This window comes from Ceratotherium simum, chromosome 32 (genome assembly GCF_057802395.1).
Source record: "Ceratotherium simum simum isolate JZ-2026a chromosome 32, ASM5780239v1, whole genome shotgun sequence".
Lineage (NCBI taxonomy): Eukaryota > Metazoa > Chordata > Mammalia > Perissodactyla > Rhinocerotidae > Ceratotherium > Ceratotherium simum.
This window is the reverse complement of record NC_141931.1, coordinates 6,247,347-6,313,949: the sequence shown is the minus strand read 5'-3', so window position 1 is coordinate 6,313,949 and position 66,603 is coordinate 6,247,347. Positions and strand designations below refer to the sequence as shown.

The 66,603-nt window shown below is 37.5% G+C and overlaps 1 protein-coding gene across 1 annotated transcript; it reads left to right on the top strand.

Moving 5' to 3' along the window:
* The first annotated feature begins 13,461 nt into the window (after positions 1-13,461).
* Positions 13,462-45,339, top strand: MTPAP (mitochondrial poly(A) polymerase). The gene is made up of 9 exons (XM_004425256.3): positions 13,462-13,640; positions 19,974-20,146; positions 20,685-20,918; positions 21,986-22,210; positions 28,882-29,093; positions 31,016-31,242; positions 42,651-42,743; positions 42,822-42,895; positions 44,589-45,339. Exons 1-9 carry the CDS (start codon positions 13,487-13,489, stop codon positions 44,949-44,951), a joined length of 1,755 nt encoding a protein of 584 aa, XP_004425313.1. The 5' UTR covers positions 13,462-13,486; the 3' UTR covers positions 44,952-45,339.
* Positions 45,340-66,603: the final 21,264 nt, after the last annotated feature.

Sequence of the window (66,603 nt, the reverse complement as noted above, 5' to 3'; positions counted from 1 at the left end):
CTGGTGAAATGGCTGCTCCAGCAGTGTCTCTCTGGCTGTTAAGGACTTATGCAATAGCAGATTTCATCTGGGTGAATTAAGAGGAGGTTTCACTCAAAAACATTTTTCAAGTCTAGCAGAGATTAGATCTGCTGACCCAGAGGGAAGAGACGGAAGAGAGTGCAACTAAAAAGAAAGAAAAGTTTGCATGACTCCTTGCATTTTTCTTGGCCAAGACTTTGTTACACAGGCTTGCAAAAGCAATCCTGCTCTTTTAGGAGTGTGCTGGCAAAGTGGGGTTTAAACTTGCCCATGAGAAGCCCCCTGAGCCAACGTGCACAACCACAGGGGAGTTATTCAAGAAGTTGTTATAAAGAACGCCATGCGACAGCTCTCTTGCAGTTTGCAGCTGTTTGCAGCTTACAAAATGCACTTTGAAACTGAGTTGCAACCCGTTGCAGTTTACTTGAACAGCCTTTCTCAACTCACAGGTTGGGACAATAATGGGTTTGTAATCTGTAGTTTGGAAGTCAGAATTTATTAACTCACAGAAACAAAATGACTAGCAATGGGCAGGTTACCAAGTCAGCGCACTGGCCTGTGTAACCCCAAGTGGGGCTCTGTGCTAACAAATATAATATAGGACATTGCTGTCAAGTCTTTTTCATATTCATAAAATATAATATTTTTAGAGAATACTGGAATAAACAAATAAATTGGGGGATAACTATATGTGGATTGGTGAAAAACCTGTTTCATTTTCTTAAATTATAATAGCAATATAATACAAAGTATTCGAGGAAGATAATTAAATACTGAATTTGAATAAAGCTATTTTTAAAGTGAAGAGGAACTTGAGCCAGATTTTATGAGCATAACTTTTTTCTATATGGTTTTGTTGTAACAGCTATACATATTTACCGGTTAAGATGTTTGAATAATGATGTCTTCAAACTTCAGGTGAGAAACTGTATAGACATGTGGGTAATAAATTTAAAACCATTATTGTAATCTTTAAAAATTTTAAACATTGCAATGGTATTTTTAAAGTCCAGTAGTGCTTCTTTTTCTTTCACTGACATATGTAAGTTTCTTATGATAATATGAGTGGATTTCAATTATAATTGAACTTTTTCATATTAAGTCTTTTAAAATAACAAAGCTTTAATTTGCAGAACGTGCATGCACCGTTGGAGCAGTTAGCATGGACACTATTAAAAAGATACATCAGCCCAAAGGTGGAGATTCTGGCCTGTCTCCCTGAGCTGGGAACCGCCAGCCCCACCTCCTGCCCCACCCCTACCACTGACTGCTCCCTGGGCATTGGCCTGTGCCCCTTTGGTACCTGAAACAAACCCCTTCCTCCAGCACTGCATGAGCCCCCTGCAGCTGCTGGCTGATGGACCTGCTCTGCCACACTCAGCATCTTGAGATGGATTAGGGATGTCCATCAGACCTGTGCAGACCACATGGTGCGTTATTAAATTCTGCTTTGCCCCAGCAGCCCCCTAAGGCATCCCAGAGGCAACAGGCCTGGAGCCTCCAGCCTCACCTGGCTGCTTTAAGGAATAAAGGGGTGAGTATCTAGAACACATCCTTGGCACCTGAGTGTGCCAGGCTATGCCCTCAGCGCCTGCGGCCCTCTCCCCTTCATACCCTCCCTAGGACTCTGGGGAGGAGAGCACACAAAGATGGAAGGGACAGTCTTATCTCCGCTCCTCCTTCCTTTTGCCTTCTCCTCACCTTTTGGGGCATCACTGTACTCACCAACTTTTGCCTTCACTGTGCAAAGTAGTAACAGCACCTGAAGGAGGGAAATGGGGCCTGGGGCAGAGATGGAGTCCTCACGTTGGGGGAAGGGGAGAGAAATCCCCCAGCAGCCATGGGAAGAGAAGGGAAGTTCCTAAATGCTCTCAGCTGTGGCCATTGTTTATCTATGAAGGCTGTGTGTAAGTTGGGCCTGTATGTGAATCAGAGACCTTCTGTTCTCATGTGCAGAAAGCTAAATCTTAGGTCTCTCGAAGCACCTAAATTGCACTATTCTGTATGATATATATTATGTTTTTATTAATTGCTTTGTGCTGTGACTTCCCCAAATTGGAGGTCCTTGAACCACACTTTGAAAACAGAAACCACTGCTCTGTGCTTCTGTATTCTGCCTCCCAAATGGAAACTCCTGGTACAGCATTTCTTCATCTTGGTCTTCCAAAATGACCACATACTGGGGGATGCCCCCAGGAACTGTGCAAGGCTCTGGCCTCGGGCCTAGGCAATAGCTTTCATTTTTCACATTTTGAGAGGGGGAGAAAGACTCAGCAGCAATGCTCCCCCAAACTCCCCGGGGTCAGACATCCTGGAGCAGTCCCAGGTGGATTTGTGGAGGGCATCCACGTGCAACCTTAGGCACCTGCTGCCACTCCTTGTAAACCTCAGTCCCCCACCCCAATCCTACGCATCTCCTGCAACCACTGCCTAGAAAGGGCACTGCCTACGAGGTGAGGGATGGGTTGGCAATATATTATTTGGATGAGGGGAGGAATTGGTTAAGAAAAGTCGGTACAGTCTGATCCCCACTCTGTAACTGCAAACGTAAATGCATAGATAGAGATAAAACGCCAGAATAGCATACTCTCCAAAAGGGATCATTTACTAACCTCTTCTGAAATGGTATTCTTCACAAGCAACGTGTTAGGAAACTAGTCAGCTTATTTCAACAGTCTAAAAAAGGTGTGGCGTGTTTATCTTCACGTGACTTGTTTCAAATCAAGTGAGTTAAACACATTTTGCTTTTTGTCCTTTCAGTGACATTACAATGCTGAAAACAATTGCCAACAGATTCCATCTCTTTAGTGTGAGTGGAGAGACTGCTTTCCTTTCTTAACGACATGCTTTTCCTTTCTTAAAACAGCGATTCCTGTTCGTCAGAATTTTTTTTCTTAGTATCAAGATGCCTTGATGGGTGGATTTCGTCATAACTGAGCATCATTATACACTTACACTCCAACCACATTAAAAATAACAATAATAACTATTGTATTTTGAGCACTTATTAAGTCCCTGGCACTCTGCTAAACCCTTTAGATGGATTATCTCAGAACAATCCTGAGGTGGGCATTAGTCTCTCCATTTGCATGTGGGATTTACATGAGTTTAAAGAGGTTAAGTAATGTATCCAAGGAAACCGGATTCTAATCTGTGTCTGTCTGACCCCAACCCACAAGTTCCTGCACCTACCTGCATGGTTGCCTCCCACAGCAAAGGCACCTCCTGCACAGCTGGTATTTGTTGGTGCCTGTTGGAGGAAAACAGGACTGACCGTGGGCCAGTTGTGACAGATCTCGGACAGTTTTCCCATCCTGGCCTCTCCTTTGGAGGAGGTTGACTTTCCAGGCTCTATCCTCTGGCTGGCCCCCTTCCTCAAGACATGAATGAATTGCAGACATACCTGGACCAGCGCTTTATGTTTTTAATCTTTTATCTCTAACCATGAGAGGAGAGGCTCTGAAGGAATTTCAGCTATCTCCTTTTGGGGAGAAATGTGGGAGACAGCTGAGCCCAGGACACCTCAGAAATAGAACACTAGTTTTGCTTCTCCTTAAAGTAAACCAGCTTTAATTCCTCTTCAGGGCTGCAAGAACCCAGAGCGACTTACTGGCCCCTCTGGCCCCGGTGCTGGGTGGGATGATGGGTGTGTCCAGGCACTGCTGGGGCTTAAGGCCTGTTCCTAGGTTGTTCCTAAGCATGCTGAGGGCAGGAGGGCAGCTATTCCCAGTTGCCCACCCAGCTCTAGCACAGATGGGCAGTCCTCCAGGCCAACGCGCTCCCCAAAACAAGAGTCCTCTGGCCAGACTCCTGCAGGCAGTGTCATGCTGAATGGAGCCTATTTTGACCCCCTCACAGAGCCAGTGTTCAATTTTTCAGGATCTGTGAGAGCTGGTTGTTAAACATAGTCATTATTAAAAATAGAATTATAAAAAATTACAAGTAAATAAAATATATTAAAGACAAAGGTAATAAGCACTAACAACTTACCACTTCCTGATTGTTTTATTACACTTCATTGTTTTCTAGGCTCTTGAGCTTACTCATGCCTACTATATCCGCATGGTGGAAATACTACAATACGATGTGCTCCTGTGCATCTCTTTCCGACTCTGCATGCGGTGGCCTCACGTTGGTGGCTTAAAATAGGCCATGGTGGGAGTACTGACACCACCGAAACCAGCAAATGCTACAAACCAGGGCAAGGTTTTCAGAGAGCTGGTTGTTAAATATCAGCACACCGCCGCCTACAGGTAAATTTTATGTTTTCAGGCACTGTTGACACATTTTAGGTTATTAATTTTGTTTTTGTACTCTACCCTCCCTTTTCTAATATTTGAATAATGCATCTGTATATCTCTTATTTCTGCCCAAGTAGCAAAATCTCTGACAATGAAGGGTGACCGTGGGCCTCCACCTCTTCGCTGGTCAAGGCCTTCTCATAGCTTCATCTCTGTTCTGACAGCAGCGCCGCAGGAAGGGGAGAAGGTCATCAGTAGCCTGTCCTGAGAGCCAGGCTGCAGCCTCTGGATGGCCTTTGGAGGCACAGTGACTGTGTCCACCAGGCAGTGGGAGGGGACATATTCATTCATAATCTGAACTCCCATGCTGACGCCAGCTGGGTTTAGGATCAATGTTTCTTTCCCATTTGCCTCATAGGAATCACCTGGAGAATTCTCTTTCCGTAGATGGAGGCTGGGGTCCCTGAGATCTGAATTTCAGAAAGCTCAGGGGGAATGTTCCTGGGAAATACTGGGCAAATGAAAGGAGCACTTTTGGGATTCAAACCTCTGCTTTGCCACTTTTTGTCTAGGTGACCTTGGGCAAGTCACTGAAACTCACGGAGACTTGGTTTCTTTCTGTATAGAGGGGGAAAAATAAAAGCTACTTTGTTTTCATTGTACTTTTTTATAATATCAAAAGTTGTTAACAATCCACACAGCTTTGACATTAGGAGAAAAGTTAAATCAATTATTACATGTATTTATGCTGTACTAAAAGACTTGAAAAACATAATACTTTCATTCACTTGTTAGTTGTTATCACTAATACACTAATCCTGAAAGTTGCTGTAATTAGCCCCATTCTATATTTGAGGAATCTGACATTCAGAGAAAAGTAACTTGTCCTGGATCACTCAGATGTACACAGAGCCAAAATTCTAACCCAAATTTGTTGATTTCAAAATCATGTCGTTGTTAGATTATTATATTCTTGGATTTAGCAGGTGCTAAGTCACTCACTCACTCATTCAAGAGACACCTAGGGGATCAGTAGCCTCCAGAGATCGCCTGAGATGCACCTCACATTGCCATCTGCTGCTGTCTGCTGTCGATGAAGCCACTGGCCAGCCCTCCCCACTTCCGGCTGCAGTCCTGCTCTCAGGGTCTCCACCCCCTTGCTTGCTCAAACCTGCCACAATGGTGCTTCTAGCTAAGTGAGCTGCTGCCTAGTCAGCTCCCCCAGCCTCACCCAGCAGATCCAAGATTCACGAGCACAGCCCGGGGCACAGATCTCCAAGGAGGGCTGGAATAATGAGATGCATCTTCTTAGTTCCAGTTAATTAAAGATGGGGAAGCTCCTGACATACCATGGGGTTCCCAGAAGCCCTCCAACCCGCTACATCAACCAACCGATAGCACAGGTTATAGATTTAATTGCTCCCAGAAGAACACCAAATTAGAGAGCATGCCAAGAGTTGGTACTTTTTAAAGACTTAAATCTGATTGCAAAACAATTCACATCAGTAAAGACATTCTGGAAAATAGAGATAATGACATTTACACCCAGTTCCAACACTCAGATCAAAGGTAACTACTGTCAATATTTTAGTGAATATCATTCTGATTTTCTTTGTAATGCACAGAAATTAAGATTTTGTTACTTTTATTTCTGGTAACTGCTTCTACAATTTAACTTTACAAGTGAGAAGAGAAGAATAACCACCACAGCATTTTAAAGGCAATTTGCTCACTCATTCGTTGATTCAGTAAATATTTGAGTGTGTATTCTGTGCTTATCACGCTCCATGTGCTGGGGACAGCAGTGGAGGAAACCCCATGGCTTTCTGGAAGCCCATAACTTAGTTGGGGAGAGAGAGACACAGAGCAGTAAACAAATACGTGTGAGTACAACTTGTGACAAATCTTCTGAAGGAAATGAACGAGGTGGAGGAAGCGAAGGGGTATGGAGAGATGCTGATGGACTGGACCTCTTGGATCAGAGAGGATCTTTCTGAGAATGTGCCCCTCACATCAAGATAATGATGTAATTACAGCAACCTGGTATAGGTCAGAAGTGTAGGAGTACCTTTTGTCACTTACATCCATGCTTCAGTTTTGTTATTAGTTGATGTGAATAGATTCTCAAAGTAAGCCGAGATCTTAGAGGTGATTTAATCCAAGACCTTCACTTTATACATGATGAAAATGAGGTCAAGAGGGTGACTTAGCCAAAGTCACACTACTAGCAAATAACAGAACCGGTCCAGAGGCTAGCTTTTTTGACCCACAAATCCCATCTGTTATTACTGTAACATGCAGCTCCTTGTAGAGAACAGTAATATAAAGAAATAGTGCTCTATATAGTTCCCATAAATATACTATTAATAATAAAATATAATCACTTATATAGTATTTGTATCTTTTTTTCCCTGATGGAAAGTCTGGGGTGACAGAAAGAACATGGGTTTAGTGTTAAATAATATCTAGATGGCTTTCTTTTTTTTGTTTTTTTTTTTTTGCCTTTTACTAGCTGTGTGACTTGGAAAAGCTACTTAATCCCGCTGAGCTTTAATTTCCTTATGAAACCAAGATGCTTAGAAAATGTGATTATTACTCCAATGTTTAAGTGGAGAAAACAGTCAGTGAGAGATTATAGGAAAAAAATGGCGTTAGGAAAATGTATCACTCTGTGATAAAATTTAATGTCTTCGGTGTAGAAGAAAGAGTAGAACTTGTTAGTGGTTGGGTTTTTCTTTCAACTGAATAGGACTCGAGTTAGTAACAGAAACCTCGGTCAGTGCATGGAGAAACCTGGGTAACCAATGCAGCAGGTCGAAGACATATTGCTGTGGTTTTTCCTTTTAAGATACCAAACCTTCCGGTTTTCTTTGGTGCCTCTTTTATTACACTTTATTTATTGCATCATAAGCCACGTGGTGGTAGTTTCATTTTTACCATGTGGACTGGATTATTCCACTGCAAATCTCCCTACGGTTCTTGGAAAAATATCTGAAATTGATAAGAAACAGGACATTTTTAAGGAAATACCCAACTAAGAATTGTTGAATGTTTTACATAGCTGGCAAAGGTGTTCGGGAGATCTTGACAGTCTCTTTAGACAGGTCTATTTAGAGGTCTATTTTTATGTCTCAGGGACCTGCATGGAGTGCTCATTTTTTAGAACACTAGAACAGACAAGAATAAGCCGAATTTTTAATGTCTTTGAGCCTTTAGTTATGAGGCTCCTCAGGCAGGCTTCACTTTGAAGAAAATGTAGTGTGAAATATACAAAGTAAAACTGCAAGAACCTTGGTGCCACATTGCAAAAGTCGGTGTTCACATTTTAAAACATTTGCTTACAAGCATTTGTCCACGACTTTGAATCTAACTGACCCTTCATGTTCCCAAAATAGCAGCAACTGCTTAGGAAAACATCATAAGGGAAAGAGAGAAGGTGTCAGTGCTACTCGTTTACATAAATGTCTCAGAGGCTTGTGAAGAAGACACAAAACTCTTGCAATTCAGGCGACTGTGTGCCTCAGAGCTCTGTTTAATTCACCGACTAGAAGTTGTTCTTGTGGTCCTAATAGAAATGTTTCCCATGATTTGAGGCCTGTCCAAAAGCCTGAATGTGTTCTGAGGTGCCTGAATTACTCTCTCTTTAAGGGTCTCGTGTGGTGTTTTAAAAAAATATTGTTAAAATATAATATTTTTCCTTCAAAGAGAGAGAGAGAGAGCGCGACTGACTGGGCAAGCTGGGACTGTTGGTCACTCTAATTACTATTCTACCTTTACTTACAGCTTTTGTTTTTTTTAACCTTGGGCAAGTTATTTAATCTCTCTGTGCCTCAGTTTCCTCCCCATACAATGAAGGATAATAGCTTATTTTATATTCTCAGATAATTTTCCCATATTTCGATATCTCTGAAATCAGTGTGCCTTACCATCTACAGCGAAAAAGCATTGTGTTCTACATTAATTAGTAGCGTTTTGCTCAGTGGTGCATAAAATAATGGAGTGTCTTAGACTAGATGAAATATGGTAATAATACCTATGACCCAGGGTTTTGTTGGGGTTAACTGAGTCAAGATACACGATGCTTAGAACCATGACTGGCTAATATTAAATACATAATAAATATAATCTATTAGTATTTTAATCCGTGGATGGATTATAAATTAACTAGTCCCCCATGTTGGACCTTTAGATTGTCTCCAATATTCCTTCCATTATTTACTTCATTGAATGTCCTTGTATGTAAACCTTTATGTGCATCTCTAATTAGGACAGAGTCCCACAAATGGAATTACTAGGTCAAAAAGCATGAACATATTGAAGGGATGGACTTATAATCATGGCTAGAAAGTCAGTCAAACCTGAGTTAGAATCACCCCTTACTCTGTGACATTGGTCATTTTACTTAACCTTTCTACACCTCAGTTTTTCCATCTATAAAATGGGAATAATAATAAGATTCACAGGCATAGTGTGAGGTTTAAATAAGATGATGCAATTAAACACAATACAATATTAGCCCATAGTAGGTTCAAAAGCAATGTAAGCTATTTTTATTAAGACATTGAGACACCAGCAGTGCTGCATGGCTTCTCGCCGGCTTTGGATGAGTATGCATTGCACTATGTAAGACCACCAGCTTTCAACAGTGACCCCGTGTGGCCACAACAGAAACAGCAGCAGCAGAAAAAAGGCATGTCATTTCTTTCTCCTGGTGTTTGTTGATAGGATTGTCCATTTGGACAGCAGAAGCCTCTGCCTGGGATTCTCGAATAATCTGAGATAGACAGATTCAGGACAGAGATAATAGACAATGCCAATCTGAATATGAGGGCCTGAACAATTGCTTTAAATACTGAAAGATCTCATAGATATACATGAACTGGTGAAACAATTCATCATCATTTCTATGGAAACAGCATAGAAACAGTTTATCTCTCTGCATAATGTAACCATGAGAAATCACTTTGGCAATTTTATTTGTGCCTTATAAATCCCAGCAAACTCTATGACTGAATTTTAATGAATGGTTGCGACTGGCATGCTGATGCCCAAGCTATAATTCATGAAAGGCCTCGTGGCTTGAATTTCTGGAGAACCTGGGAGGCCTAACGTTCAGAAAACCAGAAGTGATTATATAATGAGCTCGTTGAGTATATTAAACAACTGGCTTGTCAGATGATAAATTTACATACTTCATAAATTTTATTTGAGAACATCATGTCAATCTTAATTCTGTAGTTTCTATAATCTACTCATAAAGATTAAATAAAGGAAAATATGATTTTAAAATAAGCTTTTACTTTCTTAAGTTTATGAATATCTAGAATTATAGAGCAGTAAGTAACAGCTGAAAAATTACTATTGGTAGCAAGACCATAAAAACTCAAAGATGGTGGCCGGCCCCGTGGCTTAGTGGTTAAGTGCGCACGCTCCACTACTGGCGGCCAGGGTTCAGATCCAGGCACACACAGATGCACCGCTTGTCCAGCCATGCTGAGGCCGCGTCCCACATACAGAACTAGAAGGATGTGCAACTATGATGTACAACTATCTACTGGGGCTTTGGGGAGAAAAAGGGAAAAAAAGAAAATAAAAGGAAGAGGATTGGCTATAGATGTTAGCTCAAGGCCAGTCTTCCTCAGCAAAAAGAGGAGGATTGGCATGGATGTTAGCTCAGGGCTGATCTTCCTTGCAAAAAAAAAAAAAAAACAAACCTCAAAGATGGATGTGAATGGCCAGTTTGAATGATAATAAATTTAGAATATATGATTATAAAGCTTTATATTATTTTTAAATGTCGTTTGACCACATTTAAAAATTCATATAATAACTTCATTAGCAAAGTTATATGGAAGATGTAAAGTGTTTAAAGGTACTTCCTTCTTTCCCCTATATGTACATGGTACAAAACTAAAAAGACGCAAAAAGGTAGACAATGAAAAGTAAGTTAATCAGTAAATGGAATTTATGAAATTAATGAAGATTAATGAATGTAATACACCATATTAATAGAATAAAAGACAAAACCATAAGCTCATCTCAATAGATGCAGGAAAAAAAAAACAACATTTGACAAAATCTAACACCCTTTTGTGATAAAAATGCTTAACAAACATAAAGAGAACATCTTCAACCTGGAAAAGGACATCTACAAAACACCCACAGCTAACATCCTACATAATAGTGAAGACTGAATGCTTTTCCCCTGAGAACAGGAACAACACAAGGATGTGCATTCCCACCACTTCTGTTCAACATTGTACTCGTGGTTCTAGCCAGGGTAATTAGGCAAGAAAATGAAATAACAGCTTCCAGATTGGAAAGAAAGAAGTAAAACTCTCTCTCTTTGCAGATGACATGATCTTGTATATAGAAAATCTAAGGCAGCTACAAAAAAACTATTAGAACTAATAAACAAGTCAACAAGGTTGCAGGATACAATATCAATATACAAAAATCAATTGTATTTCTATACACTTGCAATGAACAATCCAAAAACAAAATTGAGAAAACAATTCCATTTATAATAGCATCATAAAGAATAAAATACTTAGAAATAAATTTAATGAAAGTATAAGACTTATACACTGAAAACTGGAAAACACTGTTGAAAGAAATTAAAGAAGACCTAAATAAATGGAAGGGCATCCTAGGTTCATGTTTTAGAAGATTTAATGTTGCTAAAATGACAATACTTTTGAAATTATCTACAGATTCAATACAATCCCTATCAAAATCTCAGCTGTCTTTTTGGCAGCAACTGACAAGCTGATCCTAAAATTCATACGGAAATGCAGGGACCCATAATAGGCAAAAGAATCTTGAAAAAGAAGAACAACGTTAGAGAACTTACACCTCCCAATTTTAAAACTTACTACAAAGCTACTGTAATCAAGACAGTATGGTACAGGCATAAGGATAGACATATAGATCAATGAAACAGAAGTGAGAATCCAGAAATAAACCCAGCTATCTATGATCAACTGACTTCAACAAGTATGCCAATACCATTCAATGGGAAAGAAGAGTCTTTTCAACAAATAGTGCTGGGACAATTGGATATCCACATCCAAAAAATGAAGTTGGACTCCTACTTCATACCATATACAAAAATTAACTCCAAATGGATCAAACACCTAAGTGTAAGAGATAAAATATAAAAATCTTAGAGGAAAACACAGGGGTAAATCTTCACAACCTTGAGTTAGGCAATGTTTCTTACACATGACACTAAAAGCACAAGCAATAAAAGAAAAACTAGAGAAATTGCTTTCATCAGAATCAACTTCTGTGTTTCAAAAGCTACCATCAAGAAAGTGAAATTCAACACACGGAATGGGATAAAATATCTGCAAATCATATATTGATAAGGGACATATCCAGAACATTTAACAACTCTTAAAACAATAATAAAAAGACAAATAATCCAATTAAAAAATGGGCAAAGAATCTGAAGAGACATTTCTCCAAAGACAATACACAAATGGCCAATAGTTACATGAAGAGAGCTCCACATTCATCAGAGAAATGCAAATCAAAAGAGAGATACCATTTTACATCCATTAGGATGGCCATTATTTAAAAAAAAAACAAAACAGAAAATGACAAGTATTGGCAAGAATGTGCAGAAATTGGAACCCTCGTACACTACTAGTGGAAATGAAAATGGTGCAGCTGCTTTGGAAAATAGCCTAGCAGTTCCTCAAAAGATTAAACATAGAGTTACTATATGACCCAGCACTTCCACTCCTGGGTATATACCCAAGAGAAGTGAAACGTATGTTCACACAAAAACTTACAGATGAATTTTCATAGCAACATTATAATTATGATAGCCAAAAGATGGAAACAACCCAAATGTCCATTAACTGATAAGCATATGTGGCATATCCATTGTTAAAAACAAGACAATAGCCCAAAATGGAGTCATTTATGCTAAGCTTCACATCACCAAACAGACTACAATTACAGTTTTGGCGCTCCCAGAAATGGAATCTTAAACCAGTCAATCAGGAATCACCTGATCAGCACTAGTTAGGTAATCTGCCTGACAGACCCCTGCCATCCCCTAAAGGAAAGTAACCTTGCAATAACCAACACTCTTTCTTCTCTGAGACAACTTCCTTGTTTCTGCTTCCTTCTGTCTATAAAAGCCTTTCATTTTGTACAGCTCCTCAGAGCTCCTTTCCATCTGCTAGATTAGATGCTGCCTGATTTGAATTGATTTTTGCTCAAATAAACTCTTACAATTTTTATATGCCTCAGTTTATCTTTTCGCATCACACAATAGAATATAATTGGCCATAGAGAAGAATGAAGCACTGATAGATGCTACAACATGGATGAACCTGGAAACCATTATATGAAGTGAAAGAAGCCAGTCACAAAAAAACCACATATTGCATGATTCCATTTATATGAAATGTCTAAAATAGGCAATTCCATAGAGACAGAAAGTGGATAAGTAGTTATTGAGGGCTGGGGGGAGTGTGGTGATTGAGGGGTGATAGCTAATGGGCACAAAGTTTCTTTTGGAACCATGAAAACGTTCTAAAAATGATTGTGATGATTGTTGCACAACTTTGTGAATATACTAAAAACCACTGAATGGTACACCTAAAGGGGTGAATTGTTTAGTATGTAAATTAAATCTTAATAAACTTGTTACAAAAGAAAGAGAAAAATAAACCCTGTACCAGACAAGTTAGGTTTAACTCCCGTCTCTGCCCCTAATGGGCTGTGTCATTTTAGGAATGTTATTTAACCTCTCTATGCCTTAGTCTCCCCATAAATAAATGGAGATAACAACAGTTCCTACCTCATAGGGTTGTTGTAAGGATTAAGAGTTAATCCATGTGAACCACTTGGAACAGTGTCTGGTAAAGAAAAAATGCTGTCATTTATGATACTCTTAAGTAGGATTCCCAAGTCAGTGCTTCTTCCTCATGGTCTTGCTCTCTGGTTCTATTTTCATGACTCTGTTTGAAAGAGTAGGTGGCGTGCTCATTCTGTTGGGGTCTTCTTTTAGAGAACTGTGGGAGAGTAGAAGTAAAACATGTCTGAAAACTCAGGCATCTTCATTCGGGGCTTAACTCCATTTTTTCTTTTATAAGCGAACGTCTTTCGCCTAGTTTGAACCTTTAGGCTTCCCATTCTTTTCGCCTCAGCGCGCATGCGCGGAAGCCGGGTGCCCTTTCCTCTCTCGCGCTTCTGTTACCTTCACCATGGCGGCTCGCGGCTTGGGGTTACTGACCCTTTTACCTCTGTGTGCCAGGAGAAGTCAAGTCCTGCGTCCTATCCACAGGCTTCTCAGTCGCGCAGGAACTGTGGCCGCAGACGTCAGGAGAGAAGAGCAGTCCTCGGGGAGCGTGGAGACAGGTGATGGCGCCGCGTCCTGGGTTTGCTCTCCAGCCCCGACACACCGCGGGCGAGGGAAGGGGGAAGAGACTGGGATCGCGGGCGAACGCGTGGCCGTGGAAACGGCCGTGGAACCTTCGGCAATAGGGTGAGGCTGTGTCCCGTCCTCCGACCTCATTAAGGGAACCCAGGGCCGCCTCCGTTGCTCGTGGTGGTGGGCTTTGTGACCTTTCTTTCTCTGGGACCCCTGTGCACAGTAATGAAATTGTTTAAGCTTCTGTGAATTTCAGATCAAGAATACAGTGTGCTAGTATTTTACAGTCTGGCGAATAATATTGCCAATAATAACAGTGGTGCCACACACCAGTCACTTAGTTCATCATTCACAAACGTATCTGATTTGGATACAAGTTACTGATGGAGGCTGAATATCTTGAAGCCTTGATTAATAACCAGGATTCCTGGGTGCCAAATGTGGGGCTCTGCGTATGAAATTTACTGTCGTCTACTTTATTCTTTTGGCCACGTTGAGCAAAATCAACCTCGTGACAGATTTGCATCTACTGGAACAGGCTGTTGTCCTGCATACGTTTTAAGTTTATATGCTTGTGTATTGAGAAGCCCTCTATTAACGAGCCTCTTTTGTGACCCAAGAGCTGTGTATACGTTGTTTACAATTCTTAAAACAATCTAGCCAGAAATGTAACACTATCTCCATTTTACGGATGGGGAAAGAGGGTCAAAGAGCTAAATGACTTGTGCAGGGTCACATAGCTGAGTTGATTTAGACATTAAGTCCAGCAGTTAAACAAAAGGTGTTGATTTCTACCATTTCTCGGAGCTTTAGTTTTAACATATGAAGTTATTTCTGGGAACAGTTCTAAAGTAGGCTAAACAAGTAAAATATTTTCCCCTAAAGTAAATGATAGGATTGCTCTCCCCATCAGACTGTACAAAAGACTCATATTGACAGACAGTGAGAAATGTTACTTAATATGACATTTCATTGAAATACGGATTGGATTGTGTTTAGTAAAAGCTGCTTCTGTTAAAAATTCTTAAGTAACTGAGAATTTGAGTAAGGATTCTGCCAAAGAAGCTATTGTAATTTAACATCTGTATAGTGGTTTAAATTTGAGAGTATTTTCATATGCTCTTTGAGAAATAAAACTCTGTAAAGTAGGTATGGAAGGAATTATTATTACTCCATTTTATTGATGAGGAAACAGACTAGTCCAAGTGGCTAGTTAGGAATTACGCAGCTATTCAATAGCAAAGGTAAAAATAAAATCTTCTGATTTCAAGGCAATACTTTTCACTTAGTACAGCTTTGTTGTTTTTCTTAGGAAATGTGTTTCATTTTGTATCATTAGGATAATTTAACCAACTAAATATTCAGGGGCTCTTGTGGGGCCTAACAAGTTACAAAATCCTCATTTGAATTTCTTTTTCATTTTTAAAAAGAGAAGAAGGTAACTATACCTTATAGTCACTTAGAGGCATATAATTTTATAATTGGAAGGAACTTGAGAAATATCCAATTCAGTTTTTCACTCAGTATGACAACTGATTGCCAAAACATTCCTAGTAACATTTTCAGGTAGCAGGGAACACACACTATTTTGTAAATCAACCATTTCCATTTTTGGTCAGGCTCTAATAGTTGAAAAATGTTTATAATGAGCTAAAAGCTACTAATTTCCCATTTGCATGGTGGTCTTAGTTTTGACATAGCTTTCATGTGAATAATGGGAAGAACCCTAATTTAAGAATAAGAATTTGTAGTGTATTATTCAGGACTCTTTTGGGTGCACGTGACAGAAACTAACTCAAATTAGCTTAAGCAGAAAAGGGAGGATATATCAACTCATGTAACTGAATTCCAGAAAGAGTTATGGCTGCTTTAATGGTCGACTGGATGGATGGATGGATGGATGGATGTGGTTGCTGTGAGATACTGTTTTCCTCAGCTGTTGTTTGGTGGCCTCACTATCTCAGATTCTTCTACACAGGGGTGTTGATGGCAGGGGCATGGCCACCAGCAGCTCCATGTTCAAGTGCTTATAGCTTTCTCCAAAGGAAAGAGTGGAATAATCTTTTACCTGAATTTGAAAAATTCGAAGAAAGAGCTTTTGGTTGCTGACCCCCCCACCCCTTGGACCAAGAGGAGCTGTCCAAAATAGTCTGATACTCCTGGCCTGTCTAGTGGGGTGAGGGTAAGTGTAGTACAAGAATCACTGTATTGACAGCCCCACCACAACCACACAGAGTGGTCGTCTTCTAGCGCGGTTGTGCTGCTACCAGAATGAGGAGGGACAGACGCCAGGCAACCAAGTAGCAGCTCAAGTCTACAAGAGGCTGCTCAGCTTGTTAGATGATTGTGCAGTTGTTTCACCAGGAATGCTACCTGCCCTATCTCAGAAGGTTTCTATGAGATTCAGAAGAGAATGTATGTGTGAAGGTGCTTCGAAAACTGTCAAGTGCTGCACAAATAGAAGGTTCTCTCTTATATTTGAAGAGGCTCTCAGGTTCTCTTAGGTTTTTTCCAGGCTATAAATCCCCAGTTTATCTACAGTAATTCTCTATCAGACTTTCCAGACCTTTTATTACTTCTCTCTGGATGCTCTTTGTTTCCTTAATGTCCTTCAAATCCATTATCTCCGGAGCAGAACATATACTCCATATGTGGCCTGACCGGTAAGTAGTAAAGAAGTGCTGTTACCCCTTGAATTTGGATTTTTAAAAACATTTGGTTTAATAAAGCCTGAAATTTTATATATATATATCCTCTCCCTCTTCTTACCCCAGAAGTTAAGACATTCCTTTGACTCATTTTGAGCTTTCCTCAAATCAAACTTTTGGGTCTCTCTTACACAACTACTGCTAGGTTAATTTTTTTCCCCATTTTGTGCTTGTCTCTTTATATCTTTTTTTTTTTTTTTTTAAAGATTTTATTTATTCATTTTTTTCCCCCCAAAGCCCCAGTAGATAGTTGTATGTCATAGGTTCACATCCTTCTAGTTGCTGTATGTGGGACTCGGCCTCGCGTTGGACGGAGAAGCGGTGCCTCGGGGCGCGCCCGGGATCCAAACCCGGGCCGCCAGCATCAGAGCGCGCGCACTCAACCGCTTAGCCACGGAGCCGGCCCCTCTTTATATCGTTTTTAATTCTAAATGCAAGACAGTATTTAGTCTTATTTTTTGTGTTAGTTTATGCTTACCGGATTATGTTATGAAGACCATTTCAAATTGGAGTCTGTCATGAAATACTAGCACTTACTAGTTTTTCTTCTCAACTTTGTGTCATATGTAGATTTGTTAAGCCTTTTGTGAGATAATAAACTACCTGAACTTTTTGTCCCCTCCTTCACAACTTTGTCAGGTCTACGTCATTCTTACCTACTGTTGTTCCGGGCCAGAGCTGTTAATGCTTTAGATTCTGCCTCTCCCGTTTTCTGAAGCACATTGCTGCATCTTTATCAGACTTCTCTATCTCAATCTCAAATCCAGTCCCTGATCTTCCCCAGTAATCCTGCTGCAGGATATACTTGCATAAAAGTGCAAAGACATTTTATACAGATGACACTGCAATATTGTTTGTAATAGTGAAGAAAGGTAAACCATCTACATATTTATCAGTAGAGGATTGGCTAAACTATGCTAAATATACAGGAATACTTACACAATTATTTAAAAAATGAGGTAAATATATGTCTACTGACATGGAAAGATATCCCCAATGTATTAAATTTCTAAAAGCATATTACAGAATGGAATATATCGTACAATTTCAGTAATTTCAATTGTGTAAAAAATGTTTATGGAAAGATACAAATGTATATGTTAATAAATGCCTTGAAAATGTCTGGAAAGGTAAGTACCAAAGTTAATGGTTGAGGATCATTAGAGGGAGAGAACTAGGGGAGGATTTATGCTTTTACTTTATAAAATTTTACAGTTTTACTTTATTTTCACAATAAGCAGTTGGACATCAGTCTAGACTCAGTAAATATCAGAGAGAAGAATATATAGGTGGTAGTTACAACTGGAAAAGTGGTTGAGGTAGTCCAGGCAAAGCCTGTACCATAAAAAAAATAAGGAAATAGTTGGAAGGACTGTCAGTAGACTGAGGTCAAAGTGATGAGAGTAGTCCCTGTCCTCATTGTGGAAGACAGGGATTCTTCCATATTGTTAAATAAATACAACACCACGAATTACCATCTTTCATGGATGTTGAAGTAAGGTAATACAGAGGTGGAAGAGATTCTACCGTGGAGAGTCAGAAGTCTTCACAGACCTGAGCATGATTTGGAGGATGAATGGAAGTTTGTGAGGCAGAAAATGAGAAAGTGGGCATTTTCCAACCTGAGAGAAGAAGACATGAGAAGTTCATAGTCTGTGTGATAGGACTGTGTGTGCAGAGTACCATCAGTGAACAGTGCATAAGGAAGAAGTGGTAGAAATTGACATCGAGGAGCAGAGACGGAACAAGATGCCAATAACTGTACCCATGCTGTGGAGTTTAGACTTGATCTTGAAGGGAGTAGGGAAGCTACTAAGGGTTTTAAGCAGGAAAGTCAAAGAATAAGACTTTAAAAAAAAGATTATTTTATAAAGATTTCTTTGGCAGCAATGTATGGAATGACTTGAGAAGGACAAGATTAGAGTGAATGCGGCCAGTTTAGGAGTTAGGCAGGCTATTGTGCTGATACAGGCCTGAAATAAGAGATTGACGGTAAGGAATTGGCATCCGGAATAGAGATGAGAACACGTATTTAAGAGATGTGCTTTCAGCATCTTGTACAGTGAATGTAGGAAGGATACTCAGTAAGTGTTTGATCAATTGTTAGAAATTTGGGGTAGGTCAAGGCTGAGAGTTCTCTGGTGCGTGTTAGAGACTTGGCGCTAAGTCCGTGCTAATGAGCAGAGGTTAGGGCTTAACTGTCGTTAGCCCACATTTCTCTGTGTTGTCCATGAGAATTTCTTGGAGTTTGCTCAAATAAAGGTACGGTGTGTTTTCAGTATGTCCTCGCTCCATCAGTTTTATAACCTTTTGAAAGAAAATGAAGCTAAAAGCCCTTGCTGATTTCCATGCATCAGTTACATTTTCTATTCTATTTAATCTCTTTGGAATTTTGTTGAGGTTATTGATATCACATGTGGTGCTTTATAATCTCTAGAATCTACCATTCCAGTCTTTTAGAAGAAGCACTTTTCAGCCACCTAACTAGAAGTTAAATATCTTGGAGGAAAAATGAGTTGCTAAGATTCAGTGCCTTTAATATGCTCTTAGAACTTCAATGCTTTTCTTTTTTCTTATACTCAGTTCACTTGCTGATCTTTCCTTTGTGGTCAGTGAATTATTAACGTTTAATTCTTGACTCTCATAGCTCTTGTCTTCATTTCCTGAGATTGTAAAACACCTAACCCTTGGAGTGGTTTTTAATGAAAAAAAAATTACTCTCTCTTTCTTTTTGTGTGTGTGTGAGGAAGATCAGCCCTGAACATCCATGCCAATCCTCCTCTTTTTGCTGAGGAAGACTGGCCCTGAGCTAACATCTATTGCCAATCCTGCTCCTTTTTTTTCCCCTTTTTATCCCCAAAGCCCCAGTAGATAGTTGTATGTCGCAGTTGCACATCCTGCTAGTTGCTGTGTGTGGGACTCGGCCTCAGCATGGCCGGAGAAGCAGTGTGTCGGTGCGCGCCTGGGATCCGAACCTGAGCTGCCAGTAGCGGAGCGCGCACACTTAACCACTAAGCCACGGGGCCAGCCCCTGCTCTCTATTTCTTTAGTGAAATTATCCATGAGCTCTTTATGGGCAGCAACTATGTTTTAAATTCTTTAATTTCCCTGTGATACAGAGCACATGATAGTTGGTAACTCATTGTTAATTGTTTGAGCCGGATCAAGACCTTGACAAAGAAAAACTATAATACCTTACTTAAATACATTAAACTTCTAAACTCATTGTCTGTGTATGCTCAGGCTTGTAATAATTTCTTTTAGGCTGTGGAATGTTACAGCTTGCACAGATTTTGTATGTGTGTATTTGTGGGAAATGTTAAATGAGTGATTTTAGTTTCCTGGTTTTGCTTTTAAAATTTGGTGGAGCTCTCTCTTTTTAGCAGTATGCATTTAATATAGTAATCAGAACAGAGAAAGTGGGCAGTTTTAATGATAGTCACAAAAAAATGGTGAAATGAAAATTGAAAGTAATGTAGCTTCACCCTTAAAAGGAAGAGAAGAAAGAAGATGAGATTAGGGTACAGTTGGTTTTAGTCAGATTTAATAACTTTATATACTTTATCAAAATATGCTTTAAGTTTTACTTAAATGTTTTTATCTCATTCATAGGCTCTGAAGACAGGACTCCCAAAAAGAAGTTCTCTGAGGTGCAGAAAGAAAGACGAGAACAGGCAAAGAGGACTGTTTTAATACATTGCCCAAATAAAATCAGTGAAAAAAAGTTTCTCAAATATTTATCCCAACATGGACCTATTAACAATCATTTCTTCTATGAAAGCTTTGTAAGTATTTGAAAAACAATCTAACTTAACATTCATGAGGTTTTTTTTAAGTTATTTTTTACTGTCTTCCCTCTTTGCAATATGGTCAAGTTAGATTCACTTTTGATACCCTACGTCTTTTCTTATGTAAATTTCTTTAATAAGGTTTTTTTTTTGGATATGAGAATAGAAACTCTTTACAGGAGTATTACAGAATTATAAGCACTTTATAACTGAATGATTGTATTATTTGAATACTTAAATAGTTCCATTGTCTTAGGGATAAAGCCCAGTGGGAGAGCATCTTTGTTTTGTCTTTTAATTTTCTATTTCAGGGTTCTTTTCAGCTTCTCTTGACTGATATCACTTTAGAGTGTTCCTTTTCTTAATTTGCTTGTAGTGATTAAAACCACTGCTCCTATTAGAAGCGTATCATTTGTAAATTTTAAAAATTAGTATTTTTTCACATTATGATAAGGGCTTTGAAACGTGAACTAAAATACTATGTTAAATATATCATGTTGAAATGTGTTCTGTTTTCCTTGTGTTTTTGGCATAGGGTCTTTATGCTGTTGTAGAATTTTGTCAGCAGGAAAGTGTGGCTTCCCTGCAGAGTGTAACTCGTACCCCGAGCATGGACACCGAGGCTGCCATTCCATTCAGATCACGTTTCTTCAATTTAAGGCTGAAGAGTCCGTCAAACCAGCCTTCTGAACAGCCACACGCACAATGTAGTAGTCAGTCGTCTCCTTCAAGCAAGAAGCTTTTTGAATTACTTTGTGATGCAGAAAGTGTAAGTTTATAGGTGTACTTCCTCAACTTTTAAAAATATGTGTGTGTGTGTTGGACATTATTTTGTGTAAGTTCTTGTGATTAAATTTCAAACTACAGAATAGGTTGAGTGAAAAATGAAAGTAATTCTTCCCCACTCCCTGCCCTCACACCCCATTTGTACTCCTCAGAAATAACTACCTTTTTTCAACGTTGTTTGGGTCTTTGGACTACGCATGTTTTCCTTCTCTTGTCAACATAAGACATAACAATTGTACGTGACATTCTTCTATCAATTTTAAAATGTCTTATTTCTGGTTTTCTCTCCTTTGTTCTGCTCTAATAATGTTTATATTAGTTTTGGTTTTTCTTACTCAGACTTGTCACAGGTTTAGCTGATTTAGTAGTCCTTTCAAAGAATCACTTCATGGTTTTATTAAAGTATTTTTTGGTTTGATTTTCTAATTTTTAAATTTTTACTTCTAATCTTTTATATTTTACTTTATTTTTCTTGAGTTGAATGCTCAGTTCACTTATTTTCCATATTATTTTCAAATATGGGCCTTTGAGGCTAGGATTTTTATTTTAAATATTCAACTCCAGCACACACCTTCAAAATGTGATCATTTTAACACCAGTTTTCTAGTGAATATACAGGATTGTTATTCTAAGGAACTGAGAGATCTGGGGCCTCGTTACTTGAAGCATTGCTTATTTCTGGTGTTTCTCGCCTTTAACATTGGTTCTTCTCTCCCCAACTTCATCTAAATTGTCTAGCTTCGTGGTTGTTTTGACCTCCTTTTCTGGAGCATTTTACTACTTCCATTTTCCTAAAACAATACTTTATAGTCATTGCCTAAGAAAAGTAGTAGTTTTAATTCTAGCCAACTTCTATTTTGCTAGTGTCGTCGTTCCCCAGTGCTTTTTAAAGGGTGCTTTTAAAAATCCACTTTTAAGGCTGAAGAAAAAAAGATTGCATATTTTTAAGGCAGGTCTCCAAAGCCATCAAATCTCTAGAAGTAAAGTGACAATGATTTTATATGACCTGTACATTTTCTATATTTTGTTGCTTTTGTTTTGGCCAGCTAGATAGATGATCAGCTGAACACTCTGTTGAAGGAGTTCCAGCTCACAGAGGAGAACACCAGGCTCCGATACCTCACCTGTTCTCTTATTGAAGACATAGCGGGGGCATATTTTCCAGACTGTACAGTCAGACCCTTTGGCTCTTCGGTGAACAGTTTTGGGAAATTAGGATGTGATTTGGACATGTTTTTGGATCTAGATGAAATTGGAAAATTCAGCGCTCACAAGGTAATTATATTTCTTTAGATCACTAAAGTTGAGATGTTAGAAAAATAAAGGAAGGAAATCTTTGGACTTAATAAAATTATAACCGTTGATTTCTGAACTTAGTAAACAACACGGTTAAAGAATATGGTCTATTTGATATTGATTCTTCAGAATTGTAGTGTTTCTTTGTATTGGTCTGATATGTGATGATCATTTTCTGTGAATATTCTGTACATATGTGGTAAAAAACATATGTGTTCTTTTCAGGAGTTCAGAAGTTTTTCAGTTAGGCCAAGGTTACTTATTGTGTCATTCAAATGATCTGTATCTTAACTAATTTTCTTATCTGTGTGATCTAGTTATTGAAACAGTTTAAGATCTCATGATTTTTGGTTTTGTTAATTTCTCCTTAGAATTGTTTTGATTTTTGTTTTATTCAAAGGCTATGTTAGCTACACATAGCTATATAGTTATATGATTATTATATCTTCTAATTGAGTTGTTCATTTATATTAAATTATGTCCTTCATCTCTATAAATGCCTTTTCCTTAAATTCTGTTTTTTTGTTAAGATGGTCGCTTGTTATTTGCCTCACATATCATCTTCTATATCTGTATTTTCAGCCTGTATGTATGTTGTTATATTTTGGGTATATCTCTTATAAATAGCAGATCACTGATTTTTATGCTTTTACTCCACTCTATGAGTCTTTGAGTTCAATGTATTTATTATTACTGATAATTTTTGTATTCATTTCTACTGTCTTATTTTTTGTTTCCTATTTACTATGCTTTTTCTTTGCTTTTCATTCCCTTCCTTTCCTCCTGTTGGGTTAATGCTTTCTCTATTCCTACCTTTCTTCCCCTCCCTTTTTCCCTCTTACAGTTTAGAAATTTTGTATTCCATTTATATTCTTATTGACATGCATGTCTAACAGAGTAAAGTTAGTCAGGATCTCTGCCATCCTCCCAAACACTATAAGGGATGCTTTAATTTAATTACAACTTGGAAAAGTCTTCTGTGATTTTATAAAATGTTGGGTTTTTATGACTTTTTTTTTATGTATTTCAAACTAATAATCATCTCTAGGTGGATGTCCAGTTGATACTTCAAACTTAACATGTTGAAAACAAAACTTACCTTCATCTTCTTGCAAATATTTTTTATAAGTTTTTCTGAAAGTTCTTATGTATGTTTCACATGTCAGTGACATTCTAGCCTTCCTGGCATTTGCTGTCTTTTTTAGTTGTTTCTAAGTATTGTTTGTGTGTCTATGCCTTCATTTACCTCCTGAAAGCTATAGTCACGCAGTCCCTTATAAACTCTCACTTAGATTATTATAACAACATCCTGCTTTCCACTTATTCTTTGTGTCATGCCTTGGTATTCCAACCTTTAGTCTGTGCTTGAGTTATCTTAAAACACAGGTTGGCTCTTTCCACAAACTTAGAATGGTTCTTCTCTTTAGCGTAGTATTGAAATGATCTGTCTCTTAATTAATTTTGATAATCATTTCTCATTATGTATCTTCACACACACAGTTTTTCAATCACATCATTTAATTACCAAATTATATGGGACTTTAGAATATGAATAATGACTAAACAATTGTTCTGTCCCTTCAATGAAGAGGGCTCTTGCCCTCCATTTCGCGACCGTCATTGCTGAGCAGCTTTCAAGGGCTAGTTCTGACTCCACGTTCTTGAAACCATACATGACTTTTTTCCTCCTCTCTAGTCAAAATTAGTTAGTTCTTTTTTTGTAGGATCTTGTTCATATTTCTGTCTGTCTCCAAATTCCTTCTATGTTATGGTTACTTAGTAGTTGATATGTGTCTTACTATATCATAAGCTTGGGCAGGGCAGGAACCGTGTCTCTTCATTTTCTTATCCCACGTAGTGCCTGGCATACTTAATATACTCAATATACACTTACTGAATTGAAACTGGCCAAGGAATACAAAACACAGCAGAATGAAATGGATCAGTCTTATTAAGACTAATGTGTACTTGAAATTGTATTAAATCCCTAGCAGGGACACTTAAATTGTGTTAGACTACTTTTATATTAAATAAAAGACTTCGCTGCATAGTCAAGGAGCATAATAATGTGTTGTAATGGTTAAAACCTGGGCTCTGGTGCCAAACTGCACAATAGTAATTCTTCTACTTACTAGCTGTGTGATCCTGGGTAAGTTATTTACCTTCTCTGTGCCTCAGTTTTCCAAGCTGTAAAATTGGGATAGTGCAATAACGCCTATCTCACAGAGTATTCAAGAGGATTGATGGAGCTAAGACCTGAGCAACACTTAGGACAGTGCTTAGCACGTCAGTGCTCACATACTGATCACCATCAGCAGCAACAATAATATTATTAATTATTTTATTATTGTACAAGTAGGAAACACAAATTTTTTTTGTTGGAAGCAGAGAGAGGCGTTGAAAACTTTCGGTTGGGTCTTAGCTTTATAAAATATAGAGGTTTTAGAAAGAAATAATTTAAAAGACAGTGTTCCAGTCTCACTAAACAATCTGATATTATTTTGTATGTAGGGTTAACTCATGCAGGGTTGTTATAAACGTATACTTTGAAATATATACTTGTTTAAGATTATAATAGCTTTGCTAATAGAAATCTTAAAAATGAAATATAATGAAAAGTGAAAGCACTTAAATTCATCGCATTCATAAAGCAGCATCTTTGACTACTTTGTGCAGTTGTGAACTCTCCTCTTACCTCCTCGTACTTCGTGTGTCTCTTGGCGCTCCCCCTTTGCTTATAGTTCTCTGTGGACTTGTTCTACTCCTCAGCCCACATCGAGGGCAGTTAGGAAGAGTGTATTAGATGCTTGTAATGTCTATAAGCACTTGTAATGTCCACAGGCACTAAACAGATGATTTGCTAATGAATAAATAAAACTTATTTACTTACTAAAACTGTAAATTTTCATAAAATTTTTAATGTGAAAGATGCTTACATGTGAAATGTGTCACCTAACTCATCACAAAGATAATTTTATCACAGAATCTTAAGCTAAAATCTGCCTTGGTCTTTTCTTCCATTTTCTAATAGGCTTCTATATCTGAGAGGATTTAGGTAACAGAAGTAAAAATTGGTGGCTAAGTCCTATTTTCTAATCTAAATTGTTGCTGTAGGCAAGGTGCTTAACTTCTGTTTTGTCTTTATTAGATACTGGCGTAATACCAGAGTGATTAGGAAGAACATGCAATAATATTTAAAAATTTATCTAAAACTAAGTAGTGCTGTAAGGAATAGCAAAATTAATAAGAAATGTTTATTGATTTGGCTGTCTATGAAGAATTTTTCTAATCTTTATCTGATGGAGGAGAGTAATTTTTTGGAGGATCTTACCGTTGCTCATAATAGCTGTATTTTTCGTTATCTGTATCTTCCGTAATCGCAGTGTTTTATTTCTGTGCAGACTCCATTTGTCTGGTTACTCTATGTGGTTCTTGATCTCTTGCTTCTTATGTCAGCCAGATTAGACCAGGTTGTTCTTTGGTAATAAACAGCTCCCACTCTCAGTGGCTTCACGCCTCACTGTTCATCTCTTCCCAGGGCTGTGTGGCCAAAGCAGGCCGGCAGGGGCACCGCAGAGATTGTGTCTTTCAGGCACCCAGGCTGACCACGGTTTCATTGTCTGTGCTTCTTCCAGCACTGAAGCAGTGGAAAGGCAACGTGGAGAACTGAGCGCTGGCTCTCCAGGCTTCTGCCTGGAAGTGAGGCATGCAGCGTCTGCTCACGTTTCATTGGCTAAAGCAAGTCACGTGACTGTGCTTAAGCTCAGAGGAGCAGGAAGGCAATATCCTACTAAGTGTCAGAAAAGTGATGCAGAGTATTTGGTGAATGGCTCTAACAACTCGCACATTCCTGTTCATAGTTCACAGTTTCTCCAATTTCCTGGCTCTAATTTCATTACTCAGATCTATTTTTCTCTAGTGTCATCTTCACTTCTGTTACCTCAGTGATTTTATTCTTCTCACATTCGTGATATTTAATTTTTAAAAGATCTCATCATCTCCTCCTGAGTGTTTCTAACCCTTCCTTTGCATCTGAGTCCAACATTACTGCTCCGCATCTGTTCCGATGCTACTCGTATTGCGTTTCTTTTGGCATCCTGAGATTATTTGACCCCAAAGAAGTCTTTCTTCTGGTCCTGCTTAATCTTGATAGATGTTTCTCTTTGCTTTTCCGTTAAAGAGCTACATACTTTATTTATTAGTTGCTCTTGTTTGAGTTCCTCCTTCCTGTATAAATTGGTGTGTGTTTGTATTTTAAAGTAGAACGGACTAGGGAAACAAAAGTTATAAAGATATTATAATAAAGGGGCTAAGCTAGATTTTAGAAATTTTGATGTTTTTAAATGAAATCCATATTTTATTCCCTTCAGTATAAAAGTTTCCTAGTAAATAGAAATTTGGCTAGATGACAGAAATCTCTAGAGAAAATATTTATTTGCGGGGATTGTTTGTATGCATGTCATATTTGTATATTTTTTTAATCTATTTTTTTCTGATTTAAAGTAGTAGTTACAAAAATGTGTAATATCTCTGATGGGTCCATCACCTCCAGAAATAACTATTGTGACTGGTTTAATGTATTTTATTCTAGATTTTATCCTTTGCATATAGAAATGCTTTTTTTTTTAACAAAAAAATCTTTATAGATTATAACTTAATCTATACAGATTATAACTTGGTTTTTTTTCCAGTTAATAGTGTCTTGGCAATTCAATCTACTGCATCCTATTCAGTGGCTGCAGAATATTCCATGGAATGAATGTACCATAATTTACTTAACCAGTCCTTTATTTCTTAGACAATTACAGTGATATCTCTTTTTTCCTCTTTTATTGCCAACTATATTAGGTAATATTCTTTGGTTGTACATAACAGAAACCAACTCAAACTAGCTCAAACAAACAGAAAAAAGAAGTAGAGGGAACATCATAAAAGCCAGGGTCAGGAATGTGGACGAGTCTTAGAAAAGGCCTAGAACTAGGATGTGTAAACTATCAGGAACCTGTGAAGGGTTCTGTTTCTCTCCACATATTTGCTTTGTCTTTCTTTCTGCCCTTCACTCCCCTCTCCACACTCCCCATTGATTTTCTTTATGTTTTCATCCTTGTCATATAGAATGTGGTGCCCCAAAGCTTCTGAGTTATGTATTTCAGCCACGTGGTTGCTTCTCAACCTCAGTTCCAATTCCTAGTAGAGATCTCTGGATGAATGAATGGTGCAGTCCTACAGTGCTTAGCTCAGCTGCCCATGTCTGGTCCACCCAGCTGGGAGGAAGGGCATGGATTTCCATGATAAACATTGTTGGGGCCTGACTCCTTTTAGTAGGAATGAGTTGTGGATAAGGGGGCGGTTGAGAGCAGGGAGCCTTATTAAGCTAGTTAGAGCGCCTACAAGGTGTCTGCCACACAAATAATGCTGTGGTGAGGGAACAGCTTTGTAAATCGGCTCATTTATGGACGTATTCCTGTGGGATAATTTCTTAGAATTTTAATAGCTGGTCAAAGTATTACACATTTAAAGTTTCAGTAGAAACTGAAGTTGTCCAAAAAGTATGTCAAAGTTTATACTCCCACTGACAGTATACACGTATTTCCCTACACCCTCCGAGGCTGGTCCTGTCAGCCCTTTAGTCTTTGCCAGACTGGTAAATGAAAAATCTCATTGCTGTGTTAATTTCTTCTTTAATTTCTGTAGAAAATAAGAACATCTTTTACTGTTTCTTAGCCATTTTTATTTCTTCTATTAATTTCTTGTTCAAGTCTTTTTTGCCCATTTTTAGAATTAGGTAGGTTTTCCTCCCTTTCATTTGTACAGACCCATCATAAATTAGGCTAATTAGCCCTTTATGTGACATATGTCTTATTGTCTTACTTTGTCTTTTATCTAGTAGTGAATATATGCTTTGCTTGAAGATGTTTTTAATTTTTATGCAATCATATTTCTTTTTTTGTGTTTTCTGGAATTTTGTGTCGTGCTTAGAGAATCCTTTACTACTGTAAGATTGTAAAAGCATTCACCCACTGTCTTCTAGTACTTTACTGATAGAACTTTTTACATTTAAGTCTTTGATCCGTGTTGAATTTACTTTGGTTTTGGGACTAATGTAGGGTTCTAGTTTATTTTTTAGTGGCCACTTGACTCATTCATTAATAGTAATTTTCCCCCAGTAATTTACAGAGTTCATGTTATTAAATATTAAATTACTGTGTATAGTTAAGTGTGTGTATACTGTCTATTTTCCACTGTCTGATCTATCTGATCTTCTATTTGATCTGCTGTTCTTGTGCATGTAACTACTGTCGGTTTATAGCATCTATTAAAAGTAATGGCTAACTAGGAAAGGGCTAGTGTATGTTCACTGAATTTACAGAGGCAGTGGTTCTACATATAATATTACTTTATGGTATATAATATACTATGGTATATAAGTTAATTATAAAAAGCCAATGATCTTTCAAGTTAGCACTTTATATTCTAGAGAAACAAAAGTCAACTAAATACTTTTTAAGTCCGCTCTTAGTTGTGATTGCATGAAGAATCTGTGTGTGTGTGTGTGTTTTGCCAGAAATGACTTAAAGCATCCTTTTAGAAAAGTTTAAGAAATTCCTTTTTATAAAAGGCTCCTATTTACTAATATTTTTATTATTCAGACCTCAGGAAATTTTCTGATGGAATTCCAAGTGAAAAATGTTCCTTCAGAAAGAATTGCAACTCAGAAGATCCTGTCTGTGATAGGAGAGTGCCTTGACCACTTTGGCCCTGGCTGTGTGGGTGTACAGAAAATATTGAATGCTCGGTGTCCGCTTGTAAGATTCTCACACCAGGCCTCTGGATTTCAGTGTGATTTGACTACCAACAACAGGTATGATCTCTTGATTTTGTCATCTTAAATGTGAATATTATGGGTGTTACCATAGTTTTTCTTGTACAGACATAGTGGCTTTGGACTCAGACATGCTTTAATAATAATTTTTCAAAAACTTGAATACATGAATTGGAAAGTAGGAAATCCTTTCTCTTATACTATATGAATCTGTTGGGTTTTTTTGGTGTTCCTAAATAAAATGTTAGGATATTGTGTTAAAATGTTAACATACCTAGCCAACATCATTTTCTGAGAAGAACTGTATTTCATTGTTCTTACTTATGTAGCCTGATAACAACATGAAAGTACCCATAGTATTTAGTCTTCTATATATAGTCTTCTTAAGTATTCTTAGAAAATAAAGTAGCAACTTGAGTTTGACCTCTGAATTGCCTACACATACAGTCAACTTTGTGTCTTAAACAAATGTGGTGTTTGCTTAGGTCAGAAAGTGGTCTAAGCAGCTTAAGACTGCCTAGTCTTTCTTCAGCGTATTTTCATTTTATTATCCTAGCAACCTGTTTGCTTAAAAAAATGGGGTGAGAGAGTGTCAGCCCAGTGCCATAGTGGTTGAGTTCACACGCTCTGCTTTGGTGGCCCAGGGTTCTTAGGTTTGGATCCCAGGCGTGGACCTACACACCGCTTGTCAAGTCATGCTGTGGCGGTGACCCACATACAAAAAATAGAGGAAGATTTACAGAGACGCTAGCTCAGGAACAATCTTCCTCAAGCAAAAAGAGGAAGATTGGCAATAGAGGTTAGCTCAGGGCCAGTCTTCCTCACTAAAAAAAAAAAAAAAAAACAAAAAATGGGGTGAGAATGACAAGTTTTTTCAAACTCTGGTTACTCTTCTTTAGTTCTCAATGGGGAAACTCAGTTGAGAAGTTTATTTCTTAACTCTAGTATTCTCATTATATGCATTTGATTTTACTATATCGTCTGTTAGATAATCATAACTAAAAATAGATTCAGAAATTCCACTGTAGAGCAGTTTTGATTAAACTCAGGTGTTCACTAACAAGTAAATGCTAAGCACTTCTGACTTTCTCTCAAGTAGCCATGCAGTAAAACATACACTGCATTTTCTATCATTATTACATTTTCTTTATAGTATGTAAAATAGAACAAAATGACATTTTTCTTTGTCTATAATGTTGTTATTTTCATTGTCTTATTGGGACAGGTTTTTAAAAATTTGTTTTAATATGCTTCAAGTTTTTATACTCTTGCATTGTTTATAGAAGGAACAGTTTGCACTATTTGCTATTTATTTTTCAGCTTAATTTAGCTTAATTTGCATATATAAAATAATCACTGTGAATTTCTAATTTGTCATTTTTTCTATTTTCTTTAAATTCAGGAAGTAAATGCCATGGTGGTGCTTTATAGACAGTTTGAAGTAGATACTGTTAAATGATTTTGTGCCCTCTGTTGGTCCTTTGAGAAATTACGAGACATGTTTTGATCAGTAGGAGCTTAATTTTAAAGTATTTCTGATTAATAATTCTTTGCATTATAACATTATGACTAGGAAACTTATTGAAGATAGACTCTGAAGTTTGATTTCTTAGTGGACACTTTATCTTTGGGGATTTGGTTTTTATAAGTATTAGACTTAAGTAATAAAGAATACATATAAGTCATTAGGAACTTTGATTTAAAAATTCTCAGTTTTAGAATACATTGTGATTGTCAACATTTAAAAGAATGTTTTAATTGTACTTAGTGTATTTGATATTCAACTATTCACATTAAATTTTATGTTGGAAATACATAATGCTTTTGATTATCTAATTGTATTCTGAATACATTCAGATAGAGATATAGTAAAATATTTAGATATGCCTCACGTATATGTTTTATTCTACTCTGGGATCATAATTTGAGAGTTTGAAAATTCTTTTTTTTCTCTTTTGAAGGATTGCCTTGAAAAGTTCTGAACTGCTTTACATATATGGTGCCCTGGACTCACGCGTGAGAGCCTTGGTATTCAGTATCCGATGCTGGGCTCGAGCACATTCGCTAACAAGCAGTATTCCTGGTGCTTGGATTACAAATTTCTCCCTTACAATCATGGTCATCTTTTTCCTCCAGAGGAGATCACCCCCTATTCTTCCAACACTAGACTACCTAAAAACCCTAGCGGGTAAGACTGGAAGCAGTCTCTCTTCTCTTTCTGATGCTTTGAATGAATGTAATTACCGTGTTATCAAAGCCATGTGTATTTGTTTATTAGTCATATAATTTGTCTTCTGCATTTTTAAAGGCTTGCGAATCTAAAATTTAAGTGCTTTTTATTTTTTTAATGCCCACTAGGGGTCATGAGAGCAGAAGATTTGTGAAGCCGAGGCCTTTAGAATTTTTTGAGAGTTCTGTCTCATTTGTGTCAGTTGGCAAGGTTGTTTACAACTATCACAAGACAGTTGGAGCCTCTTCCTTAGCTGACCAAGCTTGGAATGACCTTGAAAAAGGACACATCCCAGATACAGCTTTTGATTGAATCACAGCTTTAGAGATGGCTTTCCAAATCTGAACCTATTTTCAGATTTCTGTTAGAGATGCTAAAAACTGTTTTATGATGTTTTGAGATCCTAAATGTGTTTTTTAGTTAAAAGTTTATAAGTAATCTTAGATGAATTATTTTAAAATTAGTATACTAGCCAATTTACATTATAAATAAATTGAAATTTTCATAGATGCTAGAGGAGATACTAAAGTATTACAATCCTAAATTCTAAAAGGAGGATAGTTCAAGGGTACACTCAAAATGTGGATACACTCTGTCTTCTTTCTACCCATCCTAAATATTTCTGCCAGATAATTCTCTTAAAGTATATCCTTGAATCTTTCCTGTTTACAATAACCTTAAAAAGGATTTTATTTCCTACAGAATAAACCTTAAACAGTTTACTTAGCTTGGTGTTTCAGACCTTCGCCTGTCTAGCCACCTCTTCTCCCACTGTTTCTCTTCATGTGTTCCCACAGTCCAGCCAATACTGTGATTACTCTCATTACATTTCGTCTTATCTCCTTTGTTCACACTATTTCTCTCCCTGGAATGTGCCTTCTCTTCTCTAATTCTCTCTTCTGTGCCACTTTCCCATATTATACAAATTAGAAGTAATCTCTTCTTCCCTGTGAACACTCTAAGTGTTGGTGTAGCTTGAAATTGAGCTTTAAAAAAAGCTCAGAGTGGGGGCCAGCCCTGTGGTGTGGTGGTTGAATTCAGTGCGCTCCACTTCAGTGGCCCGGGGTTCGCAGATTTAGATCTCAGGCGTGGACCTACACCACTTGTCAAGCCATGCTGTGGTGGTGACCCACATACAAAGTAGAAGAAGATGGGCACAGATGTTAGCTCAGGGCTAATCTTCCTCAAGCAAATAAAAAAAGAGGAAGATTGGCAACAGATGTTAGCTCCGGGCAATCTTCCTCAGGAAAAGAAAAAAAAAGCTCAGAGTGCTAGGTTAATGGCAAGTAGGAAGTTTTCAGGGAGGTAGAGTGGTGGTCATGTATCTCCCTTTTGAGGATGAAATAAAGGGCAACATCCATGCCTGTGGTCATCTTATCATTTGGTGTCATTCATTCACTAAATATTAGTTGGTTAATACTATGTGTCAGGTGTTATTTTTGGTGCAGTGGGGATATGGGTGTTCTCAGGCAACTCATAATCTAGTAGAGAGGTGAGACACACATGAACAGAAAATACGGGTAGGTCGCCACCTTATAGCACTTCCTGTTCAACCCCTGCCGTGTGCCCTGATGCTTAATACTACTCTCATAGAAACCATTTTGAGGAAAAATCATGGAACTTTTGGAGTTCAGAAGCTAAGAAAGAGTAGAAGCTGTAAAAAGGAAGAAGAATCGAGGCAAGTTTCTGTCAGGGGCAGACTACCCCGACCGTCTTGTTTGCTCTCTTCCAGTCCTAGAAGTGCTGCCACTCGGGCCTGGGAAAGTTTAGGCTGCCTTCTCTCCTTGCCTCCATCTGCTTCCCACCAATCCATTCTTAACAGAGGGATTTTCAAAAATTCATACCTGATTGTATTATTCTCTCCCTTGAAAGCCTTCAGTAACTTCCTAGTATCTTTTTTAAAATTTCTACTAGTTATTTTAGAAAAAGAATATGATGTATGGACAAGCTGAAAATGACATGTTGAGTTTTTATTCCAAATCTATTTTAAAACAAATTTAAATTTGTTCCCATCTTATGGCATCAAAGCAGACAAAACTAGTTTTGGAATTCTTTAATCTTCTACTTAAAAATCCCAAATTGATTGTTTAAAATTTTTTGCGTTAGTTTTTAAACATGGCAAGAGATATTTTCAGGCTGTTTTTTTGCAATTGCTTCTCCATGCATAGCACATTATAGATGTGAATTGCCAATAAATGCGAAGCAGATTTGATATGATTGTTGCTACTTTTTTATCTTTGGTTTTTTAAGTTCTGGCGATATCTTGAATTTGCTATAACAGAATTTTTCATAGATGAATGTCTGTCAAGGATGTGGTGAAGATTATTTTGAGGAAAATTTATCAAAATATGTTTTTCCTACTCATTTATATATTTTTCAAAATCCGTGTTTTTTGTTTTTTGTTTTTTTTTTGTGAGGAAGATCAGCCCTCAGCTAACATCCATGCCAGTCCTCCTCTTTTTGCTGAGGAAGACTGGCCCTGGGCTAACATCTGTGCCTATTTTCCTCCACTTTGTATGGGATGCTGCCGCAGCATGGCCTGACAAGTGGTGCATCGGTGTACCCCGGGATCTGAACCCAGGCTGCCAGCAGCGCCGCATGCACACTTAACAGCTACGCCACGGGGCCGGCCCCCAAAATCCATGTTTTTTATACTAGCTAATGTTAACCAGCGGTCCCATATTGATGTATATTCAATAGAATATGGCTAAGAATAAAAACAGTGTTCAACTGTGAAGCAATCAAAACCATCTTGGGTCTCTGTGATTAATCAGTTGAATGGCTTGAGTCTAGCGTATGATCATTTCGTTTTTTTCTAAGCTGCGCCTCTCATTTGATATTCAAATAGAGGCTATCAATTTGTTTTTAAAAAATAATATTTCATTTATTTGCTTGCTTGTTTGTTTACGAATAGAAGGCGGCATGAATTTCTGGAACAGCTTCCAGCATGTCTAGGACTTTGTAAATCACTGTTTGGAATCTAGCATAGGTTAAAGTCCAAACTTTTTTGTGTTGTATTTAGGGCCCTTTATGATCTTCCTTTTCCTCCTCTTCTCCTACGTTCATTCCTGTGTGCGATCAGGAGCTTCAGCACTCTGAACTCCTTGCTAATCCTCAGAGATTTTGTACTTTTTCATGTCTCTGTGCCTTTGCCTGCACAATGGCCTTCTCCTCCCTACCTCCTCTTTTTACATGGAGAACCTCTTCAAGATTAAGCCAGGGAAGAGAGAAGACCACCCCAGTCCAAGATCTCGTTTGTTCGGTCTTTCCCAGCTGTCCCCCTTCCTCCCAGGAGGTGGTGCTCTGTTGGCGTCAGGCACCTGGTGCACACCTGTGCTGGAACACGTTCGATTGTTGTGGTTCCCTTATCTGCCTGCCTTGGCCCAGTGTTTCTAGGGCAGGCTGTCTTTGGTTCGTCTCTGCATCTTCCCTTCCTGGCGTGGTATTGGGTCCACAGTAGAAGCTCAGTAAATAGGTTGCAGATAATTGAGGGAACATTTCAAAGTTGAGGGTTGTTTGTACTGAGCATGGTGGCAACTTTCATATGTTCGTTACTCTTGAATTTCTGTTTCTTTGTGTTTTCTCATAATCGCCACTGCTTTTCCCCATGTGTCTCTTATTTTCCTGTGTTTTCCATCCTCTTTTGGCTCTGCCACCTTTGTTATATTTACTTCTGTGCTTAGTGCTTTTATATAGCATTTTCCTCTTATAAACAGTTTGATTGGAGCTTTTTTGCTTAAGATCCCTGTTCTTCCTTTGATGAATTAAAGGTTTGAGGAAGAAACAACTGGGTAGCATCTTTAGCAATTTTGATGCAGAGACTTCAGCATGGAAGAGAGCTTTAATTGTTATCTCTGTGTGACCCAGTACCAATCTATTGAGCGTTAACTCCATGCCAGGCACTTGGCTAAACAATTTTATGCATCGTCTTATTCAATCCTCCCAGCAAACCTTATGAGGCAGTATTTCTATTTTCATTTTGTAGGTGAGGAACCTGAGGCTTTAAGAGATTATCTAAATTTCCTAGGTCACATAGAATAGGCTGAAGCCCGAATTCAAACCCACGCACTTTTCAGAGCTTATACTTCTTTTTTTTAGCTGAAATATAATACACATAGAAAGAAGTGTGTGTATATATATCAATTTTCACGGACTGAACACTTCCATGTGACCGCCACCCAGATTGAATCAAGCACCCTTGAGGTGCCAGCTGTGCTCCCTTCCAGGCACTGTGTAACTTCCCCCACCCCTGACCTCTTCTAACAGCATAAATTAATTTTACCTATTTATGTCTCTTATATCATATGGTATGTATTCTTTTGCCTTTGCCTTTTTCCCTCTGGACATTATGTTTAGGAGATTCATTCATATTGTTAGTGTATTTGTGGACCATTCATTTCCATTGCTCTGTAGTATTCTGTTATGTGAATATACCAGAAAATTTTTTTAAATTCTCTTTTTGATGGGCATTTGAGTAATTTGTAGTTTGGGACTATTACAAGTAGTGCTAGTATGACCATTATAACATTTCTTTCTTTCTTTCTTTCTTTCTTTTTTTTTTTTTTGCTGAGGAAGATTCACCCTGAGCTAACATCTGTGCCAGTCTTCCTCTATTTGGTATGTGGGTCACCGCCACAGCATGGCTGCTGATGAGTGGTGTAGTTCCGTACCCGGGAACCGAACCCGGGCCACCAAAGCGGAGTGTGCCGAACTTAACCACTAGGCCATGGGGCTGGCCCCTCTAACACATTTCTTCTGTTGAACACAAGTACTCATTTCTGTCAAGGAGTGGAATTTATAAGTCTTAGGATTTGGGTATGTTCAGCTTTAGTAGACACTGCCAAACAGTTTTCCAGAGTGTAACCCTCCCCAGGCCTTATCTACAAGTTCTAGTTGCTGTACGTCTTTGCCAACACCTGGTATCATCTTTTTTATGGTAGCTGTGCTAAATGCATGTGTAGTGGCATCATGGTGTGTTTTTTCTTTTCCCAAATGGCTAATGAAGTTGAGCACCTTTTCAAATATTTATTAGCCATTTGGGTATTTCTTGTGAAGTTTCTCTAAGTCTTTTGCCTATTTTTCTATTGCATTATCTGTCATTTTCTTATTCATTTGTAGGAATTCTTTATCCTGCATATGAGTCCTGTGTCACGTATTATGTGTGTATATGTATATCGTGTATCTCAGATATATGCACACTGTGGTTCCCTTTTCACTCTTTTAATGTTGTCTGATGAAAAGGACTGTGGTTTTTACAGTTCAGCTATCAAAGTTACAGATGCACATAGTTAGAGTAAAATATTCTACAAACTTTGTAACAGGAACTCACCCTCTGAGCCTGTGCCTTCTACTCCGTTTGCCTCTCCCCATAGGCAACCACTTTGAACTCTTTTAACTGATTGATCTGTTTGATGTTTTAAACCATATTTCCAAAATAAAATGCTTGAATTGCTGTTTCTTGGCTTTCAGGGTTAGGCACCATCTCTGACTTCCCTTTATGGAAGAGGAGGAATTAACTCTTTTCCTCCTGTAGCCCCCACCACACACACAGCTTTTCCATCCCTCATATTCTGCATATAGCTATAGCATAATTTTGGTATGCACTCTTCACACTATTATGTCTATGTAAATGCTATTCATATCTGATCCATGGAGTAAACTAAAATTGATTTCCTTTTCTGCATGACTTCTTATTTTTTTGGAGCTAATAGTTTTTAATACTACTTATTTTCTTGTTTGCTTAGTTTTTTATGTACTTTACGTTAATTAAATCTCAAACTTGCTACTGGTTGTCTAAATAAATCTTTTCTTAAAATAGTCAGAAGCATCAAATATTCTATTAATTAATTTTTCTTGACCTAGCCTCTTTTTTTCCAAATAGTTTTTCATTTTTTTTTCTTTTTTTTTTTTTTTGCTGAGGAAGATTTGCCCTGAGCTAACATCTGTTGCCAATCTTCCTCTTTTTTTTGGGGGCTTGTGGAAGATTAGCCCTGAGTTAACATCTGTGCCAGTCTTCCTCCACTGTGTATGTGGGGTGCCGCCACAGCATGGCTGGACAAGTGGGGTAGGTCCGTGCCTGGGAAATGAACCTGCGAACCCAGGCCGCTGAAGCGGAGCACACCGAACTCAACCACTAGGCTGCAGGGCTGGCCCCTCATTTTGTTTTTTTAGTCTCATGTTAGAGGCCTTCCTGAGTTGTCTGATCATCTTTGAATTTCTGCTCATGTTTGAGTTAGAAACTGAAAAGCTAATTTGAATCTCTGAGTTTAGGTGGGCTTGTTGACTGTGATGTTCCTTGCATGGTAATCTGGCGGGGTGCTTTGTTGGGAGGAACTTTAGATGTCACTATCTGGGTCATTCCTCTTGGGCTATTCAGATTCCTCAGAAATGACTCTGAATTTTTTTTTTTTCCTGCAAGAAAAGGCCTGGCTACTCGCATGCAGAAACTTTGGCACTTGCTAGTGCTTGTAGAACAGCTTTCCCACCCTCAGCTGTGTCTTGTATCTCCCAGTCTAGTGGGCATTTCTTTTACCTTCTCCAAAGTAAACCTCAAGTTTTCCGTGTGAGAGGAGGAGATCTAGGGGAGTCTGCTTCTTGAACCGTCAAGCTTCCAGTCTTGGCTCTTTCCGTCAGACCTGGCGCTTCCAGCTCCTGAGCCACCGGGAGCTCTGCCTTGTGTATCTGGTTTCCTCTTGGCTTCTTTCCTGCTGGGTTAGGAGTCAGTGTTTTCAGATCTCCTACATCATTGCTACTTGTTCATCTGTTCTTCAACTTAAAAAATTTTTGGTCGCTCTTATCTCTTCTGTTCTCCATCTTTAAGATTTTATATCATTTTGCTGTCGTTTCGGTGGTCATTTAAAATGTCATTTGCTGTCATTTCATAAGTGTATGAGCACCCCCCTCCAAATATTGAAGCGTTAGCCTGCACTAATTAAAGCAGAAGCACCTGTTGGCTTCTCCCATTTAATTCCTGTTGAGCCATGGCGTACTGGAAAGTTGGGACCTGTTAATAGGTATAGTGGAAGCTGAATATAGTTAGTTATATAACTTTTTGCTATTCAAGTTGAGTTCCAGTAAACTCTTCTTATAAAAGTAGGACATTATAAAGGATTTGTTACCAAAGGAAAAAAATAATAAACCTTCATATGAACTTCGTGCCTGTTGTTATGTCCCTTATTCAGATGCCTGTCAACTTCAAGTGGTTTATTAGACATGCATGTGGCTGGCACAGTTGGATTTTGGCTCTTTTGACCAGAAAGATTAACCTAAATAATCATACAACCCATAAATCTGATTGTCTATACTGCAGCCCCTAGTAATCCATATACCAACTATTGCCAGCTGTGCTCTCTGTAACAAATTATGAGTCATTGGAGTATGGTATTAGTTCCCTGAAAAATGTGAGTGAAGTTTATTATTCTACATATGTCTGTGAGGACATTATTCAGTGAATTTCTTTGTCATGTGTTATCATGCTGAAAAATAATCCTTGAGAATCTAAAGCTTTCCAAAGGAAGTAAAAAAGTCAAATTTAGTAAATGCATAACTTTAATTTTTCATATAGTTTTTACGTTTATTTAAGGTGAAGAAAAATGTCATCGGGTTTCTATTATGAGTTAATTAAGTTGCATACATGGCTATTTTCCTCACAACTGAGCGAGTTTGTATTGACTTAGGGATTTTTGCCAGTGTTTCATACAAAACTTTTAAGAAGAAAGTGCCCCAGGGGTAAACAAAGAGTGATAGGGTACCGAATGTCTGAATAGGTTGAGAATTACTTTCCTAAGGCAGCACTATCCAATAGAACTTTCCGTGATGATGGAAGTATTCTGTATCCGTGTTGTATGTTATAGTAGCCGCTAGTTACCTGTGGCTGTTAGGCACTTGAAATATGGTTAGTGTAACTGAGGAACTGAATTTTTCATTTTAATGGCTACAGGTGGCTAGTGGCTATTATATATATATTTTTAAAATTATTTTATTGAGGTTATATTGGCTTATAACATGTAAATTTCAGGTGTACATTGGTCGATATCAGTTTCTATATAGACTGCATCGTGTTCACCACCAGTAGTCTAGTTTTTATCCGTCACCATACATATGTGCTCCACTACCCCTTTCGCCATCCCCCCACCCCTTCATCTCTGGTAACCACTGATCTGTTCTCCTTACCTATGTGTTTGTTTATCTTCCACATATGAGTGAGACCATACGGTGTTTGCCTTTCTCTGGCTTATTTCGCTTAGCATAATACCCTCAAGGTCTATCCATGCTGTTGCAAATGGCACGATTTTGTCTTTTTATGGCTGAGTAGTATTCCATTGTGTGTGTGTATATATATACACCACATCTTTATCCATCAGTGGGCTCTTGGGTTGCTTCCACGTCTTGGCTATTGTGAATAATGCTGTGATGAACATAGGGATGCATAAATCTCTTTGAATTGTTGATTTCATGTTCTTTAGATAAATACTCAGTAGTGGGATAGCTGGATCATGTGGTATTTGTATTTTTAATTTTTTGAGGAATCTATACTGTTTTCCATAGTGGCTGCGCCAGTTTGCATTCCCATCAGCAGTGTATGAGGGTTCTCTTTTCTCCACATCCTCTCCAACGGTTATTTCTTGTCTTGTTAATTATAGCCGTTCTGACAGGTGTAAGGTGATATCTCATTGTAGTTTTGATCTGCATTTCCCTAAAAACTAGTGATGTTGAGCATCTTCTCATGTGCCTGTTGGCCATCTGCATGTCTTCTTTGGAAAAATGTCTCTTCATGTCCTCTGCCCATTTTTTGATTGAGTTGTTCATTTTTTTCTTGTTGAGTTGTATGAGTTCTTTATATATTTTGGAAATTAACCCCTTGTTAGATATATGATTTGCAAATATTTTCTCCTACTTGATGGGTTGCCTTTTCGTTTTGTTGTTGGTTTCCTTTGCCTTGCAGAAGCTTTTTAGTCTGATGTAGTCCCATTTGTTTATTTTTTCTTTTGTTTCCTTTGCCTGAGTAGACATGGTATTCGAAAAGATACTGCTGAGACTGATGTCATAGGGTGTACTGCCTGTATTCTCCTCTAGGAATTTTATGCTTTCAGGTCTCACATTCAAGTCTTTAATCCATTTGGAGTTAATTTTTGTGTATGGTGTAAGGTAAGGGTCTACTTTCATTCTTTTGCATGTGGCTGTCCAGTTTTCCCAACACCATTTGTTGAAGAGGCTTTCCTTTCTCCATTGTATGTTCTTGGCTCCTTTGTCAAAGATTAGCTGTCCATAGATGTGTGGGTTTATTTCTGGGCTTTCAATTCTATTCTGTTGATCTGTATGTCTGTTTTTCTGCCAGTACCATGCTGTTTTGATTACTATAGCTTTGTAGTATATTTTGAAGTCAAGGATTGTGATACCTCCAGCTTTGTTCTTTTTTCTCAGTATTGCTTTGACTATTTGGGGTCTTTTGTTGTTCCATATAAATTTTATAGTGGCTATTATATTGTAGTAAAATATGTGGTGCCTATTATGGTGTAGATGTTGTCTGGGTGATAGTGATATAGAAAACGAGGGGAGAGAGAAAAGGAGGGCAAAGACTAGACAGCCAAGCTCTTTGTTAGGTGAATGCCTTAGAGATTTTGGAAAAACAAAGATGGCCCTATCTTAAATCAGAGTATAATTTTTTCCCTGTAAGTTTCTATACTTTCTGTTAAAAACTCTTTTAGAGAAGAGCAACAGTCATAGAGACAGTCTGTTTTTCATCACTGTACATTCCTAGAAATATTTCATTTTAATGTGGATCTCATTTTTCTACTGAAAATGCATTTCTGAAAATAAAAAGACATGGCAGCTAGAAGAGCATCAGTGTAATGTGACTGGCGCTGTGTCACAAAAAATGTAAATTGTTGATAATTTAAAATAGTAAAACATGTGCCCAGGCCCCATGAAAAATAGGTCTAAGTGGAACTATATATAAATTCTTCAGGGTACTGTAAGTTGTACAGTACAGCACATAAAATTTGCTGTTAAAACTAATATGTTAGAATCTGGAATAATTTTTGAGAAATTATGTCAGTAACCCAGGTCATAACAACAACAAAATAACCAAAACCCCAAAAAAAAGGGAGACAGAAGTTTGAAGGAACTTATCTCTTTCTAAATTTCTCTCTGGCAGTTGTAGATAAGTACTGAGAATCAAGTATCGGCGGTCATTCAGATTATTGGTTATGTGCCTGCTGTATGTTAGACACTCTTGTTGTGGCCTAGACTGGGAGGGAGAGACAATAATGAAAAAGACAGTGACCTCTGTAGTCCCAGATGGAGGAGGGGAGTGGACAGCCTGCATACAATCAAAACGCAGTCAGGTAGGTGCTAACGGAGCATGGAACAAGAAGGCTGGAGCACTGACCTGGAATTATGAAATGCTTAATCAAGGTGGCCATTGATTAGATTTTCAAAGAGTGGGAGTTGGCCTGCATATTGTGCAGTGGAAGGTAGATATAATAGGCAAGGGATTTCATGGTGGCTGTATGTTTATCAACACTTAGGGAAATGATTACCTCTAAAGATATAAATATTATTAGAAAAGGTGAATGCTTAAGTCCAGTGTGCTGTTAAATTTGTTGTACTGATTTCCAGTCAGTCTAGAGTATTGCATTTTAGAAATTACCTGAAGTTTTTCAAAACTCTTAGAGCATTCAGTTAGTATCATAGATGAATTGTTGAAAGTAAATGCGTAAAAAGGTGGTATGATTGGAAGTGGAGATCTACATTAAATCTTATTGATCAAAGATAGTGCCAAGATTTGAGTTGGGGAAAGATGGGAACTGTCTACATTCTCATTTATAACCAGTAAACTGATTACCTCAAAAGGTAGACCAGGAGGGCCTGCCCGGTGGCACAAGCGGTTAAGTGCGCGCGCTCCCCTGCGGCGGCCCGGGGTTCGCCGGTTCGGATCCCGGGCGCACACCCATGCACCGCTTGTTAAGCCATGGTGTGGCGGCGTCCCATATAAAGTAGAGAAGGATGGGCACGGATGTTAGCTGCATCTTCCACAGCAAAAAAGGGGAGGATTGGCATTGGATGTTAGTTCAGGGCTGGTTCCTCCTCACAATAAATAAAGAAGATAGACCAGGAATCATTGGGTTGTTGATAGATAATTTTAAAATGCTAAAGTAAATGTAATGTTAATTTCACTGTAGTATAATTAATCTCAAATCTTTTTTAATGGAGTTTTAAATCCTATTAGCCATAAGTATATCTATAACTAATAATAGGACACATTAATCTATAACTTTGATTTATTTAATTATAGATTTCTTTTCTGAAGTGGGCAATATCTTTGAAATATAATGTGAAATATTTTTAATTTCTGTTTATTTAAGATGCAGAAGATAAATGTATAATAGAAGGCCACAACTGTACATTTATTCGTGACTTGAATAGAATTAAACCTTCAGGAAACACAGAAACACTAGGTAGGTTTTCTTTTTCTTTGTTCCTTTTTGGATTGAAACAGACTTTCTTCTTATTTTCCTTGTTTTATTTTCTTGCAGAATTACTACTGAAAGAATTTTTTGAATATTTTGGAAATTTCGCTTTCAATAAAAATTCCATAAATATTCGACAGGTAAATAATGTTTAATGTTTGGTTATTAGGTATCTGGTCTTCTACTGTACTAATATTGGATTAGTTTAGTTTTCCAAGCGCTTTCACAGATGTGATCGCATTTGCGCTCTGCAGTAACGGATAGTCATAAGGAGATGGATGCCTGGAGGAGCTGTGTGACTGGGCTAAGATCAGTCGCCTAGAGATCTGGAAGAGCAAAGGCCAGCTCTCTCAGCATCCACCTTTGTCACCATGCCTCGGCACCTTTGTCATCACTTATTGCTAATACTGTATCCTTCACAACCTGGAATCGAGTCTGGAAAGTTTTCTGGAAAGCGTAATTTTACATACAGTTCTTTTAAAACTGGATTTGTGTTCCCACGGAAGAAATCAGATACATAGTCCCAAAGATAGATTTTAGTAATTCCCTCAACTTGATCCTTTACGATTAAATTTACTTAGGCAAGTGAATTTATGATTTTGGTTCATCTTAGTAGCTGGAATGATAGACATTTTTCTAAAAAAGAAAATCAGTCAGAGGAGAACCCTAGGCAAAGTTTGTTTACGAGTGAGGATCCTTGAGATTGCTCTCTGCGTTTATTCTGGTTTGCATTTGGGTCCTTGGTTACAGCCCTTATAAGATTGGCTTCATGTAACACATACTCATATATTCTTTCTTGTTTCTTCACCACTGCTTTGTTCATTCTTCCCTCTTATCCTGATTATAGAGTTTTTGTTAAAAAAGAGTGTGAGGAAGGGAGGGGGAGGGGACACAGTTTGGCATGCAATCTAGAAGAAAAAGGTCATGGAACATAGGAAGTTCTTGATCCTTTTTGTCCCCTTCCCCCAGGGCTCAGAGATGAGGACAGGCAGGACCCCTGCGGGGCAGTGGCATGAGAGGAGTGATAGGGAATGAACAGGGGCTGCTCACACTGGAGATCCTTGAGCATTGGTTTTGTAATACTGAATATTGTAATATGTGATATCATTTGAAAGAGGGAAAGCTTAGCTGAGCTAATAGATCACTGCTGTTCATATGACTCGTAGCTTTAGCTTTTCTTTTTATTTCTATGAGGTGTCTTAGGTGGCAGAGCCTTATTTAAGTTGGATCCTAGGAGTGTAATAGGAAACTTTTAGGGTTTTAAAATGAATAATGAATAATGCTTTGTTCCTTCTCTTCCTTTCTCATTTCATACTTGGGAAACATTAATTATTATATTTAATTTAAGGCTTCTAATTTTGTGTGCTTCTGTTTCCACTGCGTGTTGTGTATTTTTAGCAAGTCTTAAAAATACGTGTATTTTCATCTTATTTTCTGCCATTTTTCTTTTTCATTTTTTTTTCCTTCCCAGCTCTATCCTGTTAGGTAAAAGTTATGTTATTTTAAAAATACTTTTATTGGGTGACTTAGTCCAGATACCGCTCATTTGAGCAGTGACATCATCATCCATAGCTCATAAACCTAATTTATTTTTCTCTAAAGAATACTCATAAAACTACAATGGAAAAAAAAATCAGTCAGAAGTACACACACATATATACACAAATGCATAACATGCATACATACCCAGTTCCCTTAGGGAAGAAATTCTTTACTCTGTAAAGTTAATGCTGGTATTTTACGAGTTTTTGACATTTTATTAAGCCAAACTGTTTTTATATCTGAGTCCTCTGTATATTTATACATTTTTTTCTTCTTGGTAATAATCTGTAGGGAAGGGAACAAAACAAACCTGAATCTTCTCCACTGCACATTCAGAATCCTTTTGAAACTTCTCTCAACATCAGCAAAAATGTAAGTCAAAGCCAGCTGCAAAAATTTGTGGATCTGGCCAGAGAGAGTGCCTGGATCTTACAGCAGCAAGATCAAGATCGCCCTTCCCCCTCAAGTCATCAGCCCTGGGGGCTGGCCACCCTGCTGCTCCCTTCTGTGGCGAATAGTCTGTGTCTTGCCAAGAAGAAAAAGAAGAAGCCTGCAAGTGAAAGAATTAAAAACTTGTTGGAATCCATAAAAAGTAGCAGTGCGGAAAATTCCACAGACACCAATGGGAAAAGCACAGTTAGCACGCAGCCGTAATGGCTGCTCCTTTGCTTTAAGAACTGACTTTATCCTATAGAATGATCTTTGGACGACCTGGAAGATCTGGTATGAAACTTGCACAGGTCTCAACTTCACCTGATGTTTCTTTTCTTGGTCTTTTCCTTGGGCCCCTTTACCTGATCTGACGTCTCGAGACATTTTCAGTCTGATACCCAGTGGCACTTTATTAAAACGCGGCCACGAGGAACGGTGCAAGAAGATTACAAATTGATAAACTACACAAAGTGAATGGTAAAAATCAGTTTTAGAATCAAACCATTGTTGATATCCACATCAGTCCCTGGGTAGAATCATTTTAAAGGACTTCTAGGTATGTGCATATGTAGGCAGTAAATACAATAAAGCCTTGCAGTTTGGTAGTGCCCTTTAGTATGTATTTTTGTATTCTTTAAGCAGAGTGTTCTTATTCACGTATAAATTAAAACAGGTTGGTACTGATTTCCAAAAATGTTCTTATTTTTTAAAGATAGGAATGCAAACACTTCAGTTACCACATTCTGGATATTCTAAGCCAGATATATAAAAATATCGGTACATTGTATTTTAAAATATTATTTAGTTTTGTTGTTAGTGTCATCAAGTAGATTCTGACACCTTGTGACCCTGTGGACAGCAGAGCAGAACCCTGCGCATTCTCTCTGCTCCAGCCTCTCACCTTCCAGGGCTCTATCAGACAATGCTCTGCTGCTCTTCACAGGGTTTTCATGGCCACTTTTTTCAAAAGTGGGTGGCCAGGTCCTTCTTCCTAGTCTGTCTTAGTCTGGAAGCTCTGCTGACACCTGTCCACCGTGGGTGACCCTGCTGGTGTGTGAAATCCCAGTGGCAGAGCTTTCAGCATCCCAGCCACACGCAGCTGCCACAGTGTGACAACCCACAGATGGGTGGTGTGCTTCCTGACTGGGAAATGAACCCGGACTTCAGCGGTGACAGCATCGAATCTTAACCACCAAACCACCAGGGCTGGTTATTACTTAGTTACTTATTCTATTTTCAAAAATAAATCCCGGTTTCTACTAATACGCAATATTCCCAATATTCCTTCATTTCTCTTTTGAGAACTTCTTTCTCTCTGTAGGAAATAGATACATAGTGAAATATAATTTCCATTACATCCCCTTTGGAGAAACTTTCAGTTTAAGAACCAAATAGTGTTGTGTTTGCAAACACAGACGAGCTAAACTGGCTTCATGATAAATTACCCAGTCTCCCTGGGCCCCAGTTGTTTCATCTGTAAAATGGGGATGATAGTAGTGCCTTCTTCACCAGACTGGTGTGAAGATTAAGCGAGGTCAATAGGAAAGTGCTAGGTCCAGAGCCTGGCCCAGAGTACGTGTTACTTCTCCTTAGCTGTCATGTTTTAGTGTTTGTGGTATATAATTATTCTTGCTACTCAGAATTCAGATTTAGAGTTTGTGGTGGTTTTCAAAATAGTTTCCCATCTAAAATTTAGATGGGAAACTATGATGAGCTCTGCTTGGGATATTTTGAGAAACTCACTGATAGAATTGTTATGAAGCAAATACGTTCTGTGCCCATGTGGCTGTGCTGTTTGATTCACATTTGTAACCATCAAACAAGTATCAATGTTCTTTTATACAGGTGGTATCTTTAAATTAAAAGGTATTTTTCATCTGTTCTTTAATTAGGTTTATTGTTTTGGGCTAGAGATCTGTATTAAGAATTAAAAAGAGGTTTTAAAAGCATAAATATTTAAGAGCTTCTAAATGAAATGATTTTTTTTCTGTTCACAAATATTTAGTTGGACATTTTCTTTTTTAGGTTGGTATTAAATCTAAAATGGTCGTTTTAAAGTATGTATATGTGTTAGCATTTTCTTCTTTTTTGTACTTTATAGAGCAGCTTTGACACCGTAGGTCTGTTTTACTTTTCAGCATAAGATTTAATTATGTGATAAATTTTAATCTACAACGACCTTTTAATATGAAGTTTTAATTTCCGTTAACTGAGTATAGACTACAAACAAATGTAATGTTTTGTTATAAGTTCATTGTATCACATCCCAAATTTTTAAAGGATCGTTTTTATTACATCTTAGGGATAGTCAGCAATTACTTGTCATTGCCATTTCTTGGTTAAAACTAACTGCAACAGTAAGGTAAGGAAAAATTTTTTCAAGGTTTTTCTTTTCTAACTATTGCCAGGCTTTAATTTAGTAGCTTTCACGTACAATGCGTTTTATTCAGTAGGTGAAAGTCATTTTGATATGAGCCTGCCTAGATGAGATTGATTGCAATTATACACCATTTCAGATTTTATAGCCCACTACAGTCATGCGCTGCATAACAACGTTTTGGTCAAAGACTGACTGCGTATATAACAGTGGTCCCGTAAGATTAGTACCACAAAGCCTAGGTGTGCAGTAGGCTATATCGTCTAGGTTTGTTGAATTAAGTACACTCTATCATGTTCGCACAACGAAGTTCCCTAATGACGCACTTCTCAGAACATATCCTCATCGTTAAGCGATGCGTGACTATAGTATAATTCCTGGAGTTATTACCCATCTTTAGGAAATTAGAGAATTCGCCAGAGATGTTCTAGGAGAACAATGTATAATCTCTTCTTCACAAGCCTTTAGTGATCATAGAGAAGAGACAATAAAGACAGTTGAAGTAGGACTTTCTTCCTGCTGCTGTTTACTACTTGCCTCTTCTTCCTTTGCTCTAGGGCTATAGTCAGGTGAGAACAGAAGTAGATTGTTTCAAGTCATTTCATGTTCCTAGAAATTTCTTCACCTTAAAAGTGCAGCTCTATTCAATTCCTCACAGCCTGTGGGTACCGTAGTAGGGAAAAGCTACGTTTGCATGTATACTGTAAGCCAACACAGTGAACCTCTGCAGAGCCAGCAGACAGAGCAATCGAGTGGTCACGGCTTGTCCGGGTAGCAGCTCTCCACTGTCCACCAGAGTTTGGCATTCAGTTGGTGAGTAGCTGTCGTCGTGTCTCAATTCATCTAGATTCAGTCCCTTCATGAAGCATTGTAGGAGTGGAACATTCAAAATGCTATAGAAAGGAAGAAACTATTTCTGCCTGAGGTGATCAGAAAAGGCTTTATTGAAGAGGGCAGGGTAGGTCTTGAAGGGATAGTGGGTGGACCGAGGGAGGGGCGTAGGGATTATCATTCTGGGAAAAGAGCATGGCGTCAATAGCAGTCAGGCAGGGGGAAGCGTGGTACAAGTGGCAGTCCAGCCTGGCTGGGGTGTAGCTGTTACTGATTCTCTTCTGAGAGACAAGGTTGAGTGAGATTGTGAAGGGCCGCCAGTGACAAGTTAAGGAGGTTGGGTATATTTTCAGTGGTAAACCATTGAAGGTTTTGTGTAGAGAATAATAAAAATTAAAGCAGTGCTTTAGATGGTTAATCTGTTCATACCAAGTAGTTTTAGATCCCTGCTCCTTTTTTTTTCTTTTTTTTAGCAAATTTGAGTGCCATAGGTCCCATCATTATGTTAGAGAAATTTGGCTGTTAAATTTTCCGCAAAGGTCCAGAAGCTGACTCTCATGTACCTCAGAAGAGTCTGTCTTTTTAATATTTAATAAGGAAGTAAAGTTTAAGTAATTTAAAGCTATCATCAGGAAATATAAGGTCATGGCATATAATTTTATGTAAAGCCTTATTAATGAGAAATTCTTTGTAATATATACTTGGAAAGGAGTGAAAACATGACCAGAAATCACTTTTCACCTAGGGATGATGTTGGAAAATTTATTTTAAGTACTTGAAAGACTTATTTTGGTTTCCACGCTGAATTCAATTACTTATGGATACATATTCCAAAGAGTATAAACATTACAACGTTCCTCTGGAATTCCCGTGGAGCAACTCCCAGAAAATGTCTATTTTAGATAGAATTTTTAATCTTTAATATCTGTGATACAGGATATATATTAAATCACCACAAATTATTTTAAAAAATACACTTTGTATTTTAAATGTGATCCCTTATGTTATCTGTGTGTATGTGTATCCACCATCTTTAAGTACTCAGTGGAGTCCAAGCTAGATTAAAGACGTTCACTTTTTCTGTCTACTCTTAGATGAATATATTTAAACTTTCTTTTTTTCATGGCAAAATTTCTAAGCTTTTAGAATGCGCCGCTGAGACATTTTAAAGAGAGTATTGGAAATATATGACTTGAAACAGTAAATGTCAGACTATGAAGAATACATACTATGATAAAATACCCAATTTGGAATAGGGCAAATCTAAATTGATGAAAAATATAAATTACAGATTGTTATTTTTTCTGGGTTTATTTGGAAGTATGCCACATTGAAAACTGACTGTAATGGACGCTGTCAAATAAAATGGAGCACATTAACAAAAGACTACAGATTAGGTCTGAATTATGTTCTGTGTCACCAAAATTCATTAACATATTAAACCTGTTAGGTACAATGAAAGTCATACATTTTTGAAGCTTTTCCTATTACAAAGTTACTGGTACTTGGCTTAGGTTACTGCAGCTTAATGATTAGAGTTTTAGTTAATCTTTGCTAAGTTTACACGTTGGCTTGGAGAGTGGTGTGAAATAGCATATTGACATGTTCTCTCTTGTCTCAAAAACTATCTCCAAGACTGACAGTAAAAGGTGGATTATGAAGTTGGCTGATGTCTTGGAAGGGAATTTGAAACTCAAAGCCTGATTTTTTTTTTTCTTTACTCCATCTAAAATGTATATTGAAATTCTTTGAATGCACATATCAATATAAAACTAGCACAAGCTTCACCTTGGTTTTCTTCTCTAGAAATTAATTTTCGTAATTCAGAAGGGCTGTTTGTTAATGATTTATGGGATAACTTCTCTTTTTCTCTCAATTCTCTCATTGAACCTGTACTATCTTCGGAGTTTCCCTACTTGATGTCTTGGCTTTACCTATTGTAAAGCTCCGTTATCAGTATGAGTGGTTTCCCTCAGCTTTGTATAATTGAGTTTTTTAGGAAGAGAACTGTAGCACCTTTTGCATATTTTTATATTTTATATTTTTATAATTGATCAAATATTTTTGTATTTTGGTTTCTTAATTGTTTAAAGAAGTGACTACACTTAGAATAACAGTGAGCAGTAGCACCTCATTTATCTTCTTAAGCGGTAAGATGGGTTCAGATAAACAAATTGGTTGGATAACACTGATTTCCGTAGCTTCATCACCACCTCTGGGCATTTGACTGTCAAACCATCTTGGTCCTACCCTCTAGAACTTCCTCTTATTGTGCACTGGACTTCGTTCCTTAACTCTTGTTCTTTACCTGCAGTTCAACCTGTGTTAAATTAAAATTATTTTATTTCTTAAAATTGGCTAACCTCTTCATTTGCCTATTTCTGTTGTTACTACCGTTATTCTCTGCCACCATAGCTCAAACTCGGGGATCTTTTTAAAACCCTTTTTTCCCTCTTGTTTGATTAATCTTTTTTTCTCTTTCTGTTGCCATTAGCTTATTTAGTTCATGTCTTTATTACGTCTCTCCTAATTTAATACAGTGATCTATTAGCTAGTTTCCCAACAGTGTTTTCCCTCTTCTGTGTACTCATTTAAACCATCAATTTTCAAAAGAGTAGGATTCAAGAAAGTACATTTTACAGTAAATCAGTGTTAAATTATGTGTGTGTGTTTATTGTGATTTTAAAGATACCTGGGAATTGTACACAGAGCTTTAGGCCATTCCAAATATCAGTGAACATTTTTGTACAGGTATACAAAAAAGATACTGATTAAAGGTTCTAATTAGTAAAAAGCACAGGATTTTTTCTGTAACATCCAAAATGTATTCTCTTTATAAACTCCACTGACTTCTTAAAGTTTTCGAACTTCTCTAATAATGACACTTAATCCCAAAATAATGGTACAATGGAGTCATTCAGTAAACATTTACCCATGCTTGCTTACTATGTATCATTCTAAATCAAGACACACTACTTACTAAGAGAAAGGAAAGGTTTGAATTACTCGAAAAATGATTTTTGGTCTTGAATAGAAAGGCTTAATATAAGGGTAACAGTTCTGCCTACATATATTTATCAATTAATAATGATGCAATCAATTAAAAATCCTATAAGGGGTTTTTAAAGAAACTTGAAAGTCATTGGAAGTGTATTTGGAAGAATAAACATACAAGAATAGCTAGGAGAAAAAAAAATTTTTTAATTTGGTAAATAACATTAAAATATAAGGCAAAAGTAATTAAAACAGGATGCTACTGGTTTGAAATAGAAAAATCAATGAAACAGTCCAGAAATAGAGAAAAATGGATTATTCAATAAATTGTGTTGGGACAGTTGGTAGCTACTGGGAAAGAATAGTTTGATCCCAGTCTCACTCTTACACCCAATAAATTCCAGATGGGTCAGAATTTAAATGTGGAGGGGGAAAAAATGAAATCAAGTACAAAGAGAAATCATAGATGAGTGTTATAAACTTGGAGTAGAGAAGTATGCCTTTTCAAGTATGACATGAATTTATAAAAGAATGTATTGATAAACGTGACTACTTGAAAATGGAAAGCTATGCCACAAAACTGTAAACAAAAGGAAAAATTCTGATACTAATGAAAAAGGGCTATTTTTTCTAATAAATAATGAGCTCTACAAATCTATAAGTAATAGGCAAAACAAAGGCAAAGATATGGAAGCAATTAAAATGGACAAGTAAACAGTAACGATGGTCAAGGTTACCAATAATTACATAAAACTTTATTGTTAATTATCATGGAGAATTTTGAACACAGGCAAAGTAAACCCAAAAGTATAATGAACTTGCATAAATCCTTTGCCTGTTACAATATTTAACTCACGGCAAATTGTCTTTAATTTATAACCCCATTTACTTACCCCATCTGTGTAATTTTAAGCAAAGTCCAGTCATTCTACTGTTTCATTTGTAAATATGGTGGTATCTCCAAAAGATAAGAAAGACCTATTTTCTAATATAGTCACAAATCATTATCAAACCTAAGTAGAACAAACAAAAACAATAAGTCTTTAATATCGTCATATGCGATTAGTGTTCAAGTTTCCAGTTGTCTTACGGATATCACAATTGTTTTTTCCCAAGTACATTTGTTTGATCAGGATCCACTTACTGTCCATATATTGTGATTGATTGATCTGTTTCTGAAGTCTCTTGAATCTTTAGGTTTCTGCTTCATCTCTCTTTTCCCTTTGCATTTATGGAGGATACTGGGCTGTTTGTCTTGTGGAGTTTCCCACAACCTGGATTATGCTGGTTATGTCAGCACATATGATTATGTGCTGTGGAGTTGTTCAGCATTACTTAATGACTTAAAAATATTTTTTATCAGTTTTAGAAAACTTTCAACCACTTTCTTCCCTTATTTTCTACTTTTTTTTGGTCTCTTCACTCTGGGTATTTCTTTCTGACCTATATTATAGTTTATCAGTTTTTTTCTTCAGCTGTGTCTAATTTTTTAAACCCATTTGTTGCATTCTCAATTTCAGTAGGTTTTTTTTAGTTCTAGAATTTCCACTTGGTACTTTAAAATTTTTTTTTAATTTTCTGACAAAATTCTCAATCTCGTCTTTGATTTCCTTGTATTAACCATAGTTATTTTAAAGTCTGTGTCTGATCACTTGATTATGTGGTTCCCCTGTGGGTCTGTTTCTATTTTTCATGACGTTGGCTTCTCTCCTAGTAGTATACCTAATTATTGTTGTTCTGTATGTTGACATTGTATGTGAAAAACAGTAGGTTACTTGAGGGATGGTGATAATCTTCAGAATGGATTTATTTTCGCTTCTGGAAGGTAGGTAGGGGTACTTAGGATCCTAGATCGCCTTAATCCAGAAGGGGCTTGAGATTTTGAAGCTGGATTCAGTTCCAGATTCTAGTTCATCTTTACTTTCAGAGTGTAGCCCAATCCAAAGCCAGGAGCATTTCTCAGTGCCCCTTCTCCTTGGTGGGCCCTGAACCCCAGTATTTGTCCCCTTTCTCCGTGAGTCTTCTGAAAGCTCTGCTCAGCTCTGCCTCATCAGCAGGTGTCCCTTGGGGAAAAGCAGCCCCCAGTGCTAGGCTCCCCTGTGTAAGTCTGCCTCTGCACAGTCCTGTAAGTTTTCACTGCCTCATTAGCGTTCCGATGCTTTCAAGTGTCTGCTTTTTGTTTTGCTCTCATTTTCAGCGAGAGAATTGGTGTATATTATCTCGTCTGCCATGACTGGAAACCATTGAGTTCTTTTTGATTCCAGCTTCTGATCCCATATATGTTTTTTTAATCCCATAGGAATGATGTACGCTATTCATTTAGTTTACTTCCTGGTAAGGAGCGTTCAAATGACGTCTCACTTGCCAGCACATATTGAGTTGGGCTTTAGATGACAGTGCAGACACCTGGCTGGAATGAACTCCTAGTTCACCACTAAGGAAACCAGGTACTGCAAATGTTGTTTTGTGCTCTGCTTCAGAAATCAGAAATTGCCAGCTTTTATTTCTGGACTGTGATTTCCTCATAGAGGATTTTGTACGTGCCAATTCAAAGTTTAAATTTATGCCATGTGTGAATGAGAGCAAAATGCTCAAATGAGGATGGGGAAAATATCTTCTTTTTCCAACCATATTGAGACACCTCAAGCAACTATAAAATATAATTTTTCTTCCAGTTTTCCAGAATATTTATTTGGGCTGAGATCAAGAATGAAGCATTTTAGGCCAAATGCTTCTTGAAAATTTTATGATTTATAGGAGAGAGTATAGAAATTCTCTTTTGAACTTTAAGCATATGTTATCATCAGGATATCTTATTCATGAACACAAAATTTTAGTGCATTTTTACATCAGTGAAATAATTTAGGTGTTTCTATATTATGAATCAGTTGTTTTTCTGATGTTTGACTATTTCATATTTGTAGTTTTTCAGCTATGTTATCAGCCTATATTTGTTTAGGTAACAGAGAATTAGCAATTAAAAGTAGCTGTCATTATGTTGAGTTAGTTTTCAACTTGTATTTATAATTTGCTACATATATTCTAGCATTACCATATTTCCAGAGACCCTAATTCAAATCTTTAAATATTTAATAAAATCATTTTGAAAACTGAAATTATTTGATGTTTTTACCTTGATTGCTCTCAACAAAGACAGTACATCAAACTTCTTGGTGCTTCAGAGTGAAATTGTGTTCAGTATTTGAATTTAAATGTGGTTTAAAATGTTTGTTAATTCTAAAGCCCTTTTGTAGTTCCCATTTTCTCAGCAGTATTAGCTATATTTTATCTTCTAGGTGAAGAAAGATTTGACTATGATTCAATATGTGCGTACCATCCTGGAATAAATTTTATTCATAGATTAATAAAATATGTGCAGCATGATTTAGGAGAAAATATTTTAGGCTATTAAGTTTAGTTACATAAGCTACAGTCTGTTTTAAATTCTGTGCAACTAAAATCTGTTTTGCTTTAAAAAAAAAAAAATGTTCATTACACTGGGAAGTGTAGAGTATTTGTTTTCCAAGACCGTCAAAAGCATACCCAATTGCAGGCGGCGCAGCCCCGTGGCTTAGCAGTTAAGTGCATGCGCTCCACTACTGGCGGCCCTGGTTCGGATCCCGGGCGTGCACCGACGCACCACTTGTCCGGCCATGCTGAGACGGCGTCCCACATACAGCAACTAGAAGGATGTGCAACTGTGACATACAACTATCTACTGGGGTTTTGGGGGAAAAAAAGGAGGAGGATTGGCAATAGATGTTAGCTCAGGGCCGGTCTTCCTCAGCAAAAAGAGGAGGATTGGAATGGATGTTAGCTCAGGGCTGATGTTTCTCACACACACACAAAAAAAGCATACCCAATTGCAATTGCACATTTAGGAAAATTTTGAAATACTAGTTTTAGCCTGTCAATGACAGTTGTTATCATTTTCTGATTTTATTATCTGTATTTAACAGCCTTCAGAACACTCTAATATTTGATTTGGTTACGCCCTGTATAATTGCCTGTCCTTGCTTTTGATCAGACCTGTGAATATGTTGGAATAGTCACTCCCTTGATGGGGTTGCATTAAGTGGCAAAGATGCTGGTTGAATCATTCCTGTGATTATGTTACATGACATAAGACTCTTTAGCAGATTGGAGAGAGAAATTCTTGCTGGCTTTGAAGAAGTAAGCTGCCACATGTGGAGGGCCACATGGCTAGGACTTGAGGGTGGCTTCTAAGAGCTGAGAGCAATCCCTACTAACAACCAACAAGAACTCAGGGACCTTGGTTCCAGCCAAAAGGCAACTGTGGGCAGAAAGGGAAGAGGGAGAGGTGGGCTTGAAAGCTCTTAGCAATCAAACATCAAAATTGGAATCAGATTACAAATGGGTGTGCAGTGGAGTCTTATTTTGGTGTTATTTGCATTTCCCTAGTAACTAATGATGTACAAAGAAACCAGTTTTCACACACAAAGGCATAATATCAGGAATAATAATAGCTTTGATCTTTTAACAGCAACGAAAGAAGAAAGATAATGGTCAATGCCTTCAAAGTTCTGATGGAAAAGGAATTCTGACCTGAAATTCTATGCCTAGCCAAACTGTCATATAAATGTGATGGTAGAATAAATATTTTTACAGAAATACTCTTACAATGCCACTGAAGGGTCTCTTCCATAAAATGAGGGAGCAAACCAAGAAAGAGGAAGATGGGATTCAGAAAAAAAGAGACAAAAAAGGGAGAAAGTTGAAGAGAATACCCAGAATAACAGTTAGGGAGAGATCTCAGAAATGCCCCAAACCACAGTCCTTGGTTCTTCTATCAACAACTACTCATGGTGAAATTATCCAGTCTTTTTTAATTAAATAAACATAATTAACATAAAAAACTACATATCTAAAGTGTAAAACTTCATAAGTTTTGATGTATTATATACTCATCACCAAAATCAAGATACTGAGTATTTATCACCTTCAAAAGTTTCATAGTGCATCCTTGTAATCCCTTCTGTCCCCCCTCCCCACTCAGCCTTTGCTCCATTCCCAACCTGGTCCTCAGACAACCACTTATCTGCTTTCTATCACTATAGATATTTGCATATACTAAAAAATATATAAATGGGAAAATACAGTATGTACTCTTGTTTGACTTTGTTTAATCTGCATAGTTATTTTGAGATTCATCCATATTTTTTTCTTTGAGGAAGATTGGCCCTGCACTAACATCTGTTGCCAATCTTCCTCTTTTTCTTTTTTCTCCCTGAAACCCCAGTACATAGTTGTATATCAAAGTTGTAGAATTGTAGCTCTTCTATGTGGGATGCCGCCTCAGCATGGCTTGATGAGTGATGAGTACGTCCGTGCCCAGGATCCAAACCAGGAAACCCTGGGCCGCCAAAGCGGAATGTGTGAACTTAACTGCTATGCCACCGGGCTGGCCCCATCCACATTTTTACATGTATCACCAGTTCAGTCCTTTATTACTGAATAGTATTCCATTTTATGAACCACTTGGGTCATTTCCAGTTTGTCGCTATTATAAATTAAGCTGCTATGAACATTCATGTACAAGTCTTTATATGAACATAAGCTTTCTTTTTTCTTGGGCAAATACCTAAGAGTGGAATTACTGGATCATATGGTAGATAGCTATTTGGCTTATTGAGAAACTGCCAAATTGTTCTCCAAAGTGGTTGTATAGTTTTACTTTCTCATATGTGTGTGAGTTCCACTTCCTCCTCGTCCTCACCAACATTTAGTATAGCCAATTAAGATTAGATTAGATTACGGAAATATAGGCTTTCTGATTTTAGCCATTTTAATGGTATTTTGGCCACCTCGTATAGGTAGGATGAACACCCACTCAAAATTTGGTTTAGGTTTCAAGACTGATGGTGCCACACACAGACACACAAAGAGGGTATGAAAAGGTTTATTACATAATAAGATTATCTGAGGAGAGGAGGGCAGGTTTCCCAAGCTGGTCTGAAAATGACTTGAGAGAGCAAGGAAAATAGACTGGCTTGGGGTTTTAATGGTGGTTAGGGGGTGGGGTTGGGGTGAGGATTCCTATACATGGGCCAGGGTTGTGTGGTTTAAACTTTCCTTTGGCCCTAAAGGAGGGAGCACCTGAGTTTTCTTATCAGCTTTCCCAGTTATGGGGCAGAAAGGGAAGAGGGAGAGGTGGGCTTGAAAGCTCTTAGCAATCAAACATCAAGATTGGAATCAGATACTTTATTACAAATGCAGTGGAGTCTTATTTTGGTGTTAATTTGCATTTCCCTAGTAACTAATGATGTTTAACATCTTTCCATGAGTTTACTTGCCGTATTTATATCTTCAAAAAAATTTTAATGAGGAATTTATACTTTCATGAATATAATTTTTTTAAATCAGGTTTTATGCTTGAAATTGCTACTCATAATTCCTGGTGAAGTCCCTTTAGTATGACCTCATCATTTTCTTTATTTTTTTTTTCCTTCTTTTTAATTTTTACTTCACAACTCCTTTAATTTTTCCCCTAGGTTTCTCAAAGGATAATTGACAAGAATGGTACATATTTAAGATGTACAGTTTGATGTGTTGATATATGTATACATTGTGAAAAAATCACCACAGTCAAGCTAATTAACATACCCATCACCTCATATAGTTACCATTTCCTTTCTCCCTCCCTCCCTCCCTTCCTTTCTTTTTCTTTTTTGTGGTGAGAACACTTAAGATTTACCCTCTTAGCAAATTTCAAGTGCACAATTCAGTACTGTTAACTATACTACTAGTCACATTGATAACTATACTAACTAGTCACATTGGTGTCCAGTAGGTCTCTGTAACTTACTGATCTTGCATAACTGAAACTTTGTACCCTTTGACCAACATCTCCCCATTTCCCCCTCTGTCCAGCTCCTGACAATCACCGTTCTACTCTCTGCTTCTATGAGTCTGACCATTTTAGATTCCATATATAAGTAAGATCATGCCTATTTGTATTTCTGTCTGGCTTATTTCACTTAGCATAATGTCTTCCAGGTTCATCCATCTTGTCACAAATGACAAGATTTCCTTCTTTCTTAAGGCTGAATAATATTCCATTTTATTCCACATTTTCTTTATCCATTCATCTGTCAATGGACATTTAGGTTGTTTCCATATCTAGGCTGTTGTGAATAGTGCTGCAATGAATATGAGAGTGCAAATATCTCTTTGAGATACTGATTTCATTTCCTTTAGATATGTATCTAGAAGTGGGGCTGCTGGATATGTAGTAGTTCTATTTAATTTTTTGGGGAACCTCCACACTGATTTCCTTAACGGCTGTACCAATTTACTTTCCCACCAACAGTGTATGAGAGTCCCCTTTTCTCCACATCCTCTCCAATGCTTGTTATCTTTTTGTTTTTGATAACAGCCATTATAACAGGTGTGAGGTGATAGCTCATTGTGGTTTTGATTTGAATTTCCCTGTTGATTAGTGATGTTGAGCACTTTTTCATATACCTGTTGGCCATTTGTATGTCTTCTCTTGAGAAACGTCCACTCAGATCCTTTGCTCATTTTTTCGATTAGATTATTTTTTTTGCTATTGAGTTGTATGAGTTCCTATGTAATTTGGATATTAAGTCTTCACTGGATATAGGGTTTGCAAATTTCTCCCATTTCATAGGTTGCCTTTTCACTCTATTGAATGTTTTCTTTTCTGTGCAGAAGATTTTTAGTTTGATGCAATCCCACTTGTTTATTTTTGCTTTTGTTGCCTGTGCGTTTGGTGTCATATCCAAAAAATCATTGTGGAGACTAATGCCAAGAAGCTTTTCCCCTATGTTTTCTTCTAGGAGTTTTGTGGTTTCAAGTCTTACATTTAAGTCTTTAATCCATTTTGAGTTGATTTTTGTGTATGGTGTGAGATAAAGATCCACTTTCATCCTTCTGCGTGGGGATGTCGAGTTTTCCCAGCACCTTTTATTGAAGAGACAATTCTCTCCCCATTGTGTCTTTTTGACACTCTTATTGAAGATCAATTGACCATAGATGCATAGATTTATTTCTAGACTCTCCATTTTGTTCCATTGGTCTATATGTCTGTTTTTATGCCAGTGTGGTACTGTTTTGGTTACTCTAGCTTCATAATATATTTTGAAATCAGGAAGTGTGGTGCTTCCAGCTTGGTCCTTCTTTCTCAAAGACTACGTTGGCTATTTGGGGTCTTTTGTGGTTCCACATGAATTTTAGGATGGTTTTTTCTATTTCTGTAAAGAATGCCATTGGGATTGTGGTAGGGATTACATTGAATCTTTAGATTATTTTGGATAGTATGGACATTTTAACAATATTCTTCTAATCCATGATCACAGGATGTCTTTCCATTTCATCTGTGTGTTCTTTAATTCCTTCATCAATGTTTTAAAATTTTCAATGTATGTCTTTCACCTCTTTGTTAAATTTATTCCTAATTTGCTATTTTATTCTTTTTGCTATTATAGTGAGATTGTTTTTTAATTTTCTTTTCAGATAGTTCTTGTTTGTATATAGAAATGTAATTGATTTTTTTTATGTTGATTTTGTATCCTGTGACTTTACTGAATTGGTTTGTTAGTTCTAATAGTTTTTAAATTGAGTCTTGAGGGTTTTCCACATATGTGATCGTGTCATCAGCAAACAAGTAATTTTACTTCTTTTCAGATTTGGATGCCTTTTATTTCTTTTTCTTATCTAATGGCTCTGGCTAGGACTTCCAGTACTATGTGAGAGAAGGCATTCTTGCCTTGTGTCAGGTCTTAGACAGAAAGCTTTCAGTTTTTCTGCATTGATTATGATGTTATCTGTGGGCTTTTCAAATATGGCCCTTATTGTGTTGAGGTAAGTTCATTTTATACCTATTTTGTTGAGAGTTTTTATCAGGAATGGATGTTGAATTTTGTCAAATGTCTTTCTTGTGTCTATTGAGATGATTATGTGGCCTTTTTCTTTTGTTCTGTGAATGTGGTGTATCACATTGATTGATTTGCATATGTTGAATCAACCTTGCATCCCAGGGATAAATACCACTTGATTATCATGTATGATCCTTTTAATGTACTATTGAATTTTGTTTGCTGGTATTTTATTGAGGATTTTTGCATCTATGTTCATTAGTGATATTGGCTTGTAGTTTTCTCTTCTTATGGTGTCTTTATTTGGCTTCAGTATCAGGATGAAACTGGCCTCATAAAATGACTTGGAAGTGTTTCCTCTTCTTCTATTTCTGGAAGTACTTAAGAGGGATTGGTATTCTTCTTTGAATGTTTGGTAGAATTCACCTGTGAAGCCATCTTCTCCTAGGTTTTTCTTTTTTGGGAGGTTTTTGATTACTGATTTGATAACTTTTTTTGTTATTGATTTTTTCAAGCTCTCTATTTCTTCTTGGTTCAGTTTTGATAGGTTGTATGTTTCTAGGATTTTATCCATTTCTTTTAGATTATCAAATTTTGGGGGCATATAATTGTTCATAATAGTTCTTTATAATTATTTTCCTTTCTGAGGCATCTTCTTTCATTTCTGTTTTTAATTACTTGAGTCTCCTCTTTTTTTTTCTTCTTAGTTACATAGCTAAGGGCTTGTCAATTTTGTTTATCTTTTCAAAAAACAATTCTTATTTTTGTTGATTTTTTCTAGTGTTTTTCCATTATCTTTAGATTTATTTCTGCTGTAATGTTTATTGTTTCATTCTTTCTTCTAACTTTGAGCTTAGTTTCTTCTTTTTCTAGTTCCTTGAGGTGTAGAGTTAGATTATTTATTTGGGATCTTTTTTACTGTAGGCATTTATCGCTATAAACTTCCCTCTTAGTACTGCTTTTACTGCATCCCATATGTTTTGGTATGTTATGTTTGCATTTTTGTTGGTCTTGAGGTACTTTTTAAATTCCCTTTTGATTTCCTCTTTGACCCAATAGTTGTTCAAGAGTATGTTGTTTAGTTTCCACGTAATTTTGAATTTCCATATTTACTTACTGTTATGGATTTCTAGTTTCATTCCATTGTAGTTGGAAAAGATAATTGGAATGATTTCAATGTTCTTAAATTTGTTAAGACTTGTTTTGTGACGTAATATGTGATCTATCCTGGAGAATATTCTGTGTGCACACCAGAAGAATGTGTGTTCTGCTGCCATTAGGTAGAAAGTTCTGTATACATCTGTTAGGTCCATTTGGTCTGTAATTTTGTTCAAGTTAGCTGTTTTTTAATTGATTTTCTATATGAATGTTCTATTCATTATTGAAAGAGAACTGAAGTATCCTACTATTATTTTATTGCTGTCCATTTCTCCCTTCATATCTGTTAATGTTTGCTTTATATATTTAGGTGCTCTGATGTCGACTGTGTATATATTTATAATTGTTATATCTTCCTGTTGAATTGACCCTTTTATCATAATGAAATTACCTTTTTGTCTCTAGAGACAGCTTTTGACTTAGTCTATTTTGTCTGATATAAATATATCCACTCCTGCATTCTTTTGGTTACCATTTGCATTGGATATCTTAAACCATCCCTCCATTATCAGCCTATGTGTGTCCTTAAATCTAAAGTAAGTTTCTGGTAGTGACATCAGCGTAATGGCAGAGTGAGTTGTTCCTTTTGTCTCTCCCCTTCAAGTTATAACTAAGCAGACATCCATTAACCAACAGAGGATTCCCTACACAGCACAACAGGACACCTGAGAGATCTACAGAGCCATGCATCTGAAGATGGGTGGAGTGGAAGCAGTGGAACTAGGTGAGTGCAGCCCTCCCCCTCCCTGGCATCTAGGTTTCAGATCCTCACACAGCAGCCAGTGTGACTGTAAGTGGAGGCAGGGGCAGCCCAGCCTGCACACAAATGCTTTCAGAGTGGTAGCCTGGCCCGCCAGAGCACCCACCATGCCACAGCAGCCTACCTGTGGGATCCCTCCCCACCAAGTGGTGGTGGCTCTGCCCCAACATAGGCACCTCTCCCATCTAGCACTGAAGTTCAGGTGGTCCCCTGCCGAGTGCAGCCACCCTGCCCACCTGTGTGCAACCTGCCAAGTGGCTGCAGCCAACCTACACAAATGCAGAGCAGTCCTACTGGCACAACTACAGCACATGGGGAGAGATCAGAAAACACAGGTCCTGTTCCTCCTCAGCAGTCACAGGTGGAGTCTGCGACCTGATACAACCACAAATGCTCTGTCAAAGGATCAATTCATCAAATACTATGAAGAACTACACTAACACGAACACTTCAGAGGAGAAGGAAAATGACAAGTCTCCAGAAACCAATCCTGAAGTCTCAAAAGTTTACAATCTAGATGACAGAGAATTCAAAATAGTTATCATAAAGAAACTCAATGAGTTACAGGAAAACTAAGCAAGACAGTCCAGCTCAGGAATAAAATTAATAAACAGAAGTAATACTTCACCAGAGATTGAAGCTCTAAAAAAAAAAACCAAACAGAAATTCTGGATATGAAGAACACAATTAATGAGATAAAAAATAACCTAGAAACCATAAAAAATAGAGCTGATGTTATGGAGGACCGAATTAATGAATTAGAGGATAGAAATATAGAAATGCCTCAGAAGGAGGAAGAGAGAGAACTAAGGTTATAAAACATGAAGAAATTCTTCGAGAAATATCTGGCTCAATTAGGAAAAGCAATATAAAGATTATAGTTATTCCAGAGGGACAAGCGAGGGAAACAGGAACAGAGAGCTTGTTCAAAGAAATAACAGCTGAGAACATCCCAAACCTGGGGAAGGAACTGGACTTACAAGTATGTAAAGGCAATAAGACTCCTAATTACATCAATGCAAAAAGACCTTTCCCAAGGCATATATTAAAACTGGCAAAAGTCAATGACAAAAAATATTAAGGTCAGCAAGGCAGAGGAAAATAACATACAAAGGAACCCCTATCAGGCTTTCAGCGGATTTCTCAGCAGAAACCTTACAGATTAGGAGAGAATGGAATGATATATTCAAAATACTGAAAGACAAAAACTTTCAGCCAAGAATACTCAATCCAGCAAAACTATCCTTCAGATATGATGGAGAAATAAATGCTTTCCCAGATAAAAGCTAAGGGAGTTCATCGTCACTAGATCTCCCTTACAAGAAGTGATGAAGGAAACCCTCCTACCTGAAACAAAAAGGCAAAGGCTTACAAAGCTTTGAGCAAGGAGATAAATAGATAGACAAAATCAGAAAATTGCAGCTTTCTATCAGAACAGGTCAGAAAACAATTATAATATAAAAGATAAAGGGAAAGGAAGCATCAAAAATAACTATAACTTCAATTTCGTCACAAACACACAACACAAAAAAGAATAATTTGTGACAACATAACTTGGAAGGGGAAGTGGAAAGAGATGGAACTTGCCTAGGCTAATGCAGATAAGAGGCTATTAGGGGCCGGCCCAGTGGTGCAAGTGGTTAAGTGCGCGCGCTCCACTGCGGCAGCCCAGGGTTCGCCAGTTCGGATCCCGGCTGCACACTGACACACTGCTTGGCAAGCCATGCTGTGGCGGCATCCCATATAAAGTGGAGGAAGATGGGCACAGATGTTAGCCCAGGGCCAGTCATCCTCAGCATATAAAAAAAAAAAAAAAGAGGAGGATTGGCAGATGTTAGCACAGAGCTGATCTCCTCACAAAAAAAAAAAAAAGAGGCTATCAGAAAATGGACTATCTCATCTATGAGATCTTTTATGCAAACCTCATGGTAACCACTAAACAAAAAATCAAAGCAGAAGGGCCAGCCCGGTGGCGTAGTGGTTAAGTTCGTGCATTCTGCTTCGGTGGCCTGGGGTTCGCCAGTTCAGATCCTGGGTGAGGACCTACTCACTGCTCATCAAGCCATGCTGAGGGAATGTCCCACATAGAAGAGCTACAACTCTACAACTATGATACACAACTATGTACTGGGCTTTGGGGAGAAAAAAGAAAAAAGAGGAAGATTGGAAACAGATATTAGTGCAGGGCCAGTCTTCCTCAAAAAACAAACCAATAAAAAACATCACTGGGGCCGGCCTGGTGGTGTAACAGTTAAGCTTGTGTGCTTGCCTTCAGTGGCCTGGGGTTCACAGGTTGGGATCCCAGGCGTGGACCTACATACCACTTATCAAGCCATGCTGTGGCAGTGTCCCATATAAAAAGTAGAGGAAGACAGGCATGGATGTTAGCCCAGGGCCAATCTTCTTCAGCAAAAAAGAGGAGGATTGGCAACAGATGTTAGCTCAGGGCTAATCTTCCTCAAAAAAAAAAAAAAAGTCAGAGCAAAGACACAAGTCATAAATAAAGAGAAAACCATCACAGAAAACCACCAAACTGAAATGGAAGTCAGAAATACAAGGGAAAAGAAGCAATGGAAATATAGAACAACTGGAAAATGAGATAAAATGACAGTATTAAGCCCTCATCTATCAATAATCACTTTAACTGTAAATGGATTGAATTCTCTAATCAAAAAACACTGAGTGCCTGGATGGATTAAAAAACAAGACCCAACAATATGCTGCCTCCAGGAAACACATCTCAGCTTTAAAGACAAGCACAGGCTCAGAGTTAAGGGATGGAAGATGATACTCCAAGCAAATGCCAAGCAAAAGAAAGCAGGTGTTGCCATACTTATATCAGACAAAGCATACTTCAAGATAAAAATGACAATGAGAGACAAAGATGGGCAGTATATAATGATAAAGGGGACATTCCACTAAGACGACATAACACTTATAAATATATATGCCCCTAACAGAGGAGTACCAAAGTATATAAAGCAGTTACTAATGGACGTAAAGGGAGAAATTGACAGCAGCATGATAATAGTAGAGGACCTCAACACACCACTTACATCAATGGGTAGATCATCCAGACAGAGAGTCAACAAAGAAACAGTGGCTTTAAATGAAACACTAGACCATATGGATTTAATATATATATAGAACATTCCATCAAAAACTAGCAGAATACACATTCTTCTCAAGTGCACATGGAACATTCTCAAAGATAGACCATATGTTGGGAAACAAGGCAAGCCTCAATAAACTTAAGAAGATGGAAATCATACCAAGCATCTTTTCTGACCACATGCTATGAAACTAGAAATCAACTAGAAGAAAAAAGCTGGGAATGGCACCAATATGTGGAGATTAAACAACATGCTACCAAACAACTATTGGATCTGACACGGGGTTAATTTCCAAAATATATAAAGAACTCATGCAACTCAACAACAAAGAAACAACCTGATCAAAATATTGGCAGAGGATATGAACAGACATTTTTCCAAAGAATATATACAGATGGCCAACAGGCACATGAAAAGATGTTCAACATCACTAATTATTAGGGAAATGCAAATCAAAACTACAATGAGATATCACCTTACACCTGTCAGAATGGCTATAGCTAATAAGACAAGAAATAACAAACTTTGGAGAGGATGCGGAGAATAGGGAACCCTCACACATTGCTGGTGGGAATGCAAACTGGTGAAGCCACTATGGAAAAGAGTAAGGAGATTTCTCAAAAATTAAAAATCGAAATACCATATGATCCAGCTATCCTACTACTGAGTATTTATCCAAAGAACATGAAATCAACAATTCAAAAAGATCTATGCACCCCTATGTTCGTTAAAGCATTATTCACAATAGCCAAGATGTGGAAGCAACCCAAGTGTCCATCAACTGATGAATGGATAAAAAAGATGTGGTATATGTATATAATGGAATACTACTCAGCCATAAAAAAGACAAAATTGTGCCATTTGTAACAATGTGGATGGACCTTGAGGGTATTACATTAAGCAAAATAAGCCAGACAGAGAAAGACAAACACTGTATGATTTCAGTCATGTGTGGAGAACAGGTTAGTGGTTACCAGATGGGAAGGTGGTGGGGGCTGGGTGAAAGGGGTAAAGGGGCACATGTGTGTGGTGATGGATAAAAACTAGACTATTGATGGTGAGCACGATGCAGTCTATACAGAAATTGATATATAATAATGTACAACTGAAATTACACAGTGTTATAAACCAATATGACCTCAGTAAAATAATTTTAAAAAATAAATAAATATAGTGAGTCTCTGGTAGACAACATATTACTGGATCTTGTTTTTTTATTCACTCTAAATGCCTTTTGAATGGGAAGTTTAAACATTTACATTTAAAGTAATTATTGATAGGTGGGAACTTACTATTGCCATTTTGTTAGTTTTCTATCTGTTTTGGAATTGTTTTGTTCCTCTCTTGCTATCTTCCTTTGTTATTTGATTTTTTTTTTTTTGGTAGCAGTTTGATTTGATTCTTTTCTTTTTCTCTTTTGTGTATCTAGTATCATTTTTTTTTTTGTGGTTACCTCAAGGATTGCATGAAATATCTTGTCATTATAACTGTCTATTTTAAGTTGATAACAACTTCAATTGCATATAGAAATTCTACACTTTTACTCTCGCCCCAACACATTTTGTGTTTTTCTACTCAGAGGTTGCTTGTTTTTATGTGTATCCTTTAACATATTTTTATCATCTTTTAACTTTTATATTTGGGTTAAAAGTAATTTACACACCACTATTACAGTGTTACATTACTCCATATTTTTCTATATAATTACCTTTACTGGTGAGATTTATGCTTTCATATGATTTTGTGTTGCTTTTAGTGTGTTTTTGTTTCAATTTGAAGAATA

Bases quoted from the DNA above. Each gene is read 5' to 3' on its own strand.
- MTPAP (XM_004425256.3), top strand. From the start codon at position 13,487: ATGGCGGCTCGCGGCTTGGGGTTACTGACCCTTTTACCTCTGTGTGCC. The intron at 42,744-42,821 runs GTAGGTTTTCTT...ATTTTCTTGCAG, and splicing joins AGGAAACACAGAAACACTAG to AATTACTACTGAAAGAATTT. The intron at 42,896-44,588 runs GTAAATAATGTT...AATAATCTGTAG, and splicing joins ATTCCATAAATATTCGACAG to GGAAGGGAACAAAACAAACC.